Source organism: Anolis carolinensis, chromosome 1, assembly GCF_035594765.1.
Source record: "Anolis carolinensis isolate JA03-04 chromosome 1, rAnoCar3.1.pri, whole genome shotgun sequence".
In the NCBI taxonomy this organism is placed as follows: Eukaryota; Metazoa; Chordata; class Lepidosauria; order Squamata; family Dactyloidae; genus Anolis; species Anolis carolinensis.
In genome coordinates, this window is record NC_085841.1 from 363,602,639 (window position 1) to 363,674,727 (window position 72,089).

At 43.6% G+C, this 72,089-nt stretch overlaps 1 protein-coding gene and 1 long non-coding RNA gene across 9 annotated transcripts in view; both read left to right on the forward strand.

The window, feature by feature from the left end:
- The first annotated feature begins 7,394 nt into the window (after window positions 1-7,394).
- On the forward strand, window positions 7,395-14,945 carry LOC134295622 (uncharacterized). The gene is made up of 2 exons (XR_010002252.1): window positions 7,395-13,189; window positions 14,659-14,945. It is a non-coding gene; the product is annotated as an uncharacterized LOC134295622 (long non-coding RNA).
- A 25,023-nt stretch (window positions 14,946-39,968) lies between these two features.
- Window positions 39,969-72,089, forward strand: part of trim9 (tripartite motif containing 9) — a 116,550-nt gene continuing 84,429 nt past the window's right edge. For 3 of the 8 annotated variants that reach the window (XM_062968690.1, XM_062968692.1, XM_062968693.1), the window contains exon 1: window positions 39,975-41,402. In XM_062968690.1, coding sequence (XP_062824760.1) covers window positions 40,515-41,402 — 888 coding nt within the window. In that variant the 5' untranslated portion in view covers window positions 39,975-40,514. Of the gene's footprint in view, window positions 41,403-72,089 lie in introns of all 8 variants that reach the window. The other 5 variants (XM_062968691.1, XM_062968694.1, XM_062968697.1 and 2 more) reach the window with 4 other exon arrangements.

Sequence of the window (72,089 nt, forward strand, 5' to 3'; positions counted from 1 at the left end):
TAAGTCCTTGAATAGACTGTTGTGCGGCTGTTGATGTGTCAGCTTACAGAAGGCACAGTGCAGTTTGACACCACTTGAATTACCATGGCTCCGCACTCTGCAATCATGGGAGTTGTAGTACTACAAGGTCTATAGCTCTCCTCTGCCAAAGAGTGCTGGTGCCTCACCAAACTGCAACTCCCACGTTTCCATAGCATTGATCCATGGCAGTTCAAGTGGTGTCAAACTGCATTCATTGTTGTGACTCAGCCTTTGTGTGAGGATTCTGGGATGCAGTTTCAAGATGATGGGATTCAGGTTCAGGATGAGTTTCAAGATGACTCTGATGGGAATTATGGGATTCAGGTGCAGAATGTCCCTGCTGTGGGAGATGAGGTGCAGGGAGGCTTTCCCACGGGAAGAAATGATGTTGTTACTGATGATGGTTTTCAGGTGCAAGAAGCAGAAAGGAAGAGCAGCTCCCAGCCTCAGCCTGATAACACTAACGAGCCCTGTGGCCTTGAAAGCGATGAGGCCGCTTCTCTAGATCAGGCTAGTAGTTTGGAATTTCAGGGGTTGCGCAGATGTCTCAGAATAGCAAATAAGAGGGAGTTCAAAGGGCAAAGAAATGCCTTCATGGTATGCTGTTAAAACAGTCTGCTGAGAGGGAAATCTTCATCAAAGCAATTTCCTCGCTTGAATCAAGAACCAAGTCTGCTTTCTTGTATTAACGTATAGCCTGGATGTATCCTTGTTTCTGGGACTTTGGTTTCATTTTAAGGACCTTGTTTCATGCCTAATATTTCCATGGATTTGTTCTTACAGCCTTGTTTTTGTAACTATCTTTTGGAACTGAACTTTTATCTTTTATGAGCTATCTTTTCCTTATTTCCTAATAAACTACAAAAGACTACGATCTGTGTGCAGCCTGGTGTCTTTAGCAAGGTGAAGCTAACCTGAGGTGCGACATTCATTTTGCAGTGTAGATTCAACCTAGGGCAGAGAAAGGAACCAGACAAGTTTCTGAAGTGTCAAGATGTTAACTTGAGTATCAATAAATAATACTATAAGATTTGTTCATACCATCATCTTTCTCACTTCTAAGAATGCATCTACTCTGTGAAAGTAATGCAGTTTTAACACCATTTCAACTACTACGGCTCAATGTTATGATGCAAGACCAAGAATTGTAATGTTGGAAGAGGCCAGAAAGGCCATCTTGTCCAACCCTCTTTGAAAAGTACATTGATTTTGAAGATGTTTAGCAGTGAGAATAAAAGTAATTAAATTATTAGTTCACTCTTTCTGTTAGGGATCCCTCTTTTTCAGAAGAGGAAGGGGAGCAGGAAAGTGTTCATGAATCAGAGGGGCAGTTGGAATCTGAGGAGGAGATTTTGCAAGTACCCACATCTCAGGAGAGGTGAAAGGAAACAGAGCAGAGACGTTGTCCAGCTGGAATAGCTGCCAGAAATGCAGCTGAGTAATTGGGAGCCACCTTAGCAGCTGTGCGGGAACTCAGGGCTATAAATCAGAAGCAGGTGCAGCCAGCTCTTGCTGGTAACAAACTGGCTCTAATGCCTAAGCCTTTGCTCCCCTTGTGCCTGCTTCGAGTCTGCATCTGGGAAACTGCTCCTAAGGATTCATTGCTGTTTCTTTGTCTGAAGTAAGACTGCTACTTGGTGTGTGAATTTATCAGAGACTTAAGAACTGTGTTTGCCCTAAGACCACTTTGCTTTCTTTTGCATTATACCACTGAGTGTACTGTACTTTATGTTTTGCTGAAGTAAAGCAGTTTTCATTTACTTACCACATTGTTTTAAGGCTGTTCTTGAAAGACAAAACAGGACACTCTCTTAGCAGAACAGAACAGCCTCCCAAGCATGGTGCAATACTTAGAGTGTTAGGCCCCTTCTACACTGACATATCAAATTGAGATTGTGTGCTTTGAACTGGAGTATATGGGAGTGTAGACTCATATAATGCAGTTCAAAATAGTAGAGATAATAATAGAGATAATGTGGAGTATCTGCTTTGATCATCTGGATTATATGGTAGTGTAGAAAGAGCCATGGACTATGGGTGCATCTACATGGTTGAATACATGCAGTTTTATTACATCAATACTATGGAATCCTGGGAGTCGTAACTTGGTGAAACACCAAGATTCTTTGTCAGCGATGAATTAAACTATGAATCATCAAGAATGAATAATGAAACTATGATTATCAGGATTCTATAGCACTGTGTCATGGGAGTTAAAGTGATGTCAGACTGCATTAATTCTATCATGTTCATACACTATGAAATCCTGGAGACCAGGATTCAATGCCCTACTGAGTTATAAAAAACAGCTGGGTGACCCTGGTTAAGTCACACACTCTCAGCCTCAGAGGAAAGCAAAAGCTAATCAATGTCATTGGAACAAAGCTTACCAAGTTAGGTTCTCCTTAGTGCAGGCATGGGCCAACTTGGGCCCTCCAGGTGTTTTGGACTTCAACTCCCATAATTCCTAGCAGCCGCTAGGCTGCTAGGAATTGTGGGAGTTGAAGTCCAAAACACCTGGAGGGCCCAAGTTGGCTCATGCCTGCCATAGGGTCACCATAAATCAGAGATGACTTATGGTGAAGCTTAAGAGATCCTAAACAGCAACAACAACGTGCAAAGCAACAGCAATCCCCACCAGAGCCTGGTTTGACTTTATTCCAGACGTCAAAACGAGAAGAGTGGGTGTCCTGATTTGTCTTCTTTAAAAGCAGCTATTTGCCAGATGAACTTTTTTTTTCTCTCTCCTTTGGGCCCCATGGAAACAAGGAGCAACTGTGTACAAGAGAATTTCCACAGCTTGGTTGCTGTGGATTAGAATACTCCTTTTCATGGAGGCACACCTTGCTTCCTCCCTGATTATAAATCAGGAGAACAATTCATTCCTATAGCTGCAGAGGTTTGCTTTTAGGAGGCGAAAGAATGTCAGAATGGCCTGCCCTCTGGGGAGCGTGAGTCACGGCACTTAGCTTGCCTTCTCCTCCTCTTCTCCCACAAGCAGGTCATTCTGGAGCAACCAAATGACCTCCAAGTATGGGGCAGAGTAAACCCATGGCCCTGAATGTGGGGCAACGGTGACGTCCATGCCCATAGTGCACTTAATCCAGGTTTAGTCCAACTCTAAGGTTGCCATCCAAGGTAATAAGCTCCATCCCCTAAAATGGAATAGAACATAATAACTTTATTGTCATTGTACGAGGGTTGAATGAAAAGTAATGCCTCCACCTTCGTGACTTGGGTTTGGATAGGAATCTATATATATAAAAGGGTAATGAAATTTCGGCCTAGGACAAAACAACAAAACTGCACATCCCAGAAACACTAAACTTGGCAGCACAACCCCTCATCCATGCCTTCATACAACAAAAAGAAAAGAAAAATAAAGTCCTAATTAGAGGGAGAGGAATAATTGTTTTTATCCAATTGCTGCCAGTTAGAAGGCTAAGCTCTATGTCTCTATGTCTAACATCTAGTTGTGTATACAAGAAACTTTTCAATAAAAAATACTTTTAAAAAAAGAAGGCTAAGCTCTGCCCACTTGGTCTTCTAGCATCCCACTCAGCCCAGGGGACAGGCAGAGTTAGGCCTCACTTAGGCCTCTTCCACACTGCCTATAACATACAGATTATCTGATTTTAACTGGATTATATGGCAGTGTAGACTCAAGGCCCTTCCACACAGCTATATAACCCATTTATAATTGACTTAATGTAAGGTAAAACCTTTACCCTTTACCTTAATTACCACCAATTCCTCAATACTTTATTTCCCATACCACTATACTTCGCCACACCACGCGTGGCCGGGCACAGCTAGTATTTTAATAAATCAAATGCAGAAATAATCTTTAGTATGTGCTCTTTAACTACCACTATTCACTTTTCCACATAATCTCCAGACAATTGGATACATTTCTGGCAACAATAAACAGGTTTTCTGAAGTTGTCACGGAAGAAGTCGACACTCTGTTTCCGCAACCGGTGTCTCACAGGACCCATCGTGCACAGATCTTCCGATAGCCAAGCAAAGCAATAATGTGACCCACGCGTTCTTGTGAAATCGCCATTATGCTTGAAATCTCTCTCTGAGTGATACGATGATTGTCCTGAATCAATCTGTCAACCTTTTGCTTGTGAAACTCGGTGGTTGCTGTCACAGGACATCCAACTCTTTGTTTGTCACGCAAGTCAGATGTTCTCACCTCAACATCTTTAAACTTACTTGCCCAATGATGCACAGGACTCACATCAACACAATCACAATTTCCAGGCCCTAGTGCAACAGAGGAATCCTTTAAAGTTCAGAGTATAAGTCAGAGCAGATGTATAACTCAAACCAAAAGGAAGACACCAGTCCCCAGTATCCAAAGCCTCCATAGCTTTTGGCACTATTGGCTGATAATAGCACTATAATTCTGTAGTGTGAATGGGTCCCTTGCCAGAGGATCGTTGCCTTTGCCTTCCCCTGAAGCTAAGAGAGTGTGACTTGCCCATGATCATCCAGGTTACCTAATCTATATATATAAAAGGGTAATGAAATTTCAGCCTAGGACAAAACAACAAAACTACACATACCAGAAACACTAAACTTGGCAGCACAACCCCTCATCCATGCCTCTACATTCATACAACAAAAAGAAAAGAAAAATAAAGTCCTAATTAGAGGGAGAGGAATAATTGTTTTCATCCAACTGCTGCCAGTTCAAAGGCTAAGCTCCGCCCACTTGGTCTCCTAGCAACCTACTCAGCCCACCCAGCCCCTAAGGATCATCCAGTTCAACTTCCTTATATCATGCAGGAGGACACAATCCAACCACTCCTGACAGATGGCCATCCAATATCTTTACAATAATAATACACATCGAATCATAGCATCAGACAGTTAGGAGATACCCCTAAAGGCCATCCAGTCCAACCCAATTCCACCATGCAGAAGGACACAATCCAAGCACTCCCAACAGATGGCCACCCAGCCTCTCAATACTAATACTAATACTAATAACAACAACATCATCATTTATCCAATTGCTGCCAGTTCAAAGGCTAAGCTCCGCCCACTTGGTCTCCTAGCAACCCACTCAGCCCAGGGGACAGGCAGAGTTAGGCCTCACTTAGAGCTCTTCCCCACTGCCTATAAAATACAGATTATCTGATTTGAACTGGATTATATGGCAGTGTAGACTCAAGGCCCTTCCACACAGCTATATAACCCATTTATAATCTTTGAACTGAATTATCTTGACTCCACACTGCCATATAATCCACTTCAGTGTGCAGTCGGACACAACTGGACTTAATGTCAGGGCAAAACCTTTACCCTTTACCTTAACTACCACCAATTCCTCAATACTTTATTTCCCATACCACCATACTTAGCCACAGCAACGCGTGGCCGGGCACAGCTAGTAATATATATATATATATATATATATATATATATATATATATATATGTGTGTGTGTGTGTGTGTGTGTGTGTGTGTGTGTGTGTGTATATATATATATATATATATATATATATATATATATATATATATAAAAAACAAATAAGTGTATCCTGTCCTGTCTTGATGAAACCTGAAATTAGCCACCCCAGGACAGGGCAGCCCTAGCCCTTTGGGTTGCCTGCCTCGGGCGGCAACATTTCTTGGGTGGCCTGGTCCTGTTACTGTGGCCGGCAAAACGTAGATTTGCTTTTGCACCTTGCCTTTCGTGCTCCTGCTGCAAATAAACCATCCTCGGAGGACGGTGCCGGGAGGGTTGTCTGTGCAGGGAAATTAGACAAGGAGTGAACCTCCTCCTCCTCCTCTTTCCAGCTTTGCCTTGGCAACAACAACAACCACGGTGATGGGCATGTTTTATAGGCCGCCCTGAGCTGGTCTCCAAAGGCTTTTGTGGTGCTTCTGCTGCCATGGCAACCTGTATAGATTCTGGTCACGGTGTCAGCCTCTCCTGGCCACCCAAACATGATCTGAATCAACCGCAGGGCTCCACGAAGCAGGCAGGAGACGGAGGCAGAAGGGCCTCTCTCTTGGCGCAGGAGAGAGAAAGTCTGGGGGAATATTTCTGGGAAGCCCACGATTCCATTCCATGTGTTGTCAAAGGCTTTCACGGCCAGAATCATTGGGCTGCCGTGGGTTTTTCAGGTTGTATGGCCATGTTCCAGAAGCATTCTCTCCTGACGTCTTGCCTGCATCTGTGGCTGGCATCCTCAGAGGTCTGTGGGAATGAGGCAAGTGGGGTGTATATATATCTGTGGAATGTCCAGAATGGGAGAAAGAACTCTTGTCTGTTTGAAGCAAGTGTGAATGTTGCAATTAGCCAGCGTGAGTAGCAATTGAGTAGCCTTGCAGCTGTAAAGCCTGGCTGTTGCTGCCTGGGGGCATCCTTTGTTTGGGAGATGTAAACTGGCACTCATTTGTTAAAAAAGGTAAAGGTTTCCCCTGACGTTAAGTCCAGTTGTGATCAACTCTAGGAGTTGGTGCTCATCTCCATTTCTAAGCCGAAGAGCCGTCATTGTCCATAGACATCTCTAGGTCATGTGGCCGGCATGACTGCATGGAGCACCATTACCTTCCTGCTGGAGCGGTACCTATTAATCTACTCACATTTGCATGTTTTTGAACTGCTAGGTTGGCAGGAGCTGGGGCTAACAGCGGGCGCTCATTCCGCTCCTGGGATTTGAACCTGGCACCTTTCAGTTAGCTGTCTGGAATTATCCTGCTTCTGAGTGGTGTTTTTTTATTTACTGTCTTGATTCTGGTGCTTTTTAATTGAACCAGAGAAGTCAGCTAAACCAGAGCACTTGATGAACCAACCTGGACATATTATTTGAGGACACAGAAATGCTGGACTACTCGGACAACCACTATGTCAGATGACACAGAGAAGCCATTGAAATCCACAAGCATGTGGACAATTTCAACAGAAAGGAGGAAACCATGAAAATGAAAAAAATCTGGCTTCCAGGATTAAAAAAATCACCAGAATCAAGATAGTAAATAAGGAACAGCACTCGGCAACAGGGGAATTCCAGACAACAAACAATCAAGTGCCAGTTAACACTTTCCAAACAGAAGGTGCCTTCAGGCAACAACAGCCAGGCTTTGCAGCTGCAAGGCTACTCGATTGCTAATCAAGCTTGCTAAGTGCAGCTAACACTTCCTAACAAAGGATTTCCCCCAGGCGGGAAGCAGCCAAGCTTTGAAGCTGCAAGGCCATTCAATGCCAATTACAACATCCACACTTGCCTTAGACAAGAGTTCTCTCTCTGTATGTGTATGTGTGTATGTATGTGTGTGTGTGTGTGTGTGTGTGTGTGTGTGTATATACAGTAGAGTCTCACTTATCCAAGCTAAACGGGCCGGGCGAAGCTTGGATAAGTGAATATCTTGGATAATAAGGAGGGATTAAGGAAAAGCCTATTAAACATCAAATTAGGTTATGATTTTACAAATTAAGCACCAAAACTTCATGTTATACAACAAATTTGACAGAAAAAGTAGTTCAATACGCAGTAATGTTATGTTGTAATTACTGTATTTACGAATTTAGCACCAAAATATCACGATATATTGAAAACATTGACTACAAAAATGGCTTGGATTATCCAGAGGCTTGGATAAGCGAGGCTTGGATTAGTGAGACTCTATTGCATATATATATCACTTAAGAACAAACCTACAGAACCTATCTTGTTCATAACGGGGACTGCCTGTAGAGTGGGACTAGAACAGAATTACTTTTATTGTTATTGTACTTTGCCCAACAAAATTATATGCCTTCCCCAGCACACACCACAAAACAACACCCCATCCCTCCACACTCCCATCCCACCACACCGCCCTCAGTGCCATATCAATGCGAAGCCATGGAACTCAATATAATTACAGCTCTGGATAAAAGCTCTCTCTCAGTCTGTTTGTCCTTGTCTTTGTCACCCTGTACCATCTGCCAGATGGTAATAATTTAAAAAAAGAATATGCTGGGTGTCAGCCTCTACTTTACCTTCAATCATTATCAACAAACTTTCTGTAAGAGTTAAATTAGCACCCTCATTTGCCTCTCAACCAAATTTTTTTTTATCAAGTCCCAGTTTGTTTGCTTTTTTGGAATGCCATAATTATTTTTTAGTAAGTACGTCAATTTGTCCATATTCATTATTTCCAAAACCTTATTTAGCCAGCAACTCAATTCCGGAATTTCTTTCTTTTTCCAATATCTGGCATATGTTATTCTTGCTGCCGTTGTGAGATAATTAAAAAGAATTTCCTTATTTTTATCACTTTTGATATTAAACATCCCCAGAAGAAAGTGTTTGGGATCCAGTTCTATATTAATTTGCAACATCTTTTGTATTGCTTGGTGGATTTTCTTCCAATAATTTTTCGCCTTTTTGCACGTCCACCAACAGTGGTAAAAAGTTCCCACTTGGTCGTTGCATTTCCAGCATTTATTTGAAGTTTTATTATTAAAATTTGATAATTTTTGGGGGGTCAGATACCAGCGGTAAAACATTTTGATCCAATTCTCTTTCAATTCTATTGCAGGTGGGTTTTAATCTAGAATTCCAGGCCTTTTCCCATTTCACTAAGTATATTGTTTTACCCAGGTTTTGGGCCCATTTAACCATGCTTTCTTTTACTGGGACCGTTTCCGTCTCCCACTCAATTAATTTTGTGTAAATTATAGATATTTGTTTCTTTTCCAATTTCATTACCTTGTCCCAAAAGCTCTCTTTTTCTTCGAATCCTAATATTCTATCTTTGTTATAATATTCTTTTAGTTGCATATATTGAAACCATCCCACATTACGGAATTTGTTATTGATCTCTTCTTGGCTTTTTATAATATATATCCCCTTTTCCTTAGTTAAGATATCTTTATATCTGGGCCAAATTTCTCCTCCTATCTCTCTCCTCTGGCATGCAGAATCAGAAAATATGAATAGAGAAACAAACAAATGGATCAAAGATTGTATCTATTTAATGTATCTGTGTAAGAGATGTATTCAATGTATCTGTGTAAGAGATGGAAGTGACGAGTTTTACTTTTTATTCTTTATTTTTTATTTTTACTATCATTATTTCGGGGTTTTTTTTTTCCTCTTCCTCTTTTTCTCTCTCTTTTCTTTCTATCTACTCATTGCACTTCTGTCTCTAAAGTTCTTATGCGTTTTCACATTCTCACTGTAAATTTTATTTGGAAACTCAATAAAAATTATTCAAAAAAAAAAAAAAAGAATATGCTGGGTGGGATGAATCTCCAAGAATGCTCTGAGTTAACTTGAGGCTGCGGGACCTATAGAGTTCTTCCAAAGAGGGGAGAAAGAGGGCAGCCAATGATAATCTGTGCCGAACAGTGACACCAGGAACTTACAACTGGCCACCCGCTCCACTTGGTTTCCATGTATGACCAAGGGCTGGATTTCTGGTCTGTTCTTTCTGTAGCCTAGTATAAACTCCGTAGTCTTAGTGATGTTAAGAACCAGATTATTGTCCCTCCAGCACAAGAGCAGCCATATTCCCTCAATCTGGATACTATACTCCTATTGATGTAGCCTAGAATCACATTGGCTTTTTTAGCTCCTGCATCACATTTTGTTGACACATTTTCGCCTTGTGGTCTACTGAAACTCCTAGATTCCTTTCTAAACTTGGTGCTAACTGGTGTAATTTTCTGTTCATACTAACCTGGGAATACTCTGGCTGAAGAACATGCATAGAACAGGGGATTCAACCTGGTGGTCCATAGGGCCACTTCCAAATCTTTGGTTCTAGGAAGCCTTGTGAATCTACCATAGAATGAGGGTATCCAAAATCAATCTATCTATCTATCTATCTATCTATCTATCTATCTATCTATCTATCTATCTATCCATCCATCTACCTATCTATCTATCTACTTATCTACCTACCTACGAGGGTTGAATGAAAAGTAATGCCTCCACCTTCGTAACTCCTCAGCACATGGCAGTCCTGGTCTGCGGCAGGTCCTGGCTTGTTCAGGAGACTCTCCTTTACAGTTCCATTTGGTGGGAAGCCTTAGCATTGAACGGTTGTGTTGTTAAAGTGCGAAGGGTGGAACCCGAGGTGGAGCCCGAGGCTGTAGCGCACACGGGAGAGCAAGCCAGTGCAATTAACTGCAATGAATCACTGACTAGGAGGTCATAAGCTCGAGGCCCGCTCGGAGCTATGTTGTTGTTTGTCTTTGTCCTATGTTAAAAGGCATTGAATGTTTGCCTAATATGTGTAATGTGATCCGCCCTGAGTCCCCTTCGGGGTGAGAAGGGCGGAATATAAATGCTGTAAATAAATAAATAAATAAATAAATAAACCCTGTGCAGACGGGGAAGCCTTAGCATTGAATTATTGTGTTGTTAAAGTGCGAAGTATGGAACCCTGCGCAGACGGTCAGTCCATGCAACTCAAGCAATGTGCAGTCATTGAATTCTTGACAGCAGAAGGTGTCACCCCAAAGGAAATTCATCAGAGAATGCAAGCTGTTTGTGATGATTGTGTTGATGTGAGTATTGTGCATCATTGAGCAAATAAGTTTAAAGATGTTGAGGTGGGAGCATCTGACTTGCGTGACAAGCAAAAAGTTGGACGTCCTGTGACAGCAACCACCGAGTTTCACAAGCAAAAGGTTGACAGGTTGATTCAGGACAATCATTGTATCACTCAGAGAGACATTTCAAGCATAATCAGCATTTCACAAGAATGCGTGGGTCACATTATTGCTTTGCTTGGCTATCGGAAGATCTGTGCACGATGGGGACTGTGAGACGCCGGTTGCGGAAACAGAGTGTCAACTTCTTCTGTGACAGCTTCAGAAAACTTGTTCATTGTTGGCAGAAATGTATCCAATTGTCTGGTGATGATGTGGAAAAGTGAATAGTGGTAGTTAAAGAGCACATTCTAAGGATTATTTCTGCGTTTGATTTATTAAAATATTCCCATCCAAACCCAAGTAATGAAGGTGGAGGCATTACTTTTCATTCAACCCTCGTATCTAATCTATCTATGTCTTCTGTTTAGATAGACAGCTCAAGAAATAGGCACCCTTCCTTCCAGATGGCCAGATGATCTTAATTCCTCATACCAATCTGCCCTGAGAAGCCCCAGTCTTCAAAGAAGCATTTCAAAGAAGTGGATTTGAAGTATCCTGGAATGCCACCTTGATCCAACCTGATGCTCAGGCGCCACAGCTTGTCTCCGATTATAATCTGACACATTGAATTCCCTGATGTTTGTGCATTTTTAAACCACGGCACAACAATTGTATTGCTTTCCCAGTTGTGAACTATTGCAAATGTCTGAATGGTGTGCAACCTGCAAATGGGGATGGCTGTTTTCAATGTCAAGTTGTCCCTCCAGATTTGGCTGTTTAATGTGTTGTCAAAGGTTTCCATGGCCAGAATCACAGGGTTGTTGTGTGTTTTCTGGGCTGTCTGGCCATGTTCCAGAAATATTCTCTCCTAACGTTTTGCCCACATCTATGGCAGGCATCCTCAGAGGCTGTGAGGTATATGGAGAAACTAAGCAAGGAAGGTTTATGTATCTGTGGAAGTTCCTGGGTGGGGGGAAGGTGAAGCTGGGAAAGCCATTTAATGCTAATTGGGGTGATTAATTACAACATTCACCGTGGCCTCCAACAGATGAGAGTTCTCCCCCCCCCCCCCCCCCCAGGAACGTCCACAGATATATAAAGTTTCCTTGCTGTTGTGGTTCAGTCTAATGATGAAGGGGGATTTGGGTTTATGCAGGCTGACCAAAGCAATGCTGAAGAGAGAAATCTCAAAGGCTCTAATGCTGGAAATGTTGAAGTCTCTAGCTTGGAATTGTCAGAGAGGCCGCAGGCTAGCGAGGAAACAGAAACTGATGATAAGGGTGACCTTTCCCAGGAGTTTGAACAGCAACAAGTTCCAGGTGTTTCTGGCAGTGACTCAGAGGAGGCTTCCTTAGATATACGAGGTTAAGGTTAAAGATTCATTGTTCCAGATGTTCCCTTAGAATCGCTAGTGGGACCTCAAGGACAGATAAATGCTTAGTTGTTGTATGTCTTTTGGGCTTTGTGGCTATGTTCCAGAAGTATTCTCTCCTGACGTTTCGCCCACATCTATGGCAGGCATCCTCAGAGGTTGTGAGGCATGAATAAACTAGGCAAGGTAAATATATATTTGTGGAGAGTCCAGGGTGTGACAAGAGTCCTTTGTCAGTTGGAAGCCAGCGCTAATGTTTCAGTTAATCACCCTAATTCACCTAAATCACCCTAAAATTTCCTGAACATCAGGAAAAACTTCCTGACTGTGAGAGCTGTTCGGCAGTGGAACTCTCTGCCCCAGACTGTGGTGGAGGCTCCTTCTTTGGAGGCTTTTAAGCAGAGGCTGGATGGCCATCTGTCGGGGGTGTTTTGAATGCGATTTTCTGCTTCTTGGCAGGGGGTTGGACTGGATGGCCCATGAGGTCTCTTCCAACTCTACTATTCTATGATTCTATGATTCTAATTAGCATTGGAAAGATTTGTCTCTTGCCTGAGGGGCATCCTTTGTTCAGAGTTATTAGCCATCCTTGGGGCTCCACTGCCCTCAGAGTGTTGCTTCCCATCTACTGTTCTGATTTTTGAGTTTTTTAAAACTGGTAGCCAGATTTTGTTCATTTTCATGGTTTCCTCCTTTCTGTTGAAGTCTGTTAAATGCTTTTTTGGCTTGTAAACATGGGTAAATATACGGGAGAGACAGGAAAAGATTTCAGATGAAGCAATGTTGATTTTTGGAAGCACACCTCCTGCCTTGTCTAAGGATTCTCATTTATATTCATGCCTGGAATCTGTTTTGGATTTTATGCTGAAGTTCATATTGCCTTGTTTTCAGGACTGGGGGAGGGACAAAGTTTGCCCATGCCTGCTTTAAAGCAAAGTCTAGATGGCCATCCATCAAGAAAGCTTGGATTGTGCCTTCAGAAGGACTGGATGACCCTTGGGGTTTCTTCCAACTCTTTGAAGTTCCTCCATAAAATATACAATTATCAGGACCACAGTTTCTCTGAAGCAAAGAGAGAGAAATCCCTTCCCACCATTGAATGGTGTCACCTCTGAAAGCCATGATTAGAGATTTCAAGTTGGGTGCCTTTGACGTCAAAGGAAGCATGCCGGGTTTAGCCATTTAAGGTAAGCCTTCTTTTTTATTATTATTTTTAGCTAATTGGGTTGCTATGGCAGCAACAAAATTTCGGCACTAGGATACGAGAGAAAGCTAACTTTTTCCCCTTCCTTTTCCCCCCTCCTACTCAATGTATCCTAAACCTTCCTCCCTGCTGCGGAACAGATTGCACAGAATTAGACAGAAAAACAGCCTGTACATTCCCACCTACAGAATAACAGCCTGACCCACTTTTTTTTCCTGGATTCGGGTTTCTTTCACCTGCTTTCGCCAGAGTTTCTGTCCCAACGAAAAGCTCTGGGGTAAAGCAGTAAAGCCCATCAATCTGATGCCTTTGCATGGAAAGAACTTCTAAAACTACAAGTCCCAGTATTCCATAGCATTCAGCCATAGTGGGGTAAAACTGTATGAATTCTCATGTAGATGCATCCGTGCTTGCTTGAATGAATAATGCCTTAATATATTTTAAATCTGGGTTGTTGTATGCTTTTCGGGTTGTATGGCCATGTTCCAGAAGTATTCTCTCCTGACGTTTCACCCACATCTGTGGCAGGCATCCTCAGAGGTTGTGAGGTATATGGAGAAACTAAGCAAGGAATGTTTATATATCTGTGGAAGTTCCTAGGTGCGGGGAAGAACTCTTGTCTGTTGGAGGCCAGTGTGAATGTTGTAATTAATCACATTTTTTAGCATTAAAAGGCCTTCCCAGTCTCACCTCCTGGCCTTGGGGAATCCTATGTTCAGAGTCGTTAGCTGCCCCTAATTGATTCCTGTCTGGAATTCTTCTGGTTTCAGAGTGTTGCTCCTTATTTATTGTTCTGATTTTGGAGTTTTTAAAATACTGGTAGCCCAATTTTGTTCACAAGCTCTGAGGATGCCTGCCACAGATGTGGGTGAAACGTCAGGAGAGAATACTTCTGGAACATGGCCATACAGCCTGGAAAACATACAACAACCCTGTGATCCCGGCCATGAAAGCCTTCGACAACATATTTTAAATCGGCTATGGTCCCTTCCACACACTGTATCAAATCCACATTGAACTGGATTATATTTATTTATTTACTTACTCATTTAGGCCATTTCTATCCCGCCTTTCTCACCCGAGGGGACTCAAGGCAGCTTACAAATCTGGCAAGATTCAATGCCAATAAAAACAACAATACAGTAGGGTAAAACATACAGCAATTAAAACAATTAGGCATTAACACATAAAACAATATACGTACATACTTAAATCATATAAAGTGCATAAATCCATTCGTCCAAAAACCTTGTGCATAATTCTTGATCCAGGCCATGTCGAAGCCATAAAAGCTTATTTGTTATATGGCAGTGTGGACTCAGATAATCCAGTTCAAATAATAATAATAATAATAATAATAATAATAATAATAATAATAATAACTGTGCAATTTTCTGGCATTGTATATTTTTGCCGCTTCTGTGTCTGTTCATTTGTATTTTGATTCCGTAGCTCACTTGTCGATGGATGTCCAGAATCAGCAGCATCCACCGCGGTCCTTTTTATCCTGGGCGATGACCGAGCCAGTATAGACTTCGTTTTGGTTTGATTCTCCATAATGCTAATGGGTTAGGTGCACTTGGTTCCACTCCTCAGCTGAGGCCTCTCTGGCTTGGTTGGACCTGCCGGTAGTTACACTACTGCAAGCACAGCCCTCAGAGTCCTCAGAATGGTTAAGCTCCCCCATCATAAACTGGACACAGGCGGAACTGGACAATTTGGACAGAAAAACAAGAAAACTCAGACCATTCATCATTCACTGCACCCTCGCAGTGATGTTGACCGGCTCTATCTGCCTAGAAGTTCAGGGGGCAGAGGACTCTTACAAGTAAAACAAGCAGCCAAAGAAGAAGAACATGCCCTGGCAGAATATGGAAAGCAAAGTGAAGAACCTGATTTGATTGAGGTCAAAAATCAGAAACTCCTCAAAGCACAGCAGACAAAAAACCAGTACAAGAAAACTGCACTACAAACTAGATCTGACAGCTGGCACAACAAAACACTGCATGGAAAGTTCCTTGACAAAATTGAAGGAAAAGCTGATAAGGAGAAGACCTGGCTGTGGCTCACGAATGGGACCCTGAAGAAGGAGACAGAAGGCCTGATCCTTGCAGCCCAGGAGCAAGCCATCAGGACAAAGGCAATCAAGGCCAAGATCGAAAAATCAGCTGATGACCCAAAATGCAGCAGGCTTATTCCATTGTATTCCAGCTCACCAAACAAGGATTCGCATAAGAAGAAAACGGCCAGGCTTTGAGACTCCAAGGCTATTCACTGCTATTCCACCTGGTCAATAAATGATTCCCAGAAGCCACAGCAACGCGTGGCCGGGCAAAGCTAGTGTTTGTATAAATCAGTAAATTTACACAGGTGTAAGTTACAATATACATGTAATCTTCAGCAAGTCAGATTCTCTCAGTCCCAGAAAAAAGCCATAATAGGTTTGCCTTAGGGTCATCATATATTGGAAATGAGTCGAAAGCATACAATTATGACAACAACCATAACAACCTGGTAAGAATAAGAAAAGAGGAGAACCACAAGGGAAAAGCTAGGACTCTGGAGACCAGGGTTCAAACCCTTGCTCAGCCATGGAAACCCATTGGGTGGCCTTGCTTGAGTCACACATTCTCAGCCTCAGAGGGAGAAACAACCCCTTTGTGAGACCATCTTGCCAAGAAAACCCTGTATTAGGGTTGTCATAAACTGGAAATCATTTAAAGGCACACAACAAGAACAAACCACTGAACGGAGATGAGAGATTGTTGCTTTTCGAACATAAGTTGGGATGAAAAACACAGACTGGGAGCAGCTGAAGAAGCTCAGAAGAGTTAAATGATCTCCTTGCTTGACTTCATTAGCAACCCAGGGGGCCCTGTTTTAATTACGGCTTAATTCAGATGAGAGGTCCTTCAGCAAAGGTGGCGGTGCCATCTAAGCAAGTGACAGCGCTTCCAAAATTAATTAGCAATTGTGGAGCTGTTGACCTTTCTGATAACCGTCACCCCGGCTTTCAAATTGATTTGAAAACGCAGCGGAGAGTTCCGTAGATCGCTCACCAAAGGAACGGAACGGGACCGCAGCAGACTATTATTAAGAGATCTTTTTTATTTCACTTTCCCCTTCCCTGAACTGTGTAACAAAATCCCCCAATAAAAGTAGCATTTGTTTTAACAATAACACTCTCTATCTGGTTATTTTGTATCTTTTTCTGACTCCTTCCCTTGCCTGCAATTTCTCTCTCTCTCGCGTCCCTTTAACTCCGGCTGAGATTTCTCCGCCATAGATTAACATGGCGGTCGATATAAATCGGCTCATATCTCTATCAAAATTACCCCTAGAACACTCCTCTTTTAGACCTAACCCTTTCTAAGGCTCCTGACTCGAAGACAACCAGCAGAACCGGAATCGGTCCGGTTTTCGGCACCTCAACAGCTGACTGTCAAACGGGACCGACGGCTCCTTTCAAGCTAAACTGCTGCCTTATCCCGGACTTTCCTCTCCCCGCGGAATGGGTTTAAGAGATCCCTAGCCCCTTTCTGTGAACTAGGGATGGGGGATCGCTCTCTCGCTGGGGAAACATAGTTCTCCAAGTACCCTTACCCTCTCTGCAGCTGCCAGGGGGTGCCCGGACGGATGCCCTCCACGTTTCATTCATACTTTTCATGATTTTATGAAGGAGAAGAACACTCTTCCCCAGACCTACCCCTGGACTTATGAAATCCTATACTTCCAAAGACTGCAACCCACATGTGCCTCTTCCCCATGCCACCTCTACGAATTCCTCCCATCACAGATGAACTCTTTTTCCTCATGTATTTGTGAATTTTCATATTCTATGTACTTGGACACTCTCATGACTCACTGTTGTATGAATTTCTAATCGTTGGGCTAACTTCATGGATTGTGAAATTATGCTGCTAGAACTCCACTCTTATGAATTTCCATATCGGGTTCCCCAGATGTTGTGAACTTCGTCCTTATCAAATGTTTTCTATTGCTTATATCATTCATGATTCCCCTTTATGCAATGTCACCCACCTTTATGGATTCTCCTTTATTTCCTTGAAATCTATCTATCTGCCTATATGTATTTGTACTCTTTGGGATCCCTGGAAAATATGTATTCTTCCCAGCAGGGTTTATGTTCCAACTTTATTTTAATTTTCATTCTATCCCATATAATTGCCAAATCATGAAATCAAATGGAAAATATTATGACCCCAACATGAACTCTAGCCCTATGACCCAGACCTCCCTTCCCAAAAACAAAAGGATAATCTGCCACAGTTTAATCCAATCTCATTCCGATCGCATGGACAATATAGGGCGAGTCACCCAAATTCCTAAAGGTGACTCACCCCCAAGGCAAACATTGTCATATCCCAGGCCAGGACGCCGCAGGAAGGCACCCTGTGGGGCCGTCAATGACGGCTCATCATCACCCATCACCACTTCCCGTCTGACACCCCAAGGCATATCTAAAATCTGTGAACGTGACAGGACCCCGGACACCCTTGATGGGTGCCATTAATTCCTTTAGAAATCGACCGGGTCAGGATTAATCTATCCGGTCACTTCATTGTTTCAATAGCTCCCGCCTCCTCCTCTCTGATTGGCCCGAGGGGGGACAAAAAGCGGCTCCCCATTGGGCCAGCAGAGCAAAGCGGGAAACGAAAGCCCGCCTCGTTCAACCTCTCAGCCTATCCGCGATCAGATGGGCGGGGGAGCGGGGCGGGAAATTCAAAGGGCTGTCAGACCGAAACATTGTATAAATATGGCTTTATTTGAAACATATGTTACGCTAGTAGATTGAATGATCGCTATTAGCGTCCTTTTCAGCTGAATTGCTCAATAAAAACTCCTTGGCGGATTTTCCTTCATCTTTGGCGGACCTTCTTCATTTCAGGCTTCAGGTTGTATTGCGGCTTATATTCTCCTTTTGGCTTCGCCAAGGTCTGTTCCCTCAGGACCGGGTCGGGTCTCTCCTAAAGGGCCCGATCCCCTAAAGTGCGGTCGACAACATAATTTGGCTTTACCACGAAGGGACTTGCTTGGAAGTTCCAAAGATCAATCTCTAGGCTAAAATTCCAAGCGGCGATCTTGGTCCAGATATTCTGGGACAGGTTGGGGAGAGAAACGGCTGCAAGGAGGGCCCTCCGACCAACAATTTTTCACATCCAAATTTCCCTGGCAGCCCCTTTCTCTCTCCAGATCTGATTCAGGGTACTGAACAAAGGAGCCAGATAGGAGGAAGCAGATTTTTAGCTCCTCGAAGGAAAGGCGCCAACGTGAAACAGGGGACGCCCTGTAAAAATAAAAGGGAACCGGCCCCGTTGTTGAGACCCAGGTGGGCGGAGCCCTGGAGGTATTGCACTTCGGATCAGGGCTCGGTAACAAATTCCTGGTGAAACGCGGGAACATCTGGCACCCGGGGGGCGTGTGAGAACAGTCTGGCTTGTAAGATTACAGGTTCAAGAATCGCGGGGTAGGGGAACGGTTGTGTTCCCGGGGCACCTGCGGATTCCACGGACGCCAGCCATTCAGTCTTGGTGAAGGGAACTCTCGGAAGGACGAGTGGCACCTAGCCGGTTGGGTGAGTCGTTACTCCGTTAACTGTCAGGTACTGGGCAGGGGTTGAGCCAAGAATGGGTGTTTGTTCAGCACGTCTAGGGTGTCCCACCCCAGCAGACATCCCCAGGGATTCTCCATTGGGCAAGATCCTGGCCGATTGGGGTGGGTTTGCATCGAAAAACATGGTGCAGGCCAGGTTGGTCCAACTCAGCAAGCGTAAGTGGCCCCTCGTGGCCCTTGAAGGGGGAGTCGCTTGGCCTCCACACGGCAGTGAGGATGAGAGTCTCATTTTGAAACTCCAGAGCCATTGCCATGGGGAGGGCAAGTGGACCCAACTTGCTTATGCTGCAATGTTCATGGCCTTAAGCCAGAGGGAGAGTGGAAAGGGGGAGGGGGTCCAAGTCTTCCCATGCAGGGACGTGGGCTCAAAACCTACCCTCCTCAGAAGCTCCTCTCTAGACCTACTTCCCCTCCCGCCTCCACCAGAAGAGGAACTTCTGGAGACATTTGCTTGCCCCCCCCCTTACCAACCCCAACCCCCATCCCTTGCCCCACCTCCTCCCCGGCTTTCTCCTCCTGTTCTGAGTATTGACCCCTCAAGGGAACCTCTGCTTCCCGGGATCCCCACTCTCCCAGATTCACCCTCCCAACCCCCTACCGTTTCGCCCCATCTCCCCTCCGTTTCCCAGCCTCCCATTCCCTCTCAGCCCCCCCAATCCTCTCTTCTCTCTCCTCCTCCCAACCCCCCCATTCTCCAATCCTCTTCTCCCTCTCCTTCTCAATTTCCTTTCCCATTCTTTAATGGCTATCTCCCATACACGCTACCCAGAGGATCACCCTTCCCGATCCCAGACCCTCTCGCCTCTCAGACTTTCCACCCTCTATTACTCCCCTCTGCGCCTCCTGCAAGGACCCCCCCGTCTCTTCAGCACCCCCAGCTTCTCAGACCACCCCACCAGTCCCCCAGCGCCCGAAAGACCCAACCTCAGCTGTCCCCCTTCTACTCCCTCGTCAGAAACTTCATCCCTCCCCCCTCGAAGGGTTTCCCCAGCGTCAGAGGATCCCTTTGAGCCCCTCATCACCAAAAATAGCCTGCGGGCCCGCCCCGCCACTGTAATGGCCCCCCTACGGGAGGTGATCGGGGCAAGGGGAGACCCGGTCCTAATCCATGTCCCTTTCAGTACAACAGACCTCATTACCTGGAAGAAGACAACTGCATCACTTTCCCAAGACCCCTCGGAAATGACTGAACTTTTTAGAACTATTTTTCTAACCCATCGCCCCTCCTGGGCAGATGTTATGACTCTCTTGGCTTCTCTCCTTACTCAAGAGGAGAAGCGCCGCCTACTGGCCGCAGCTCAGGCTGAAATCATGAAGGCAGATGTAGATGACGGTAGAGATTCTGAAATTGTTTTTCCAACAAAGGAAGACCCCGGCTGGGACTACAATACCAACGCTGGTATGATGTCTTTGAAGGCTTTCCACCGTGCCATCTTGGCTGGCCTGCCGTTGGTCTATCCTCGACCTATAAACCTTTCTAAATACTATGACATAAAACAGACTCCTGAGGAAAGCCCCTCTGATTTTTATGATCGGTTATGTCGCACTGCAAAACAGTGGACACACATTGACCCCTCTGACCCCCGAAATGCGTCCGCTTTAAATTCCCTGTTCATTGGCAGGTCATGCAGGGACATTCGGCTAAAACTCCAGAAACTGGAGGGGGGAGAAGGTATGCCCATCTCCCAGTTAATCAATATTGCTTTTAAGGTATTCCACAACCGGGAGGATGCAGCGGCCCAGAAGGAAGAAGATGACCGACAGGCTCAAGCACAGGCCCAAGCAACCAGTATGGTGGCTGCACTGGCAGAACGTGACAGGGGACGAGGAGTTGGGGAGAACAGAGAAAGGCCAGTTTGGAGGGACAGGGGGCAAGGAAGAGAACCACCAAGGGAACTCCGTTGTTATTACTGCCAGCAGAGGGGGCATTTCAGGAGAGAATGTCCCGATCTTAAGGATAAGGGGGCAGAGGGCCGGGTCATGTGACTAGGGCAGCGGATTGTCTTGGCTCCCAGTGACCCGATGGTGCCATTGAAGTTAGGGAAAAGAACTGTGGATTTCCTTCTAGATAGTGGGGCCACCCATTCAGTGGTCACCGAAGGGTTTCGGGGAACAGACATGGGAGCTAGGAAGACTCAGGTAGTGGGGGTCTCAGGGAAAGAGGCAGAGAGGTCTTTTCTCAAGCCCATGGAGTGTGAGGTGGGAGGGAAGACTCTGTCTCATGAGTTCCTGTACATGCCTGAGTGTCCAGTTCCCCTTCTGGGCCGAGACATCCTTTGCAAAATCAGGGCGCAGGTCACCTTTGGGCCAGAAAAGATCATCTTGGCTGTCCCAGAGGAGGAGGGGTGGAGGATACAGGCTCTCCTGCTTCATCAGCCCAGCCCAGAGGCTGACCTGGTCCCTTTGGCCATTCTGGAACAAGTCGACCCTGTTGTGTGGGCCGATGGGATTCCAGGGAGGGCCAAGAACGTTGCCCCAGTTAAAATTGCCCTAAAACCTGACATCAGGCCTCCTAGGATTCCCCTCGAAGCCAAGAAGGGCCTCCAGCCCATCATTGAAAATTTTCTGAAGCACTCTCTGCTGAGAGAGTGCGCCTCCCCTTACAACACGCCTGTGCTGCCAGTCAAGAAGCCCAACTCAGATGAATACCGCTTTGTACAGGACCTCAGAGCCATCAATGCCGTTGTGGTGGACATTCATCCCGTGGTGCCTAACCCCTATACTCTTCTCTCTACTATCCCTCCTTCCTGCTCTTGCTTTACTGTTCTGGACTTAAAAGATGCGTTTTTTTCTATCCCTCTACACGTAGATAGCCAAGAAATATTTGCCTTTGAGTGGGAGCATGTGGACTCGGCCAGGAAGGTGCAGCTCTGCTGGCAGGTTCTTCCGCAAGGTTTCACCTGTTCTCCTACGATCTTCAGCCAAAGCCTCGCTTCGGAGCTGGACAGGTGGCCGGATCGGGACCAGGGGGTCCTTCTCCAATACATTGACGATCTTCTGCTTTGTTGTGAGGATGTACCTACCGGCGAAAGACTTACCATCAGTCTCCTCAACTTCCTGGGAGGGGCTGGCTTCAAGGTCTCCAAAAAGAAAGCTCAAATCTGCAGGGACACTGTGCGCTACTTGGGGTTTGATGTCTCTCAAGGACAGCGGGCTTTGGGACCGGAGCGGAAGGAAGCCATCTGTAAGGTCCGAGAGCCCAAGACCAAGAAGCAACTGCGGGGTTTTTTGGGCATGGCTGGCTTCTGCAGAATCTGGGTGCCTAACTTCGGACTGCTTGCCAGGCCTCTTTACGAGGCAACCACCGGACCAGAGACTTTCCTCACCTGGACCGCAGAATGCAGGACAGCCTTCGATGCCATCAAAAAAGCCCTCATGTCTGCACCAGCCTTGGGACTCCCTGACATGACCAAGCCCTTCTTCCTTTATGTTCACGAACGCCGGGGGGTGGCAGCGGGGGTGTTGACCCAACCTCTGGGCAACACCAAAAGGCCAGTCGCCTACTTCTCCAAGCGACTGGACCCCACCAGCCTTGGGTGGCCAGCCTGTCTTCGTGCCGTGGCTGCCACCGCTATGCTGGCTGAGGAAGCCCGGAAGCTGACACTGGGCCAACCAATGACTGTCCATAGCGTCCTGGCAGTCCTGGATGCTAAGGGGACCAACTGGCTGTCAGCAGGACGGCTCACTCGCTACCAGGCTTTGCTCATCGACCAGGGAGACCTCACCCTGGCCACCACCAACTGCCTCAACCCAGCCACCCTGATGCCCATCGACTCAGCCGAAGGGGACGACCAGGAGCCACATGATTGCATCGCCACCATTGAAGAAGTCTACTCCAGCCGGCCGGACCTCAAGGACCAACCACTTCCCCAGGCAGACTTGGAATACTACACTGATGGGTCAAGCAGTGTCCATCAGGGCGTGAGGAAGGCGGGCTATGCAGTTGTTACTCTGTGGGACACCATAGAGGCAGAGCCATTGCCAGCCGGTACCTCCGCCCAAAAAGCAGAACTCATCGCCCTCACCAGAGCTCTGGAGCTGGCAGCAGGAAGGACTGTCAACATCTACACAGACTCTAAGTTTGCCTTCAATGTCCTGCATGCCCACGGAGCCATTTGGAAGGAGAGGGGACTGCTGACCACTGCAGGCAGCCCAGTCAAGCACCAGGCAGAAATCCTGAGGCTGCTGGATGCTGTCTGCAAGCCCACTGCCGTTGCTGTCATCCACTGTCGGGGACACCAGGCAGGAGACCAGGACGCCGCCAGAGGAAACAGGAGAGCAGATGCCGCGGCTAAGGGGGCCGCCAACCAAACGCCCACCTTCCAGGGAGCCCTCATCCCGGACACCACCATCACCAGCCTCCCTCTGTATGGAACTGTGGACGATGAGTTTGCTAGGAAGGAAGGACTGACACGGGATGAGGGTTGGTGGAAGGACAGCCAAGGCCGTCTGCTCCTCACAGATCCCCTGATGCGTGAAGTGGCCCTCCGCCTTCACAAAAGCACCCACTGGGGCCATGATGCCATGCTGGAACACCTCCGATCTTTCTTCATTGGACCACGCATGGCCCAACAGTCTATCTGGGCCTGCAAGCGATGCCTCCTCTGCCTAAAGAACAACCCCAAGATCCAGAAGAAGCCAGAAGTGGGGCATCTCAGGGCAGGACTGCAGCCAGGACAGGTATGGCAGGTGGATTTTGCTGAATTGCCCTCCAGTAGGAAGTACAAATACCTGTTGGTGTTTGTGGATTGTTACAGCGGGTGGCCTGAAGCTTTCGCCTGCTATACTTGTACTGCCAAAGAGGTCGCTCAAGCTCTCCTCCATGACATCATCCCACGTTTCGGCCTGCCTCTCTGCGTTTCTTCGGACAACGGGAGTTCTTTCATCTCCAAGGTCACCCAACAGGTCTCTCAGGCCCTTCAGATCCGGTGGGACTTACACTCCAGCTGGCACCCAGAAGCAAGTGGCAAGGTTGAAAGGATGAACCAAACCCTTAAGAGACAAGTGGCGAAGATCTGTCAGCAAGCTAACCTACCTTGGCCAGAGGCTCTTCCACTCGCTCTCACTCGAGTCAGGGCTGCCCCTAGGGGCAAGTTAAAATTAAGTCCTTTTGAGATTCTTTATGGTAGGCCTTTTCCTTCTTCCCAGGTTCCCTTGAAGGCTGAACACCTACATGAGGTGGGCTCCGAAAGCCTTAGAGCTAGACTGTCTTCTCTTACCTCTGTCCTCTCTTCTCTAAACAGGTACCTACTCTCCCACCTTCCTGTCCCCTTGGATGCTCCAGTCCACGACTTTTCCATTGGAGATTGGGTCTTCGTGCGGACGTGGCGACCGGAGCCTCTAACTGAGAAGTGGGTCGGACCTCACCAAGTCCTCCTGACCTCCTACACCGCTTGCAAGGTTGCTGGAATCCGCGCCTGGATCCATCACACCAGGCTCAAGAGCGCTCCTGAACCTGAGCCAGCCCCCACCAGCGGTGAGGAAGACAAAGACCTGTGGACTGCTGAGCTGGGAGACGACCTGAAGGTGTTGTTCCGGAAAACACCTCCTCAGGGCCCGCCGCCTGCAAGCTGTCCTGACCCACACCCTCCCGAGGTCCGGAGAAAGACCAAACGCCAGAGACGGAAGCACAAGACCCCCTCCGAGGACCCCTCCAAATCCCATCCCTCTAGCACCACGGGAACACCCCCATTTGGACCTACAAACATTTGACAGTTCACTTTGACAGCTGTCAAATCGGCCCTCACTTCAACCCCCCGCTCGGAAGAACTGACGCCGCGGTTCCACTGGGAGCTATCCAGCGTGCTGAATCAGGAGCCGTGAGTTCTAATTTTCACTCTATTTTTCTCTCCCTGTTCTTTCTCTATCTTTCCCGGCGGGGAGCTGTCCAGCGTACTAACCCTAGAAAATGCTAACCCTAATTCTCATTTTTTCTCTGACTCTCCCTGCCAGCTCTAGCCCGGTGTTGTATGAATGGCTTTCTTCTAAAGTAAACTTCTGGCAACAGTTGGCCACAAAAGCCTTAAATGTCTCAGATTTTTGCCTGTCCAGTGGAGCCTCCGCCACAGACCTGTTTTCCACCTGTTTAATTGGCATTCCAGAACCTCTGGAAATTTTTAGAAATTATACCATGTTCCAAGACATCCCAAAGGATATGTCTTACAGAGATCTCTCTAACTGGGGAAGAGTTTCCATGGACAAGTTGCCCGGCATGGCTACCATCCGCCTTGCTCATGTTCCTCAAGCAGAAAATTGTTTTCAAATACCCACCTGCATCGGTGAGTGCCATCAGCTTCCCATTGACAACTCTCTAAATTGCACACATATAGAAAAACTGTCCCATCTGAATGCCCATTTGGTCCTGCCCCCAGGATGGTTTTTCCTGTGTGGACAGACAGCCTATGGTTATCTACCTGCCAATACCTCCATGGGGAATTGTGCTTTGGGTAGGCTGTCTCTTTTTATGCCTTCCAAGAACGACTTAGAACTGGCACACTCTTTGGGTCGGAAGGCAAGATCCATTCAAAACTTGGATCCAAATTGTGACCCCTCAGTGGTACTAAAAGGCATCCCACAATTTGTGGCGGCTGCATTGTTCACTCCTGGAGTGGCCTCAGCCATGAATTATAGGGCCATAAAGCATCTGGCCTGCGCTCTGGTCAAAAACATCAATTATACCTCTCAAGCCTTGGCATCGGTGGCAAAGGAAATGCATGAGCTGCGGGAGGCTGTATTAGATAACAGGGCAGCTATTGATTTCCTCCTATTGAAAAACCACTATGGCTGTGAGAGTGTAAGGCACATGTGCTGCTTTAATTTGACAGACCAGACTCCTATGATTCATAAATCCATCGAGGGTTTGAATGATTTGGCCTCAGGAATTAAGGAGACGACTGGATTCGACCTTAGTTTTCTGACCGACTGGCTCCCTTCTTTAGACTGGTTGAGGAAAGGTTTTCTCCTCTTTCTAGCTGTAATCCTCTTCCTTCTAATAATAAGCTGCTGCTGGTCGCATTTGCCCGCTCTGTTCCAAATTTGTCGCAAAAAGAACCATTCGAACCCCTCTCAGCAGATGGCCATGCTGCCGCTAAGAGGTTATAATGCTTATGCGGTAGGGCAGGGGCGAAATAGGCTCCGCCCATCTCGCCCCGCCCTCCCGAGTGGGGGTATGATAACCGTCACCCCGGCTTTCAAATTGATTTGAAAACGCAGCGGAGAGTTCCGTAGATCGCTCACCAAAGGAACGGAACGGGACCGCAGCAGACTATTATTAAGAGATCTTTTTTATTTCACTTTCCCCTTCCCTGAACTGTGTAACAAAATCCCCCAATAAAAGTAGCATTTGTTTTAACAATAACACTCTCTATCTGGTTATTTTGTATCTTTTTCTGACTCCTTCCCTTGCCTGCAATTTCTCTCTCTCTCGCGTCCCTTTAACTCCGGCTGAGATTTCTCCGCCATAGATTAACATGGCGGTCGATATAAATCGGCTCATATCTCTATCAAAATTACCCCTAGAACGCTCCTCTTTTAGACCTAACCCTTTCTAAGGCTCCTGACTCGAAGACAACCAGCAGAACCGGAATCGGTCCGGTTTTCGGCACCTCAACAGCTGACTGTCAAACGGGACCGACGGCTCCTTTCAAGCTAAACTGCTGCCTTATCCCGGACTTTCCTCTCCCCGCGGAATGGGTTTAAGAGATCCCTAGCCCCTTTCTGTGAACTAGGGATGGGGGATCGCTCTCTCGCTGGGGAAACATAGTTCTCCAAGTACCCTTACCCTCTCTGCAGCTGCCAGGGGGTGCCCGGACGGATGCCCTCCACGTTTCATTCATACTTTTCATGATTTTATGAAGGAGAAGAACACTCTTCCCCAGAACTACCCCTGGACTTATGAAATCCTATACTTCCAAAGACTGCAACCCACATGTGCCTCTTCCCCATGCCACCTCTACGAATTCCTCCCATCACAGATGAACTCTTTTTCCTCATGTATTTGTGAATTTTCATATTCTATGTACTTGGACACTCTCATGACTCACTGTTGTATGAATTTCTAATCGTTGGGCTAACTTCATGGATTGTGAAATTATGCTGCTAGAACTCCACTCTTATGAATTTCCATATCGGGTTCCCCAGATGTTGTGAACTTCGTCCTTATCAAATGTTTTCTATTGCTTATATCATTCATGATTCCCCTTTATGCAATGTCACCCACCTTTATGGATTCTCCTTTATTTCCTTGAAATCTATCTATCTGCCTATATGTATTTGTACTCTTTGGGATCCCTGGAAAATATGTATTCTTCCCAGCAGGGTTTATGTTCCAACTTTATTTTAATTTTCATTCTATCCCATATAATTGCCAAATCATGAAATCAAATGGAAAATATTATGACCCCAACATGAACTCTAGCCCTATGACCCAGACCTCCCTTCCCAAAAACAAAAGGATAATCTGCCACAGTTTAATCCAATCTCATTCCGATCGCATGGACAATATAGGGCGAGTCACCCAAATTCCTAAAGGTGACTCACCCCCAAGGCAAACATTGTCATATCCCAGGCCAGGACGCCGCAGGAAGGCACCCTGTGGGGCCGTCAATGACGGCTCATCATCACCCATCACCACTTCCCGTCTGACACCCCAAGGCATATCTAAAATCTGTGAACGTGACAGGACCCCGGACACCCTTGATGGGTGCCATTAATTCCTTTAGAAATCGGCCGGGTCAGGATTAATCTATCCGGTCACTTCATTGTTTCAATAGCTCCCGCCTCCTCCTCTCTGATTGGCCCGAGGGGGGACAAAAAGCGGCTCCCCATTGGGCCAGCAGAGCAAAGCGGGAAACGAAAGCCCGCCTCGTTCAACCTCTCAGCCTATCCGCGATCAGATGGGCGGGGGAGCGGGGCGGGAAATTCAAAGGGCTGTCAGACCGAAACATTGTATAAATATGGCTTTATTTGAAACATATGTTACGCTAGTAGATTGAATGATCGCTATTAGCGTCCTTTTCAGCTGAATTGCTCAATAAAAACTCCTTGGCGGATTTTCCTTCATCTTTGGCGGACCTTCTTCATTTCAGGCTTCAGGTTGTATTGCGGCTTATATTCTCCTTTTGGCTTCGCCAAGGTCCATTCCCTCAGGACCGGGTCGGGTCTCTCCTAAAGGGCCCGATCCCCTAAAGTGCGGTCGACAACATTTCCTTTGCCTCTCAGTCGGAATGGGGACGTTCCCAGGCTGGAGAAGATTTGAAACAACAGAGAAGAGAGTTCCAAAATGTCTACACTGCTATATAATCTAGTTTAATGCCGTTAACCTGCAGTGTAGATATAGCCGAAGCATGCTGATCCCTTACCAGACTACAAATCCCAGTTTGGGGAGGAACTGTAGTCCAATTTAAACTTAGGACCACAGATAAAAAGGGTCCTGCCTGGCAAGCATTTACACTAACAGCACCAACAATCTTTGGCAGAGAAAGCTAAAGGCCTGGTAAAACCGTAACTAATTGCAATGGCTTAATGCTATGGCAATGATGGGCAAGCTTTTGTGCTTGGCCTGTCAAAATTTACCAAAAAACCTAGCATGACTTGGGTGGTGTGTCACTTCAAGAGAAAAAAAAAACCATAATTTCGCAATATGTATAGTTTAAATAACAAAAATGTATAATTGTAATATATAACTGTATTTAATAAATCAAAAACTATTTACTACCTTTATTTCCATGTACAATGATCTATGGTACCTCTTGCAGTTTCCACACTGATTTCTCTCTATTCTAGTTTCAATGTAGTCATGAATAATGAATAATATAATAGTAATAATATGATAATATACTACAATAACAATAGAATAATAATAGAATGATATTTTATATATATATACATCTATATATATAAAAGAGTGATGGCATCACAGCAATTCACAAAACAACAAAAGTACAGGCCCCCCAACCTCAAAATTTGACAACACAACCCATCATCCACGCCTCAAGGTTGATACAACAAAAAGAAAAGAAAAATAAAGTCCTAATTAGAGGGAAAGCAATAATTTTTTTTATCCAATTGCTGCCAGTTTAGAGGGCTAATCTCTGCCCACTTGGTCTCCTAGCAACCCACTCAGCCCAGGGGACAGGCAGAGTTAGGCCTCACTTAGACCTCTTCCCCACTGCCTATAAAATACAGATTATCTGATTTTAATTGGATTATATGGCAGTGTAGACTCAAGGCCCTTCAACACAGCTCTATAACCCATTTATAATCTTATATTATCTGCTTTGCACTGGATTATCTTGACTCCACACTACCATATAATCCACTTCAGTGTGCATTTTATACAGCTGTGAAGAAGGGGCCTCAGATAATCCAGTTCTGAGCAGATAATATAAGATTAGAAATATACAGTAGAGTCTCACTTATCCAACGTAAACAGGCCGGCAGGATAAGTGAATATGTTGGATAATAAGAAGGGATTCAGGAAAAGCTAATTAAACATCAAATTAGGTAATTGTTATACAAATTAAGCACCAAAACATCATATTATACAACAAATTTGACAGAAAAAGTAGTTCCATGCGCAGTAATGCTATGTAGTATTTACAGTAGAGTCTCACTTATCCAACACTCGCTTATCCAACGTTCTGGATTATCCAACACATTTTTGTAGTCAATGCTTTCAATATATCGTGATATTTTGGTGCTAAATTCATAAATCCAGTAATTTCTACATAGAATTACTGTGTATTGAACTACTTTTTCTTCCAAATTTGTTGTCTAACATGATGTTTTGGTCCTTAATTTGTGAAATCATAACTTAATTTGATGTTTAATAGGCTTATCCTTAATCCCTCCTTATTATCCAACATATTCGCTTATCCAACATTCTGCCGGCCCGTTTATGTTGGATAAGTGAGACTCTACTGTACTGTATTTACAAATTTACCACTAAAATATCACAATGAATTTAAAACACTGACTACAAAAACATTGATTATGAAAAGGCAGACTGCGTTGGATAATCCAGAACATTGTATAAGCGAATGTTGGATAAGTGAGATTCTTCTTTAATATGAAATAATTACTGGAATAGAATAATGCAGAACAATATAATCTCTAAAACCAGGACAGTAAATAAACAGGGGAATTCCACACAGGAAACAATCAGGGCCAGCTAACACCTCCCAACAAAGTATTCCCATCATCAAAGTCTGGCAAATCCTGTTTTCTCAGGGCCACAGACAGTAGAAGCACATAAAATATCTCAAACAACACCACTCTGAAAACAAGGGAATTCCAGACAGGAAACAATCCGGACCAGCTAACACCTCCCAACAAAAAAATCACTCAGGGAGGAAACAGCCAGGCTTTAAAGCTGCAAGGCCATTACATCCTAATCATTTTTCCTAATTGCAGCATTCATACTTGCCTCCAACAAACAAAAAAAACCAATCAGAAATATTGTATATTCACAACCTTTAGGAAATAATATCCCCTGATGGTGCAGCGTGTTAAAGCGCTGAGCTGCTGAACTTCTGGACTGAAAGGCCGCAGGTTTGAATTGGGGGAGCGGAGAGAGCCCCCACTGTTAGCTCCAGCTTTTGCCAACCCAGAAGTTCGAAAACATGCAAATGTGAGTGCATCAATAGGTACTGCTCCAGTGGGAAGGTAACGCCACTCCATGTAGTCATCCCACATGACCTTGGAGGAGTCTACGGACAACGCCGGCTCTTCGGCTTAGAAATGGAGATGAGCACCAACCCCCAGAGTCAGACACGACTGGACTTAATGTCTGGGGAAAACCTTTACCCTTGACCTTAACTACCACCAATTCCTCAATACTTTATTTCCCAGACCACCAGACTTCGCCACAGCAACGCGTGGCCGGGCACAGCTAGTATATATATATATATATGTGATGGCATCAGGGCAGCGGACAAAACAACAAAACTACAGGCCTCCCAACCTTGAAATTTGACAACACAACCCATCATCCACGGCTCTAGGTTGATACAACAAAAAGAAAAGAAAAATAAAGTCCTAATTACAGAGAGAGGAATAATAGTTTTTATCCAATTGCTGCCAGTTAGAAGGCTAAGCTCTGCCCACTTGGTCTCCTAGCAACCCACTCATCTCAGGGGACAGGCACAGTTAGGCCTCAGGCCTCTTCCACACTGCCTATAAGATACAGATTATCTGATTTTAACTGGATTATATGGCAGTGTAGACTCAAGGTCCTTCCACACAGCTATATTACCCATTTAGAATCTTATATTATCTGCTTTGAACTGGATTATCTTGACTCCACACTGCCAGATAATTCACTTCAGTGTGCATTTTATCCAGCTGTGTGGAAAGGGGCTCATAGAAGGGGGCTTAATGTCAGAGGAAAACCTTTACCCTTTACCTTAACTACCACAAATTCCTCAATACTTTATTTCCCATACCACCAGACTTCACCACAGCAACACGTGGCCGGGCACAGCTAGTATATATATAAATGCAATGTGCATAATTCCCATGGAGTAAACAACAAAACCACTGGACCAAATCACACCAAATTTGGCCACCAAAGACATAGTCATCCAATCAATCTGCAGGCAGCAGCGTGTCAGCAAAAATGGCTAGGCGTGTCAGTGCTGACATGCGTGTCATAGGTTGGCCATCACTGTGCTATGGAATCATGCTTTCTCAACCAAATAGTGCTAAGATTTCATATCACGGAGCTGTTTCAAACAACATTCATTCTACAGTGGAGATGCATGCCTTGCTCAAGATCTGTCTGCAGCATCTTTTAGAAGGACTGACCTGGGCAGAGCAATGTTCTAGTCCAATTTTGGTGAGTTTGTGTAGAAGTGGGTCCCGTTTTTACAGAGGAACGGTTTTGACAGAAGAGGCTGGTTGAAGAATCAGGAAGGAGGCATGATTCACCAAAAACGCTTGAGTCACAGAACTTGGCAAAAGGAAGCCACGAGAACCAAGAACGGAGAAGGCTAGTGATTCACATTCGTTTGTTCGTTCGTTCTTTCTTGCAAAGCAGAGCCAACTTCACGTGGCAGATTCCAGCCCACACAAGAAAGAGGTGGAGTTTTTGAGCCTCGTAGCCAGCTTTATGGATCTTTTTCCCAATATTTATTTATTTATTTATTTACAGTATTTACTGTATATACTCGAGTATAAGCCTAGTTTTTCAGCCTTTTTTAGGATTGAAAAAAACCTTCCTCGGCTTATACTTGGGTGAGAATCCTGGTGGGCTTATATTCAGGTCGGCTTATACTCAAGTATATATGGTATATTTATTATTTTTCTCTATTATTATTGGTATTGTTACATTTATTACTAGCTGTGCCTGGCCACGCGTTGCTGTGGCAAAGTGGTGGTGGTATTGGTTAAAAATTGTTGTGTAATTTTTATTTGACATTATTTGCAATTTTTTATTAATTTTATTGTAAGTTATGTTTTTATTTATTATATTTTATTATTTTCTTGTATTATTTTTAGTTATTTTCTGTTATTATAGTATTTTATTGTATTAATTTTTAGTGTTTTTTATTATTTTTTATTGGGTTGCTAGGAGACTAAGTTGGAGGAGCTTAGTCTTCTAACTGGCAGCAATTGGATAAAAGCAATTATTCCTCTCCCTCTAATTAGGACTTTATTTTTCTTTTCTTTTTGTTGTATCAACCTAAAGGCGTGGATGAGGGGTTGTGTTGTCAATTTTCGAGGTTGTGGGGTGTTTAGTTTTGTTGTTTTGGCGGTCGCCAGGATTCCATCACTCTTTTTTATATATAGATTTTACTCTATAAATTATTATTATTACATTTATTATTTTACTCTATTATTGTTGTTACAGTAGAGTCTCACTTATCTAAGCTAAACAGGCCGGCAGAAGCTTGGATAAGCGAATATCTTGGATAATAAGGAGGGATTAAGGAAAAGCCTATTAAACATCAAATTAAGTTGATTTTACAAATTAAACACCAAAACATCATGTTATACAACAAATTTGACAGAAAAAGTAGTTCAATACACAGTAATGTTATGCTGTAATTACTGTATTTATAAATTTAGCACCAAAATATCATGATATATTGAAAACATTGACTGCAAAAATGGCTTGGATAATCCAGAGGCTTGGATAAGCGAGGCTTGGATAAGTGAGACTCTACTGTATTTATTATTTTTCTCTATTATTATTGGTATTGTTACATTTATTATTTTACTCTATAAATTATTATTATTACATTTATTATTTTACTCTACTATTGTTGTTACTTTTACATTTATTTTATTCTCTTTTATTAATAATACATTTATTATTTTACTGCATTTATTATTACATTTATTATTTTACTGCATTTATTATTATTATTACATTTATTATTTCACTCTATTATTATCAAAAGGATACACAAGCACATTTACATTGAAGAAGATGAAAATAATGATTTAATCAGAGTTGGACAGTCATATCTTAAATTACAGTTTGATGTAAAGATTCAGAAACATTTAAACTACTGATGCCTTAATTAATGTATTTTTATTGGTATCTCGGCTTATACTGGAGTCAATGTTTTCCCAGTTTTTTTGTAGTAAAATTAGGTGTCTCGGCTTATATTCGGGTCGGCTTATACTCGAGTATATATGGTATATTCCGCCTTTCTTTCTTACCCTGAAGGGGACTCAGGGCGTATCACAATGTACACATACATGGCAAACATTCAATGCCATTAGACATACAGACAGAGAGAGATGAAGACACACAGAGGCTATTTAACTTTCTCCAGCTTCCAGGCTTCTTGAGGGTATGCTCGATTCTGGCCACAGGGGGAGCTGCTGCTCCATCATCCACTGTGACACCGAGTCCTTTTGATGGATTGCTTCCTCATTCCTTTCTGCATGCTGCTGGGTGATTTTTATGGTGTTGTAAATTAGTTAAATTAGCCTCCCTGCATAAGCGGTACTTAAATTTTCCTACTTTATAGATGCAACTATATTTCGGGTTGCTTAGGTCAACAGCAAGCTGGGGCTATTTATTTTTTATTTTATTATTTATTTATTTACAGCATTTATATTCCGCCCTTCTCACCCCAAAGGGGACTCAGGGCGGATCACATTACACATATAGGCAAACATTCAATGCCTTTTAACATAGAACAAAGACAAACAAACATAGGCTCCGAGCGGGCCTCGAACTCATGACCTCCTGGTCAGAGTGATTCATTGCAGTGATTCATTGCAGCTGCTCTCCAGCCTGCGCCACAGCCCAAGCCCAGAGTGAGTCAGGTGCTCACTCTGACATGGGCTGGCTTTGAACTCATGACCTCTCAGTCAGCAGTGAATTATTGCAGCTGGCTACTAACCAGCTGCACCACAGCCCGGCCCCCTTAGATCCCAGTTCTGCCCATTCCAAGACTGGAAGATGGTCTTTCTACGTTACTCAGCAAGGACAAATAATAATATCAGTTTGTGCAACTGTTGCTCAAATAACTATGACTGGTGGCATTCATGTTAGCAGCGGCAGAATATCCGATCTGGGTTTTAGTCAGAACGTATGATGGTATTATCCAAGGTGCTGACTGCTTCTTCAAAATAAGAATGGGTTTTAACAGCTTTTTATATATGAGAGAAAAGCAAAATATAATAACAATAAATTATTATTATTAAAACAACAACAACCGCCTATGATTCTTCTTAATGTTTAGGTGTAATCTCTATCACTATAATTTGACTCCATTGTGTCCACATTTCTGGAGAAGCAGAACGCAAGATCCTTTCCTACATACAAAACATTCCCATCTCTAAAAAATGTTGGAAATATGATCAAAATGTTAGGACATTTTATCATATGTGGCGGTCTTGTGGAAAAGTCCAGGAACAACGGATTCAAATACATTCAACACTGGAAGAAATGGCTAAGGTTATATTTACAATGAGACCAGAGTTTCAAAGGGATAGTAACCATCCGAAAGAACAGGCATGGGCAAACTTGGGCTTCAACACCTGGAAAAATCACAGCAATTCAATCCAAGTATTAATTAATTTAATCATTATACTTACCAGGATATTAATTAATTAAGAGACCAATAAGTATCACTATACAGCATCACTGTTTCTTTATTTTGTATCAAAAGCATTGCATAAATTTGTATAAAACTGATAAAAATAGAAGGAGCATTGCTTTTAAACATTCTACTGTTGCTGAGTGGTGTTCATTATTTACTGTCTTAATTCTGGTGTTTTTTTTTAAATACTGAATAAACAAAACCACTCAACAGCAACCAAGTGCCGGTTAACACCTCCCAAACAAAGAATGCCTCCAGGCGACATCAGCCAGGCTACCTCTATGCAGATACCCTCAGTGACTGACTTTGCAGCTGCAAGGCTACTCATTGCTATTCAAGCTTGCCAACGGCAACATTGACACTTGCTTCAAACAGACAAGGGTTCGTTCCCACACCCTGGACACTATTCCATAGGTATATATCTCTATCTATCTATATATATATTTCGTGTCAGGAATGACTTGAGAAACTGCAAGACGCTTCTGGTGTGAGAGAATTGGCTGTCCAAATGCTATTCTATATTATACAATATAATTTACAATAATATATAGTATTATAATAATATTATAATATATTGTATATACATATAATATCAATAATATTTATTTATTTACATTTTTATCCCGCCTTGCTCACCCAAGGGGACTCAAGGCGGCTAATTGTAATTTTGTATTAAAATATAATACTAATAATACAATATAATATATTTTTTTTCTTGTCAGGAGTGACTTGAGAAACTGCAAGTCGCTTCTGGTCTGAGAGAATTGGTCGTCTGCAAGGACGTTGCCCAGGGGACGCCCGGATGTTTTGATGTTTTTGCCATCTCTCATGTATGATGAGCTAAAGCTGACAGATGGAGCTCATCCGCGCTCTCCCTGGGTTGGATTCGCACCTAGCAGCCTTCAGGTCAGCAACCCAACCTTCAAGTCACAAGGCTTTAATCCACTGCGCCACCGGGGGCTCCTATTATATTCACTCCACTTGCCTCATTTCCGACAGACCTCTGAACAAACCTCTGAGGATGCCTGCCACAGGTGCAGGCGAAACGTCAGGAAAAAATGCTACTGGAACATGGCCATACAACCCGAAAAACTCACAGCAACCCAGTGATTCCGGCCATGAAAGCTTTCGACAACACCTAGATTTTGTCAGAGTATTTGCAGCGCAGCAGTAGTTGGATGGAAGCAGTGGAACGCAGAACGAAGAGACACTCAGAGACGTTGGTACAACAATTTACAAAGTTTTACTGTATCCAGCAATAATCAACACAAACAGACTTGCAGACGACAGACGAACACAGGACTTCTCTGTTCTCCAACAGAACTTGACTTGAACTCTAGGCAGACAGAACTCAACTGAACTGATGCAATTGTTATGCACAAACACTTGTGTCTGGATACTCCCTAGTTCCAGCCACGCATCAAGGTCATCATAGCTTCTTGGCAATTAACTCTTTTCACATTATGGTACAACCTAGATCAGGGGTCCCCAAACTAAGGTCCGGGGGCCAGATGCGGCCCTCCAAGGCCATTTACCTGGCCCCCACCCTCAGTTTTAGACTTAGGCCCGCCCAAAGTCTGAAATGACTTGAAGGCACAACAACAACAATCCTACTTGATTATCTCATTGGCCAGAAGCAGGCCCACACTTCCCACTGAAATCCTGATAAGTTTACAGTCTGTTGGTTAAAATTATTTTTATTTTTAAATATTGTAGTGTTCTTTCATTTACCAATATTGCAAATGAAATATTGTAAATGAATGATATGGTAATAATATAATGTATTGTGTATACATATAATATTGATAATAATATTATAATGTAATACAATATAATATTTATTTATTATGGTATTTCTACCCCCGCCCTTCTCACCCAATAGGGGACTCAGGGTGGCTAATAATAATAATACAATATAATAATATTGTATAATATAATAATATTAATTATATTTTATATATTAAATGTAATATTACTAATAATATTACGGTATAATGGTACAGTACAATATAGTATTATATAATGCTAATATTGTGCTATGCTAATAATATAATATATTGTATGTACATACAACTTGTAAGCCGCTCTGAGTCCCCTTCGGGGTGAGAGAGGGTGGGGTATAAATGCAGTAAATAAATAAATAAATGTTGCTGGGGGGCATTTTTTTTTGCACTACAAATAAGACATGTGCAGTGAGCATAGGAATTTGTTCGTTTTTTTCCTCTCCAAATGATAATTCGGCCCCTCAACAATCTGAGGGACCATGAATCGGCCCTCCACTTAAAAAGTTTGAGGACCCCTGATCTAGATGATGCAATCAGTTGCAATACAAGCATGGCACAAATTGCATTTAAACCCTATCAATACACAAACCCCACATTAACAGGTTTTTCTTTTGAAAAGGAACGCATGAGCCTGGAGCCTATGCGCATTTGTGTGCAGCAGCCCCTCCCAGGCTCTCTGGGGAGCTCCCTGCTGGCAACCCATTTGTCCTCCTGATTGCCTGCTGGCCCGGCAGCCTTCTCTCCGAATAGATAGGTAAAGACAGCATCCACCACCTCCTCCTCTGTGGAGCATCCAGGGTCATTCTTCATGCTGTCAGAGCCAGAGATGTGGGGGCTTCCCTCATCTGTTTAGCATGCAAATGTGGATGCCGGCAGAGGATGAGGGATGAGCCGCAGACAGGAAAGCAGGCTGGCGCTTGCATTATTAACCCCCTTGATCATGCGCCCTTGTCATCTCTCTTTGCACACTTTTCTCCTTTGCATAGCATCCCTTTTAACACAAGGCTTTGGCTCCTACAAGCCATTGAGTCTCCTCTGTGTTCATGTTCAACATCACTCTGGTTTTTTTTTCCTGAGAGTCGCAATGGCTTCTCTCCCCAGTCGTGCAACTGTCTTAATTTTAATATCACATTTATAGAGAAACCAACAAAAGGGAAGCTGGAGATCCACATTTAAAATAAATGTAGGTACAGTAGAGTCTCACTTACCCAAGACTCGCTTATCCAAGGTTCTGGATTATCCAAGGCATTTTTGTAGTCAATGTTTTCAATATATCGTGATATTTTGGTGCTAAATTAGTAAACACAGTACAGTAGAGTCTCGCTTATCCAAGCTATTATTATTATTATTATTATTATTATTATTATTATTATTATTATTGTTATTATTATTGCTATTATTATTGTTATTATTATTATTATTGGAATTCACAAGGGAATCCAAAATCCACATTGATACCACCTTTAAGCCAACCAAAAGGAGCAACAAGCATTAGGTTCACTATCTGGATTTTATCTTCAGGCCCTGCCATGCTCTTTTTCTCTTGCTATGTATAATGACATATAGCTATTGTTTGTATCCAATATGCTTTCTGTATTACACTATACTACAATATGTCTCAGCTATCTAGCTATATGCTTATAATACTCGAAATTGTGATCATATATTAGATATATTTGAATTATCATATATGTAAAGAAGGTAAAGGCTTCCCCTGACGTTAAGTCCAGTCGTGCCTGACTCTGGGGGTTGGTGCTCATCTCCATTTCTAAGCCGAAGAGCCGGCGTTGTCCGTTGACACCTCCAAGGTCATGTGGCTGGCATGACTGCATGGAACGCCGTTACCTTCCCGCCGGAGCGGTACCTATTGATCTACTCACATTTCCATGTTTTCGAATTGCTAGGTTGGCAGAAGCTGGAGCAACAGCGGGCAGTCACTCTGCTCCTGGGATTTGAACCTGGGACCTTTCGGTCTGCAAGTTCAGCAGCTCAGCGCTTTAACACACTGTGCCACCGGGGCTCAATATACAATATAGTTTACAATAATAAATAATCATTAATATGTTGTATATCGGAGCCCCGGTGGCGAAGTGCATTAAAGTGCCTTGCAATTTCTCAAGTCGCTCCTGACACAAAATTTTTTTTTATATTATTATTTTATTTTTTATATTATTTATATTATTGTATTGTATTATTAGTATTATACCAAATTACAATTAGGCGCCTTGAGTCCCCTCGGGTGAGAAAGGCGGGGTAAAAATGTTGCAAATAAATAAATAAATAAATAAATATTATTAATATTATATGTACAGTAGAGTCTCACTTATCCAAGCTAAATGAGCCGGCAGAAGCTTGGATAAGTGAATATCTTGGATAATAAGGAGGGATTAAGGAAAAGCCTATTAAACATCCAATTAAGTTATGATTTTACAAATTAAGCACCAAAACATCATATTATACAACAAATTTGACAGAAAAAGTAGTTCAATACGCAGTAATGTTATGTTGTAATTACTGTATTTACGAATTTAGCACCAAAATATCATGATGTATTAAAAACATTGACTGCAAAAATGGCTTGGATTATCCAGAGGCTTGGATAAGTGAGACTCTGCTGTATATACAATATATTATAATACTATATATTATTGTGAATTATATTGTATAATATAGAATAGCCTTTGGACTCCCTTTCATTTCTAGTTTTTTTATGATTTTAAGCACAATGTCTCCCTTTCTCTCCTTCTTTGAAGGTCCTGAATCAGAGTCTGCATGGCCATCTGTTGGGAGGGCTTGGATCGTGCCTTACTTGCCTGGTTGAAAGAAGAAGGTTGGACTAGATGGCCTTTGGGGGCCTCTTCCAGCTCTAGGATTCTATAGTCGCATTAGATGCTGCATCTCTTCCACACTGTTCAGCTAGAGCGCTATGATCCCAGTTTGCCTGGCAACAGTCCTTGGAAAGCAATGAGTGACATAGCACCCTCAACTAGGGAGCAGGTTACAACATATTAATTAAATACGAGCTGGAATCGCGACTGTCTGGACGGAAAAGGGAGCCAGGAAGGCAGAGGCAGAGAAGAGGGAGACTTTACTTTTGGCCACGCCCACCTAACACCTTCTCATCCAATGGCAACGGAGCGCCAGGAGAGAGCAGCCAATAGCACGTGTCGCGGGGCGGGGCTTCGAGCAGAGAGTGTAAGAGAGGAGGAGTTGAATCCTTAGCCACGCCTAGTGTTATTCTCCTCCAATGGTGGTTGCGTTTTGGAGGAGGCAACCAATAGCAACGCAGCGGGGCGTGGCTTGAGCAGCAGAGGGGAAGGCAGAGCTTGGGTTGCTGGCAGTGCGGTCTGGGAGGCGGCCGAGGCTGCGTCGCTGTCCTTGGTGCTGAAGGCGCCACTGAGTTTCCCATTGGGAGCTGGAGCTGCCCGTGGTGCTGAACGCGGCATTGGGTCTTATGGGGAGCTGTCCTGGGTCCTGAAGGCGACACTGATTCCTATAGGGAGCTGTCTTTGGTGCTGAAGGCGCCACTGGGTCTCCCATTGGGATCTGGAGCTGCCCGTGGTGCTGAAGGCGACACTGTTTCCTATAGGGAGCTGTCCTTGGTGCTGAAGGCGCCACTCATCCTCCCATTGGGATCTGGAGCTGCCCGTGGTGCTGAAGGCGACACTGTTTCCTATAGAGAGCTGTCCTTAGTACTGAAGGAGACACACAGTTCCTCGCAGAGAGCTGCCCACGGTGCTGAAGGCAGTTCCCATAGGGTGCTGAAAAACCTGCTGCTTCTCTCTCCCCATCCTCGGCTTTTTCTCCTCCTCTTCCTCGCCCTCCTCCCATGGAAGAGATGGAAGAGGAGCTCAAGTGCCCCGTCTGTGGCTCCTTCTACCGGGAGCCGCTCATCCTGCCCTGTTCGCACAACCTCTGCCAGGCCTGCGCCAGGAACATCCTGGTCCAGACGCCGGAGGCCGAATCCCCGCAGAGCCGCCGCCGCCGCGCTTCCGGCTCGGCCTCCACCGCCTCGGGCGACTATGACTACCTGGACCTGGACAAGATGAGCCTCTACAGCGAGGCCGACAGCGGCTACGGCTCCTACGGGGGCTTCGCCAGCGCCCCGCCAACCCCTTGCCAGAAGTCGCCTAACGGCGTGAGGGTCTTCCCGCCCACGTTGCCGCCACAACCGCCGGGTTCGGGAGCCACAGGGGCTTCATCGTCGTCGTCGTCCTCGCACCTTCACCCTCCGGGCTCATCGCTGGCCCCGGTGCCCCGCAACGCCTGCCTGACTTGCCCGCAGTGCCACCGCAGCCTCATCCTGGACGAGCGGGGCCTGCGGGGCTTCCCGAAGAACCGGGTGCTGGAAGGCGTCATCGACCGCTACCAGCAGAGCAAGGCGGCCGCCCTGCGGTGCCAGCTGTGCGAGAAGGCGCCCAAGGAGGCCACCGTGATGTGCGAGCAGTGCGACGTCTTCTACTGCGACCCCTGCCGCCTGCGCTGCCACCCACCCCGGGGCCCTTTGGCCAAGCACCGGCTCCTGCCCCCGGCCCAAGGCAGGGTCAGCCGCCGGCTCAGCCCACGCAAGATCTCCACCTGCACCGACCACGAGCTGGAGAACCACAGCATGTACTGCGTCCAGTGCAAGGTGCCCGTCTGCTACCAGTGCCTGGAGGAGGGCAAGCACAACAACCACGAGGTCAAGGCCCTGGGTGCCATGTGGAAGCTACACAAGGTCAGTGGAGTGCGGGGATGCGCATGATTACATTTTGGATGTTGTATAGTTTACGGGTTGTATGGCCATGTTCTATCACAGGCATGAGCAAACTTTGGCCCTCCAGGTGTTTTGGACTTCAACTCCCACAATTCCTAACAGCCGGAAGGCTGTTAGGAATTGTGGGAGTTGAAGTCCAAAACACCTGGAGGGCCAAAGTTTGCCCATGCCTGTTCTAGCAGCATTTTCTCCTGACATTTCGCCTGCATCCATAAAATGCTGGTTAGTCGTATAGACCCCTTTAGAAGTTTTTTAAGATAGATAGATAGATAGCCATTTTATAGAAGGGACCCTTGCATATAATGGGATTCCAGTATCCATGGATTTGGGTATCTATTGAAACCAAGCCTCAGTGGACCCAAAGACCCAATGTTTAGAGCTATTTTACTACAACACTATATATAACACACCATTTTATATTGAGTTTCTGTGGATTTTGGTATCTGGAACCAAACCCCAGTGGATACCAAAGGCTCAATGTATAGAGCTAATTTGGAACTAGTAAAGATCTTGAAGACAGGAGGAGGGATGTGATTATGATAGGTCTTTTTTTAACAATTTCATCACCATGTTAAATTCCAGCAACATTCCTTTAAAGTTGGCAGATATTAATATTCTTTTATTCCACTTGGGATGAGATGGAGATGGAAATAAGAACTACATTGCTGCCTGAGTTCATGTTTACATACTGATGGTGCCTCGGGGCCATTTTGGACTACAACTCCCAGTGTTGGCCAAGGGATACTGGGAGTTGTAGTACAAAAAAAGGAATATTCCTAGATTCTTGGGTGTCTTTCCTGAAGCTTTATCATTCCTCCCAAGCCCTTAAAGCTCATTTGACTTGTAGGAATGTAATTACCCAAAAGCGCCAAGCAAATATTGACCCCAGGGATTATAGCAGACTTGCTAATATGCTAAAAACAAGATTGTCGCCTCTGCTTTGGATGTGAACTTGGCGACAAGGCACCATACTTTGCAGATGAAGCAGACCCAGGGAATTAATATATTTCAGATTGAAAGATATTGTGTGTTTTGGCTTGGAAGACATTAATTGGGATTGCAGCAAAACAGCAAATGCATCTGAAGGCGAAACGTCAGGAGAGAATACTTCTAGAACATGGCCATACAGCCCAGAAAACACACAACACCAAACCATGAAAGACTTTGGCAATACATTATCTCTAAATACAGATGCATGGCAATGTATTGCATGGCAAAGGGTGCAAATGAGGTTGGAAGAAGAGCAACCGGGGTGAAGAAATGGGTTAGGATCTCCACTCTGTGTGCCTTTTTCCTCTCCCAACTTTCACCATCTCACCCTGTTTTCTTCATGTCTGGGTCTTCTTACCTCTCCTCTTTCTCTACCTGCCTTCCCTGTCTCTATCACTCTTTCCTCCTCTCTTTCTCCCTCGTTTCCTCACATCTCTGGCCTGAACCCAATGGGTAAGACCCTATCCATTGAATCAAGGGGGCTTGCTTGTGTGTTGACTCAACATTCAAGGCACCTGTGCCATTGAGAACAACCAATATGGTTCTGGTCTCGAGTTTCTCTCTTATCCTCCCCAAACCCCTCTTCCTGTCTTCCTTGTCTCTCTCACTCTTTCCTCCTCTCTTTCTCACTCCCTCCCTCCATCCTTTCCCCATATCTCTGGCCTGAACCCAATGGGTAAAACCAAATTAGGTTACATCCATTGAATTGAAGGGATTTGCTTGTGTGTTGAGTCAACATTCAAGGCACATACGCCATTGGAAACAACCAACAGGTCTATGTTCCTCTCTTATCCTCCCCAGTCATGCCCAGCCTGCAATCCCCATCATCCCCATAGGACCTATAGTCCAAGCATAGGTAAAGGTAAAGGTTCCCCCTGACATTAAGACCGACTCTGGGGGTTGGTGCTTATCTTCATTTCTAAGCCGAAGAGCCAGCGTTGTCCATAGACACCTCCAAGGTCATGTGGCCGGCATGACTGCATGGAGCGCCGTTACCTTCCCGCCGGAGAGGTACCTATTGATCTACTCACATTTGCATGTTTTCGAACTGCTAGGTTGGCAGAAGCCCAAGCATATTTGTGTGGAAAGGAGCAACAATTCCCTTCTTGCCTCCATTCCTCTCTTGGCTCTTTTCCTTCCTCTATGAAGCATCATCTCTGAAACCATCCCTGTCACTTTCCATCATCCTTAGCCTGGTGGGAACAATGGGATCTGTAGTCCAATGATGTCAGTGTGGAAAGGAGCAACAATTCCCTTCTTGGCTCCGTTCCTCTCTTGGCTCTGTTCTTTCCTCTCTGAAGCATCATCTCTGAAACCATCCCTCTCGCTTTCCATCATCCTTAGCCTGGTGGGAACAATGGGATCTGTAGTCCAATGATATCAGTGTCGAAAGGAGCAACAGTTTCCTTCCTGACGCCATTCATCTCTCAAATTCCTTCATCCATCTCTACAACCTCATCATCATCATCATCATCATCATCATCATCATCTTTCTCTCTCTCTTTCTCCAAAGCCCTTGGTTATCATTCCTTCAACTCTTTCCCCCTTGCAATCCTCTCCCGCTCATCCAACCTTTCCTCCTTATCAGCCACTGCCTTCTGGACCGTTTTGCTCCCCGCCATCTCTGCTTCCCCCTTCTCCAGCTCCAAGGATTGAGTCTCTCTGCTTGTAAACAGCACGTCCAGCCTTCCTGTCTCTCTGCGCTTTATGAGCCCCCTTCCCCTTATCGTGGGGGCATATTCACCTCTTGCCATGGGGGTCTGTGTTGACAATCTGTGTTGACTTTTTCATCTCGCTTCCCCGCTCCTTGCTCTTCCCTTGGCCGCCAGTCAAGCCTTTGCACCAAGCTGCCTGCAGTGTTATGGGGTGGCAAAGACGGGGTGAACGTGGGGTGCTGTGAGGATGGGGTGGAAGGACCAGAGGTGGGATCCATGGGGTCACTGGACGCCTCTCTTCATTGAATCGGCCAGGTTTCCATTGCCATCCAGTGTTCTCCTCCTGCCTGCATGCAGCCCATGGTCCAGAATGCAGTCTTGGATGTAGCTGCCATGTCTGCCTTTCCTCTGCCAAGGATCCAGAGCTGGAAAGAGGCAGAGGCAGGTCCTGGTCTCTTGATAGAACTTGCCAGTATGTTTATCTTGGAGAAGAGAGGGCTGAGAGAAGGGGACCTGAGAGCCATATTTAATATTGGAAAGGATGCCCCATTGAGGAAGGAGCAAGCTTATTTTCTGGTGCTCTAAGACCCTTCCACACAGCCACATAACCCAGAATATCAAGCTGGATAATCCACAATATGGGGCCCCTGGTGGCACAGTGTCTTAAAGCTCTGAGCTGCTGAACTTGGGACCAAAAGGTGCCAGGTTCAAATCCCGGGAGCGGAATGAGCGCCTGCTGTTAGCTCCAGCTTCTGCCAACTTAGCAGTTTGGAAACATGCAAATGTAAGTAGATCAATAGGTACCGCTCCGGCGGGAAGGTAACGGCGCTCCATGCAGTCATGCTGGCCACATGACCTGGAGGTGTCTATGGAAACGCCGGCTCTTCGGCTTAGAAATGGAGATGAGCACCAACCCCCAGAATTGGTCACGACTGCACTTAACGTCAGGGGAAACTTTTACCTTTACCTTAATCCACAATATCTGATTTGAACTGGATTGTCCACACTGCCATATAATCCAGTTCAATATGGATTTTATACAGCTATGTGGAAGGAGCCCTGGAGATACAATAGAGCAATGGATTCAATTTGCAGGGCAAAGAATTTGACTGGAATATGCCACCTAAAATTCTGCTGGAGTCTCATTTTGTGGAGGTTTTTAAGAGGCTGGATGGCCATCTGTCGGGAGGGCTTTGACTGTGTCTTCCTACCTGATATATTGGGATTGGATGGCCCTTGGGGTCTCCTCCAACTCTACTATTCTGTGATTCTATGTGTGTATTTCCTACCTCCAAATGCATTCATTGGAAAGGCACAGTTGTCGTGTTTAGAGGGGAGGTTTTACCAACACCATGTCGGAGAACCAGCTAGGGAAATAATAATAATAATAATAATAATAATAATAATAATAATAATAATAATAATTGCAAAAGGCCACCCTACTGGAATCTGCACACATCATCCAAAAATACATCACACAGTCCTAGACGCTTGGGAAGTGTTCGACTTGTGATTTTGTGATACGAAATCCAGCATGTCTATCTTGTTTGCTGTGTCATAATAAAATAATAATAATAATAATAATAATAATAATAATAATAATAATAATAATAATAATAATAATGTTTATTTATACCCTGCTTTGACTCAGAGGTTTAGAGTTTCAACTGAAGTCCTCTGTTGACTGTTTGCTACAAAGGGGAGCAAAGACTTGCAATTACTCCATTGGCTCCTTTGCATGGCAAAATGCAGCTAAGGCTTGGATGAAAGGGTGCATCTGCACCGTAGAATGAATGCAGTTTGACACCATTTTAACTGCCATAGCTCAATGCTGTGGGATCCTGGGAAATGCAGTTCGATGAGGCACTACCATACTTTGGCAGAGAATGTTAAAAAAAACTGATAAAACTACAACTCCCAGGATTCCATAGCATGAACTGAATTCATTCTACAGTTTAGAGATGCACCCTAAGGGTGATTTGTAGTTTGGTGAAGCCTACAACCTCTGAGGATGCCTGCCATAGATGTGGGCCAAACGTCAGGAGAGAATGCTTCTGGAACATGGCCAGACAGCCTGGAAAACACACAACAACCCTGTGATTCTGGCCATGAAAGCCTTTGACAACATAGCCCATGTAGTGTTTGGCAGAGAAGGCCAAAAGTCTTATAAAGCTGCAACCTCCAGGATTCCATGACACTGAGCTATGGAAGTTAAAGTGGGATCAAACTGCATTCATTCTCTAGTGTAGAAGCACCTTAAGCCTTTATCCACTGAATTCATCTTTGTTGTGTTGTCGAAGGTTTTCATGGCTGGAATCACTGGGTCTCTGTGAGTTTTCTGGGCTGTATGGCCATATTCTAGTAGCATTCTCTCCTGATGTTTTGACTGCATCTGTGGCTAACGGCATCTTCAGAGTTTCTGTTGGCAGTGTAGCAAGTGGAGTGTATATATCCCTGTGGAATAATGTCCAGGATGGGAGAAAGAACCCTTGTCTGTAAGCAAGTACAGTAGAGTCTCACTTATCCAACACTCGCTTATCCAACGGTCTGGATTATCCAACGCAATTTTGTAGTCAATGTTTTCAATATATTGTGATATTTTGGTGCTTAATTCGTAAATACAGTAATTACTACGTAGCATTACCTCATACTGAACTACTTTTTCTGTCAAATTTGTCGTATAACATGATGTTTTGGTGCTTAATTTGTAAAATCATAACCTAATTTGATGTTTAATAGGCTTCTCCTTAATCTCTCCTTATTATCCAACATATTCGCTTATCCAACATTCTGCTGGCCCGTTTATGTTGGATAAGTGAGACTCTACTGTATTAATATTGCAGTTAGGAAGCTTGAATTAGCATTTGAGTAGTCATGAAGCTGCAGAGTCAATTAGAGAGAGCATCTACATGGGGGTAGCCTGGCTTTTGTTGCCTGGAGGCATCCTCAGCTTGAGAGGTGTTAACTGGCACTTGATTGTTTGCTGTCTGGACTTCTGCTGTCTCTGAATGGTGATCTTTATTTACTGTCTTGATTCTGGTCTTTTTTTTTTAATAATGGTAACCAGATTTTGTTCGATTTCATGCTTTCCTCCTTTCTGTTGACATTGTTCACTTGCTTCTTGTTGATTTCAATGGCTTCTCTGTGTCATCTGGCATGATGGTTGTGAGAGTGGTCCAGCATTTCTGTGTTCTCAGATAATATTCTGTGTCCAGGTTGGTTCATCAAGTGCTCTGCTATGGCTGACTTTTCTGGTTGAATTAGTCTGAAGGGCCTTTCATGGAGCTAGAACATGGCCATACAGCCCAAAAATCTCACAGCAACCCTCATCTTTGTTGACATGCCATTCAGCACTAGACTGAAGGGATCTACTTGAGTTGGGACTAAGCAACAGGATTTCTGCCACAGTTTCTGCCTCCCATTGAACATGTCTTTTCCTCCTACTTCTCATTCTCACAGTCAGATTTGCCAGTTACCCAGGCCTTGCTTTGATCTGGGATCTCCCTTTGCAATGGCAACCCTGTCTTTGAGGTAACTGGGTCAGAGAAGCGAATGCTGCCCGTGATGCATTTCCGAATTTCCCCTTCTTTGCCTCCATATCTCCTGATGGACATGCGCATGTGCATAGCAGCACATCTTTGGCTTGGGTGTGCACTGCGATCATGGATTCCCATTCCCAAAATTGACATTGAGTGCATCTACATTATAATAGTAATGCAGTTTGGCCCCAGTTTAACTGACATAGCTCAACACTATGCAATTGTAGGAGTAGTAGTTTGATAAGCTCTAGCCTCCTCTACCAAAGTGTTATGGGGTTTCAACTACAACTCCCATGATTCCATAGCATTGAGCCATGGGAGTTCAAATAGTATCAGAAAACTCCATTAATTCTGTAGTAGAGATGCACCATTAGAAATCATTTAAAAATAAAAAGTTAAAGCTATTAAATCAAATACTGGGTTAAAATCCCATTGATTGAACGGATCGACCTTAATTGGGTCTCAAAATTGGATTCAGACCTATTCCTTTTCAATCTCAGGCCCTATCTACACTGCCATATAAAATCTAGATTATCTGATTTGAATTGGATTATTTGGCAGTGTAGACTCATATAAAGGTAAAGGTAAAGGTTTCCTCTCACGTTAAGTCCACTCGTGTCTGACTCTGGGTGTTGGTGCTCATCTCCATTTCTAAACCGAAGAGCCGGCGTTGTCCGTAGACACCTCCAAGGTCATGTGGCCAATGGCATGACTGCATGGAGTGCCGTTACCTTCCCGCCAGAGCGGTACCTATTGATCTACTCACATTTACATGTTTTTGAACTGCTGAAGCTGGGGCTAACAGCAGGAGCTCACCCCGCTCCCGCATTTGAACCTGTGACCTTTTGGTTTACAAGTTCGGCAGCTCAGCGCTTTAGCACATTGCCCCACCGGGGGCTCCATGTAAACTCATATAATCAAGTTCAAAGCAGATAATGTGGATTATCTGCCAGTGTATTAGGAGCCTCAGCCTCCAACACAATTGTGTGCCTTTATGTAGTTTCTGACTTACAGAGATGTTATCACATAGTTTTCTTGTAAGATCTGTTTCGAGGGAGATTGCCATTAATTTCCTCTGAGGGTGAGAGAATGTGACCTCTTCAAGGTCACCATTGTCCATGCCTGGTGTAGAGCATTTCCAACAAATGCTCAATCTGTTACACTATGCTGGCTCTCTTTAACACAACTGCCCTATGGAAATACATGGAGTCAACCTTCCTGTCCAGAGATGATGTGAGAAGAATGCAATGAATATCCTATTTTAGACATCCATTGTGAGTCTTCACTGCAACATATCATCATAATCTTCTGAGATATCATTTATGGATATATAGATATGAAACACATTAACAGTAAAGTAGTTGTTATTAATCTGAAGGTATTTAGTTGCTAAGGGACCAAGGAAAACACTTTTGACAGGTCCCTGGATGAAATTCTGGTTCCTTGGGCATGAGCCAGGATGCCCCAGCTTTAGAGGCTTTCTGTTGCATAGGGTGCATCTATGAGGGCTGAATGAAAAGTAATGCCTCCACCTTCATAGCTCCTTGATTCTTTGGGTCTGTGACTCTAGAGCGGCAGAAAATAATGTAGCTGGACACCTGTCAAGGCTCAATGTTATGGAATCATGGGAGTTGTAGTCTACAAAGTCTTTAGCCTTCTCAGCTATTATTCTTGCTAAGACATTAGCCTGAGGATGCCTCAATACGTCATTCTGGTCCTTTCAGATTCCCACGCAACTTGTGGAGAGACAAGAAGGTTCTATAATTCACCAAGAACACCGAAACCGCTCAGAAAGCACTTGCATAATGGCTCTTATACAAGCAGCAGAGACAGAAGGGCCGGGGGTGGGATATAACCTGTGGACGTCTTTTGTGAACCCACTTGGATGCTAAAGAGATCCTTTTCCTGAACCTCTCTTCTTTCGGACTCGTGTTTTCCCCACTTGCTTTGGATTCATGAACCCTACTGTAGCAACATTGGCAAATCCCATTTTCCTTTAAAGACAGCAACGCCTGATGGGATTGTGGTATTTGTGCTCTATAATAATAATAATAATAAAACTTTATTTATACCCCGCCACCATCTCCCCAATGGGGACTTGGGGCGGCTTACATGGGGCCATGCCCAAGACAATACAATAAACCATAACATAATACAATTAAATAATACATTACATAAAATAAACAGTACAAGATAAGATCAAAACAGCAATATAACAAGAGCGGGCCGCATAAACACTACATTTAAAAACTAGATTAAAAATTAAAACTCTGGGTGAGAAAGGGATCAGAATAAAACCTCGAGGGACGGGACATCAGATAGTGAACCAGTCTAGAGGATAAATATCGGGGGGGGGGAGGGAGTAGCATAGAACATTTACTCTCCGAAAGCACACCGGAAGAGCCATGTTTTTAAATCTTTCCTGAAGGCTAAAAGGGTGGGGGCTTGCCTGATTTCAATGGGCAGCGAGTTCCCCATCTCTATGGGGATGTTAATGTGGGATTTGTGTATTGGTAGTGTTTAAATGCAATTTGTGTCTTGTCTGTATTGCATACTGATTGCATCATCCAGAGTGTGCTATAGTCTGTAAAGAGTTAATTGCTGAGAAGCTGTGTTGACCTTGATGTGTGGCTGGAACTGGGGAGTGTCCAGACACAAGTGTGTATGCTTTACTGATTACATCAGTTTAGGTCAGTTCTGAGTAGAGTAGAGTCAAGTCCTGTGTTTGTCTGCAAGTCTGTTTGTCTTGATTATTACTGCTTACAGTAAAACTTGTATATAGTTTTACCAAAGTCTCTGGATGTCACTTTGTTCTGCGTTCCACTGACTCCATCCAACTACTGCTGCGTTGCAAATTACTCTGACAGGGGACACATTTATACCTGGGTATTGCAACCTGTGAGATGATGGAGGATGTAAATTAGGGAAGAGGAATACTAAATGTGCAAAAGCATAATTGCATGATGCAAGGATAATTTGTAATGCTCAGATTATGCCATATACCTTATATATATTTTTTGGGAATTGTAGTCCACCCACATCCTTCATATTATTACTGAATATCATTACTATTGATTACACCAGTCTAGGGGAGGGGCCTTCCACTGAGCCCTGTCTTCTGCTGGTCCTTCTTCAACTCCCTGGAAAGGAAGGGATGGGCTCCAATCATGGCCAGCTAACACCTCCAAACAAAAGCTTCCCCCAGAGAGGCTTTGAAGCTGCAAGGCCATTACATGCTAATCAAGGTGACTAATAACAGCATGCATACCTGCCACATCGAGACTATTCAGTGCATTCCAGCTCACCAAACTAGGATTACATTAGAAAGAAAACGGCCAGGCTTTGCGGCTGTACGGCTATTCACTGCTAATTCACCCGGCCAACAAACAAATCCAAAAAGCCACAGCAAAGCGTGGCCGGGCACAGCTAGTATATGATATATTCCTCTCTTACCCTCCCTTATCAGTGTGTTTTTCAAAGCCTCCCTTGCTCTTAACCAAGGGAATGTTTTGAAAAGGGAAAGATGCTCTTGCAAGTCAGGAAGAAGAAATATATATATCCATTAATCTTAAAAAAGCATTTCCCCCGGAAATATTTGTTAATCTCTCTTACAGATATGTAGGCATTAACCCCCTGCATGCATTTGCAATCCCTATGTAATTCTATCTATCTATCTATCTATCTATCTATCTATCTATCTATCTATCTATCTATCTATCTATCTATCTATCTATCTATCATCTATCATCTATATACATTAATTTTATATATGAATTTTACCCTCATATGTTTGCAGGTCCTTGCAAATCCTATATACATATAGATCCATGTACAGTAGAGTCTCACTTATCCAACATAAACGGGCCAGCAGAACATTGGATAAGCGAATATGTTGGATAATAAGGAGGGATTAAGGAAAAGCCTATTAAACATTAAATTAGGTTATGATTTTACAAATTAAGCACCAAAACATCATGTTTTACAACAAATTTGACAGAAAAAAGCAGTTCAATACGCAGTAATGTTATGTTGTAATTACTGTATTTACAAATTTAGCACCAAAATATCACGATATATTGAAAACATTGACTACAAAAATGGCTTGGATAATCCAGAACATTGGATAAGCGAGTGTTGGATAAGTGAGACTCTACTGTACCTGTATATCTGTATCCATATATACACATTATTTAACCTCTTGATGCCTCGATTAATGTAAATTTATTGGTATCTATTTTTATTTTGAAATTTACCAGTAGCTGCTTCATTTCCCACCCTTGGCTTATACTCAGGTCAATAAGTTATCCCAGTTTTTTTTGTTAATGTGGGATTTGTGTATTGGTAGTGTTTAAATGAAATTTGTGTCTAACATGTATTGCATCATCCAGGAGTTAATTTGGTAAGAAGCTGTATTGACCTTGGATATGTGGCTGGAGCCAGATAGGAGTGTCCAGACTACAAGTGTGTTTGTATATAGCTGATTGCATCAGATGAGATCGTCTCTGCCTGTTGAGAAGATCTGTGCTGTTTGCCTAGAGTGAGAGTCTTATGTCCATTGTCTACAAGTCTGTTTGTCTTGTCAAGTAAAACTTTGTAAATACTTTTTTACTTCGTCTCTGATCGTTCCTTCGTTCTGCGCTTCAACTGACATCATGCATCTGCTGCTACGCTGCATGCATTACTCTGACATTTTTGTGGTAAAATTAGGTGCCTTGGCTTATATTCGGGTCGGCTTATACTCGAGTATATACGGTAATCCTGTTCAAAGCACATAATGTGGATTTTATATGGCAGTGTAGAAGGGGCTCTCAAATTGAAAGGGACTTAAAGGACCATCCAGTCTAACCCCTTTCTGCTATAATTTCACAGTAAGTCAAACTCTATTTCCACACCTATAATCAAGTAAAGACATTGCTTTATGGCGGGAAAAAATGGGACCATGGCCATAAGGAAATTTGCACATGAATAAGTCCCTTGACAGCCTATAAAGTGTCAGGGTATTGTGTATGAGAGTCTGCTATGATTGATGTATCACAGGACCAATGGGGTCAAGTTTGTTTTGACCAGGACTTTCTTTCTTGTTCCTGTGGAATGCAGAGGAGTTTCCTGAGCAGAAGAGCAGTGTGTGTGCATGCATGAGTTTGCTTCGGCAACAGCACTCATGGAGAAGGACTGATTTGCTCTGTTTGTATATAGAAATGTAAATAAAAGTTTATTGCCGTTGGATTTCCAACCGAACCCTCATCTGCTGGAGTGTGTTTGTCTAGTGCTGTTTTTCCACACCGGGAGACAGTCTGGAGAGAAGGAGGTCAAGGATGGTGAATTTTTGGATTTCACTCTGCTACCCATCATCCCCCCTGACATAAAGCAGTGTTTCTCAACCCCTGTGTGGGTCGTGAGGGGTCACCAAAGACCATTAGAAAACATATATTTCTGATGGTCTTAGTTTGGTCCAGATCCATCATTGTTTGAGTCCACAGTGCTCTCTGGATGTAGGTGAACTATAATTCCCAAAGTCAAGGTCAATGTCCACCAAACCCTTCCAGTATTTTCTGTTGGTCATGGGAGTTTCGAGTGCCAAGTTTGGTTCAATTTCATCCTTGGTGGAGTTCAGAATGCTCTTTGATTGTAGGTGAACTATAAATCCCAGCAACTACAACTCCCAAATGACAAAATGACCAGCTTAGGATTCAATGGGAGGTTACCATGAGAATTAAAGTTTAATTGTAGCTCTATAACTGACTGGTGTTAAAGGGCCCTCAAACAGACTCTTCTTATCTAATCCTGCAATATGAGTTAAAACTTCTTTTTATTTGCTTCTTCTTCATCTCCTGCCAATCAGTTTGACTAGAAGCTGCAATATTAAGTGGCAATATTAAATTGGGAAATTTTTTTTGCAGGATATAATAAGTTCCTTTCGGGGGTTCCTTTCAGACCGAGATCAACCAGAAATGTGATGTAATTAATGATGGCCTAAGGTTGATATACTGTTAAACTAACAAACCTAATTCATTTCAAACAGAAGAAACTAATATAAAACGACAGACAATGAATGCTGGAGATAAAAATACAAAGATTGACGTTGATGGTAGCCAGCAGGCATCGGGAACTCTTCCTCCCGTGCATCTTTCACAAAGAGTCAAGGTGCATCTACACTGCAGAATTAATGCAATTTAACACCAGGGTTGATGAGTTTTCTGGGCTGTATGGCCATGTTCCAGAAGCATTCTCTCCTGACTTTTCACCCACATCTATGGCAGGCATCCTCAGAGATTGTGAGTTCTGTTGGAAACTAGTCAAGTGAGGTTTATATATTTGTGGAATAATGTCCTGGGTGGGAGAAAGAACTCTTGTCTGTTGGAGGCAAGTGTGAATGTTGCCATTGCCCAGCTTGATTAGCATTGAAACCTTGCAAAATCAACGCCTCGCTGCTTCCTGCCTGGGGGAATCTTTTTTGGGGGAGTTGTTAGCTGGCCCTGATTGTTTCCTGACTGGAAATCCCCGCTTTTGAGTGTTGCTTTTTATTTACTGTCCTGATTCTAGAGTTTTTAAAATACCGGTAGCCAGATTTTGTTCATTTGCATGGTTTCCTCCTTTCTGTTGAAATTGTCCAGATGCTTCTGGATTTCAGTGACTTCTCTGTGTAGTCTGACATGGTAGTAGACATGGTGGCCAGCTAACACTTCCCAACAAAGGACTCCCCCAGGAAGGAAGCAGCCAGGCTTTGAAGCTGCAAGGTTCAACAACCTTGCAGCTGCAACATTCACATTTGCCTCAAGCAGACTAGAGTTGTTTCTCCCACCCTGGACATTCTGCAGATATAAAAACCCCACTTGCCTAGTTTCCAACAGACCTCACAACCTCTGAGGATGCCTGCCATAGATGTGGGTGAAACGTCAGGGGAGAATGCTTCTGGAACATAGCCAGACAACCCAGAAAACTCATAGCAACCCAGTTATTCCGGCCATGAAAGTCTTCGACAATACAATTTAATACCACTTTAAGTGCCTTAGCTCAATGCTATAGAATCATATACCGTATATACTCGAGTATAAGCCGACCCGAATATAAGCCGAAGCTGGGAAAACATTGAGTCCAGTATAAGCCGAGATACCAATAAAATTACATTAATCGAGGTATCAGAAGTTTAAATGTTTTTGAATCTTTACATCAAACTGTAATTTAAGATATGACTGTTCAACTCTGATTAAATCATTATTTTCATCTTCTTCAATGTAAATGTGCTTATGCATCCTTTTAATAATAATAATAGAGTGAAATAATAAATGTAATAATAATAATAATAATAATAAATGCCGTAAAATAATAAATGTAATAATAAATAGAGTAAAATAATAAATGTATTATTGATAATAAAAATAGAGTAAAATAAATGTAAAAGTAACAACAATAATATAGTAAGATAATAAATGTAATAATAATAATTAATAGAATAAAATAATAAATTTAACAATACCAATAATAATAGAGAAAAATAATAAATATACCATATATACTTGAGTATAAGCCGACCTGAATATAAGCCAACCAGGACCCTCACCCAAGTATAAGCCAAGAAGGTTTTTTTTTCAGTCCTAAAAAAGGGCTGAAAAACTAGGCTTATACTCGAGTATCTACAGTAAGTTGTTATTTGGAGAGACACTAGTGCTCTTTGGCAGAGAAAGCTAAAGACCTTGTAAAACTAAAATAAATATGTTATTTTTGTCATAAAACTTCTCATGTGTGGCAGATTAACTTTCCAAGATCCCTTGGATATTATTGGGTATCCTATTATTCTTGTGACTTCTCTAATTTTTCGTTTCTTGTTATTCCTACATCCATGCACTACTGTTTTTCTCTTGATGCTTTAGAAAACCCAATATTGTTCTCTATTATAATTCTGCTGTCTTCTTGATGGAGTTAATCTTGACATGTGGTCACAGGGAGGGCTCAGTAGCACCATTCTTCTCGACATTCGAAGTTATGGTTTTGACACAAATTGTTCCGACGTTCTCTTCTTAAGAAGGCAGATGCGACCACCAGCCACTTATGCAACCGACTGTGGTTGGTGCTAATTGGTGCAAATTACCTCCTCTGGGGTCAAACTCCCACTTGTGCCAAGCCTTCAGTCTTTGGAGACTGCAAACAATAGCCCATTAAAGCCAATTCCCTTTCCGTATACAGAAGAAAGCATGGTGTACTGGTTTGGCTTTGGGTTACGATTCTGGAAATCAGTGCTCAAATCCCCACTGGCTATGGAAACCCAAGTCACACTCTCTCAGCCCCCGGGATCGGTTTCCTTGAATGAAATATTATTGATGACAGTGATCTCATTCTTCTAGAAGTGGGATGTCAGAAAAACCAAGGGATAGATGCGTGATTTGTAGTTTTCTCCTTCCTCAATCATGCCTTCCCTACGTTGCGCACCGGACTGATTGTCTCAGAGGCAAGCTATACAAATCAACCCAAAAATCATAGAGTCCTTTAACAGTAGTCAGCAGAGTTTTTACTGCACAGCTCACTTTTTAAAGAAAACACTTTGACTCCGATTTTCATCCAAACTCACAGTGGAGTCTTTTAATCTTAACACGTTGCTTTATGGGGCTGTGGCGCAGGCTGGTGAGCAGCCTGCTGCAATAAATCACTCTGACCATGAGGTCATAAGTTCTAAGCCAGCCCGTGGTGGGGTGAGCACCCGTCAATAAAAAAAAAAAAATAATGGCCCCTGCTCATTACTGACCTAGCAACCCGAAAGATAGTTGCATCTATCAAGTAGGAAATAAGGTACCACTTATAAAGTGGGGAGGCAAATTTAACTAATTTACGACTTGGAATGAGGAAGTGCTGTCAGAGTGGATGATGAAGCAGCTGCTCCCCCCTGTGGCCAGAATCGAACATCCCCTCAGGAGAAGGTTAAATTGCCTCTGCGTCTGTCTGTCTCTGTCTCGGTTCTATGTGTATATGGGCATTGAATGTTTGCCATATATGTATATAATGTGATCTGCCCTGAGTCCCCTTCGGGGTGAGAAGGGCAGAATATAAATACTGTAAATAAATAAAATAAATAAATTATGTACAGCTATATATGAAGGGACCATAAGCCAGAAAATAGTAAACTTTTGCCTATGTAGCTTTGCCTCTGCATATGCCACTCCCTTCCTGTGAGCTGGTGCCTTTCTCCAGAAAGTTCCAAGACCAAAAGTTAGCTTGAAATCAACAAGTGAGGTCACAGGTATCACTTATGCCAAGTGGGTGTGGAAGGTGAGGAAGACCCTCAGTCATTGGTCAATTTTAGATAAGCAAAAGGTATAAATTCTATGTGGCCCAAATGATTCATTGGAACTTATGCCTCAAGTACCACCTCCCAGCAGCAAAGAACTGGTGGGATCACAAACTTGCAAAAGTATTGGAAAATGAGCATGCAAAGATACTGTGGGACTTCCGAATCCAGACTGACAAAGTTCTGGAACACAACACACCAGACATCACAGTTGCGGAAAAGAAAAAGGTTTGGATCATTGATGTTGCCATCCCAGGTGACAGTCGCATTGACGAAAAACAACAGGAAAAACTCAGCCGCTATCAGGACCACAAGATTGATCTTCAAAGACTCTGGCAGAAACCAGTGCAGGTGGTCCCGGTGGTGAGCGGCACATTGGGTGCCGTGCCAAAAGATCTCAGCCGGCATTTGGAAACAATAGATATTGACAAAATCACGATCTGCCAACTGCAAAAGGCCACCCTACTGGGATCTGCGCACATCATCCGAAAATACATCACACAGTCCTAGACACTTGGGAAGTGTTCGACTTGTGGTTTTGTGATACGAAATCCAGCATATATATCTTGTTTGTTGTGTAATAATAATAATAATAATAATAATTATTATTATTATTATTATTATGTGATACGAAATCCAGCATATCTATCTTGTTTGCTGTGTCATAATAATAATAATAATAATAATAATAATAATAATAATAATAATAATAATAATAATAATAATACAGTAGAGTCTCACTTATCCAAGCCTCGCTTATCCAAGCCTCTGGATAATCCAAGCCATTTTTGTAATCAATGTTTTCAGTATATCGTGATATTTTGGTGCTAAATTCGTAAATACAGTAATTACAACATAACATTACTGCGTATTGAACTACTTTTTCTGTCAAATTTGTTGTATAACATGAAGTTTTGGTGCTTAATTTGTAAAATCATAACCTAATTTGATGTTTAATAGGCTTTTCCTTAATCCCTCCTTATTATCCAAGTTATTCGCTTATCCAAGCTTCTGCCGGCCCGTTTAGCTTGGATAAGTGAGACTCTACTGTAATAATAATTTTGTGATATGAAATCCAGCATATCTATCTTGTTTGCTGTGTCATAAAATAATAATAATAATAATAATAATAATAATAATAATAATAATAATAATAATAATATAGTTTGTGTTGTCGAAGGTTATAATGGCCGAATCACAGGGTTGTTGTGTGTTTTCCAGACGGTATGGCCATGTTCTAGAAGCATTCTCTCCTGACGTTTTGCCCACATCTATGGCAGGCCTCCTCAGAGGTTGTGAGGTATATAGTTTATGGTTAGGAGGATGGAGGAGAGAAGCAAGGGTCTGAAGGTGGAGGCTTGCTGGGAGGCTTTATCTCATTCTGGCTTGTTGCTCTTGGAAAACTATACATTCCTAACTATAAATCCCTTTTTATTATGAGTGTGGGTAGCAAGCGGTGTTTGATAACAGATATGATTTATGAACCTATGAGCAACTGGGAATATAAGCCTTCATAAGGATGATTCTGTAGTGAATGTTATGCATTGGCTGATCCGGCTGTTTGTTTACAGATAAAGTCCTATTTGAAGACAGTAAGACTTTCCAAGATCCTTGACCCCTATGTCCCTTTCACGTGGACTATTTTCAAGACAATTGTCACCCATATTATATCTCTGCATTTCATTTTACTGATATAGCAACATCCATGTGCTATGTCATGATTGATGCTATGCATCTGCGACATACATCTCATTCCCCCCCAAGTGCACTGACATGACATGCTCCATAGCTCTTCCCCACAGGCAAAACTCACCTCATATTCAGGCCAAATCCCAGGTTGACTAAATATTTTAAGAGCTCAGTTCATAAAGTTTCCCAGAGGGAAGAAACTCTCGGCTGGCAAACCGCCCTGCATCTGGCACCTGCCTTGTGCCCTGAGGCGACTTGGAAAACCTCAAATGACCTGGGCTGTATCCAAACGGCACGACTGTAGCAGTTTGGTGCCTCTTTGCAATTCATGGCTCCATCCTATGCAACTCTGGGATTTGTAGTTTGAGGAGGGACACCCCTTCCATGTCCTCTCTCAGTTCTTGTTCATCTTTATGCTTAGGCCAGCTTTCTCCATTTTACATGTAGACTTCAGGCTCCATTTAGGTCAATGATGGGCAACCTTTTGCACTTGGTAAAGTCAAAATTCACCAAAAAACCTAGCATGACTTGGGTAGTGTGTCACTTCGAGAAAAAAACCATAATTTCACAATATATATAGTTTAAATAACAAAAATATATAATCTATATATATAAAAGAGTGATGGTATCAGGGCAGCGGACAAAACAACAAAACTACAGGCCCCCCAACCTCGAAATTTGGCAACACAACCCATCATTCACGGCTCTAGGTTGATACAACAAAAAGAAAAGAAAAATAAAGTCCTAATTACAGGGAGAGGAATAATAGTTTTTATCCAATTGCTGCCAGTTTGAAGACAACGCCACAGCAACGCGTGGCCGGGCACAGCTAGTTGTAATATATAACTGTATTTAATAAATCAAAAACTATTTGCTACCCTTATTTCCATGTACAACAATCTATGGTACCTCTTGCAGTTTCCACACTGATTTCTCTCTATTGTAGTTTCAATGTAGTCATGAATAATGAATAATAATATAATAATAATATAATAGTAATAATATAATAATATACTACAATAATAATATATATATATCTATATATATAAAATGATAAAGTTGTTTGCGCAGTGACTATAACAACAAAACTAAACATCCCAGAAATACGAAATTTGGCAACACAATGCAAAAGGCTTGCCTCCAGGTTACAACAACACAACCACACCACAAAACCACAATCCAGACCCACAAAACTCACAACAACGCATCATGCAATAACAACACAACTAAACGCCCCAGAAATACAAAACTTGGCAACACAATGCAAAAGCCTTGCCTCCCAGTTGTAACAACACAACCACACCACAAAACCACACAGGACCCACAAAACTCACAACAACGCATCATGACTATAACAACACAACTAAACGCCCCAGAAATACGAAACTTGACAACACAACGCAAAAGCCTTGCCTCCCGGTTGTAACAACACAACCACACCACAAAACCACAATCCGGACCCATAAAACTCACAACAACGCATCGTGACTATAACAACACAACTAAACGCCCCAGAAATACAAAACTTGGTACACAACTAAACGCCCCAGAAATATAAAACTTGACAACACAACGCAAAAGCCTTGCCTCCCGGTTGTAACAACACAACCACACCACAAAACTACAATCCGGACCCACAAAACTCACAACAATGTATCGTGACTATAACAACACAACTAAACATCCCAGAAATACGAAACTTGGCACACAACTAAATGCCCCAGAAATATAAAACTTGACAACACAATGCAAAAACCTTGCCTCCCGGTTGTAACAACACAACCACAACACAAAACCACAATCCGGACCCACAAAACTCACAACAACGCATCGTGACTATAACAACACAACTAAACGCCCCAGAAATACAAAACAATGAAAAAGCCTTGCCTCTCAGTTGTAACAATACAACCACACCACAAAACCACAATCCGGACCCACAAAACTGACAACGCATAGTGACTATAACAAATACAAAATTTGACAACACAACTCATCCACCTCCCCAATTCACACTTGGCCTTCAAAAAAACAATTACAATAATAACAATGACAACAACAAGAATCAACACCATCACAGGCAAGAAACAGCCAGGCACTGAGGCTGAGAGGCCAGTCAGTGCTACACTGGGCCTCCAAAAAACAATGCAGTAGCATCTAACTTATCCAACCTTCATGACCACTACAACAACAATAATAATAAACACTTACACAGGCAAAACAAAAAAAAGACTATTGTACCACAATAAAAATATAAACCGCACTCAGCAGAATCAGACATTACAACTAACAACAAACCAAAGACAACAGGGATCTCAAGCAATTATCAATCAACACAAAAATTGAAGAAGGTAACAGACTTCAAATACTACTACTAATGTGAGTATAAAGAAGGTGGAGGTCACAGCATAAATACAACCTAATGTAGACTGACCAACACCACCAGACTAAGCCACAGCAACGCGTGGCCGGGCACAGCTAGTGTGTGTGTATGTGTGTGTGTGTGTGTGTGTGTGTGTGTGTGTGTGTGTATATATATATATATATATATATATATATATATATATATATATATATAAAGGGTAATGAAATTTCAGCCTAGGACAAAACAACAAAACTACACATCCCAGAAACACTAAACTTGGCAGCACAACCCCTCATCCATGCCTCTACGTTCATACAACAAAAAGCTCCAGCTACTCCAGAAAATGGCCAGGCTTTGAGACTGCAAGGCTATTCACTGCTATTCCACCTGGCCAACAAAGGATTCCCATAAGTCACAGCAACGCGTGGCCAGGCAAAGCTAGTATATCTATATATATAAAAGGGTAATGGAGTTTCGGCCTAGGACAAAACAACAAAACTACACATCCCAGAAACACTAAACTTGGCAACACAACCCCTCATCCATGCCTCTATGTTCATGCAACAAAAAGAAAAGAAAAATAAAGTCCTAATTACAAGGAGAGGAATAATTGTTTTTTATTCAATTGCTGCCAGTTAGAAGGCTATGCTCCGCCCACTTCGTCTCCTAGCAACCCACTCAGCCCAGGCGACAGGCAGAGTTAGGCCTCACTTAGGCCTCTTCCCCATTGCCTATAAAATACAGATTATCTGATTTTAACTGGATTATATGGCAGTGTAGACTCAAGGCCCTTCCATACAGCTATATAACCCACTAGCTGTGCCTGGCCACACATTGCTGTGGCGAAGTATGGTGGTATGGGAAATAAAGTATTGAGGAATTGGTGGTAGTTAAGGTAAAGGGTAAAGGTTTTTCCCTGACATTAAGTCCAGTTGTGTCTGAGTCTGGGGGTTGGTGCTCATCTTGAGTCTACACTGCCATATAATCCAGTTGAAATCAGATAATCTGTATTTTATAGGCAGTGGAAGAGGCCTGATTGAAGTGGCCCTGGGCTGAGTGGGTTGCTAGGAGACCAAGTGGGTGGAGCTTAGCCTTGGAACTGGCAGCAATTGGATAAAAACAATTATTCCTCTCCCTCTAATTAGGACTTTATTTTTCTTTTCTTTTTGTTGTATGAACGTAGAGGCATGGATGAGGGGTTGTGCTGCCAAGTTTAGTGTTTCTGGGATGTGTAGTTTTGTTGTTTTGTCCTAGGCCGAAATTTCATTACCCTTTTATATATATAGATTTATAATCTTACATTTTCTGCTTTGAACTCGATTATCTTGACTCCACACTGCCATATAATCTACTTCAGTGTGCATATTATCCAGCTGTTTAGAAGGGGCCTCATACTTCGTCACAGCAACGCGTGGCCGGGCACAGCTAGTGTGTGTGTGTGTGTGTGTGTGTGTGTGTGTGTGTGTGTGTATATATATATGTAGCGGAAGCCAGACTTCCCCTCTTCTCGGCTTGTCGTGTGTCTGAGCGGACGCAGTGGAAGTAGGAGACAGACAACTGGAGCTTTTTTCCAAAGAAAGCAGTTTACTAAAGTTCCTGCAGCTGCAGAGGTTCATCCCACGCACAACTAGATGCTGAAAAGGGAGAGCCCCGCCAACAGGGTCAAGTGTCTATTTATACAATTCAATGGGTTCGGTTTAGGACCGCCCACATATCAAACCATTGGTGCATATTTGTGGTGCAGTATTACATTTCATTACTTTCGTTTCTCTCAAAACACATGATTTCGGGGAAATCATGTGATAACCCATCGGCTGTGTTCCTGGCCTGCTCGTACCTCCTTATATGGCCATTTCCTCCTACCCCTTCATTCCTGCCTTATATATATATATAAATGTAATGTGCATAATTCCCATGGAGTAAACAACAAAACCACTGGACCAAATCACATCAAATTTGGCCACAAAAGACATTAGAGATCCAATCAATCTGCATGCAGCAGCGTGTCAAAAAAAATGGCTAGGCGTGTCAGTGCTGACACGCGTGTCATAGGTTGGCCATCACTGATTTAGGTGGTGCTTTAAATTTTTTTTTTTGCAAATCCTCCGTCACTTTCCTCTGCTAATCCTCCTCCTAGCGTTCGCCTTCTCCTCTCCTCTCATTTCCCCAGGGACTCCCTCTCGGCTTTGCTCCAATAATCCCATTTGTCTCGCTCTCCAGCCACCTTCCCAAACCAGGCACTTTCGGCATCCAGGCACAAAAGAAGACCTGCTCATTACAAGCCGGGTGGCCTCCTCCTCACCCAGGGTGCACACACAATGGGTGCTTCATCTACACCAGGCCTGGGCCAACTTGGGCCCTCCCTCCAGGTGTTTTGGGCTTCAGCTCCCACCATTCCTAACAGCCTCAGCCCCCTTCCCTTTCCCCCTCAGCTGCTTAAGCACCAGGACATAAAGTGGATAATGGGGTTGTTGTATGTCTTTCGGGCTGTGTGGCCATCTTCCAGAAGTATTCTCTCCTGACGTTTTGCCCACATCTATGGCAGGCATCCTCAGAGGTTGTGAGGTATGGATAAACTAAGTAAGGAAAGGAAAGAATATATATCTGTGGAGAGTCCAGGGTGTGGCAAGAGTCCTTCATCACTGGGAGCCAGCATTAATGTTTCCGTTAATCACCCTAATTAGCATTGGAAAGGTTTTTGTCTCTTGCCTGGGGGCATCCTTTGTTCAGTCATTAGTTGTCCTCTGCCCTCAGAGTGTTGGTTCCCATCTACTGTTTTGATTTTAGAGTTTTTTTTAATACTGGTAGCCAGATTTTGTTCATTTTCATGGTTTCTTCCTTTCTGTTGAAGTTGTCCACATGCTTGTGGATTTCAATGGCTTCTCTGTGTAGTCTGACATGATAGTTGTTGGAGTGGTCAAGCATTTCTTTGTTCTCAAATAATATCCTGTGTCCAGGCTGGTTCATCAAGTGCTCTGCTACGGCTGATTTCTCTGGTTGAGTTAGTCTGCAGTGCTTTTCATGTTCTTTGACTCTTGAAGGACAAGAGGGATCCTCTCTCCTCTGCAGGAGTCTACCGGATACCATGCAGCTGTGGACAAGTCTACATAGGGACCACCAAACGCAGCATTGCCCAAACAAGAGTATTCTTTCCTTTCCTTACTTAGTTTATCCATACCTCACAACCTCTGAGGATGCCTGCCATAGATGTGGGCGAAACGTCAGGAGAGAATACTTCTGGAACATGGCCATACAGCCCGAAAGACATACAACAACCCTGTGATCCCGGCCATGAAAGCCTTCGACAACACATGGGTAATGGGGTGTCTGTGTGCCAAATATGACACATGTCCGTCATTCGTGGGGGTCACAGTGCTCTGAGCGAGCCAATTCAGGTGATGGTACTGCATATTCCATCATCCGTGGTCTGTCCTTCTCTAACCACAGTAGGATGTAAAGTGGGTCATGGGGTGTCCGTGTGCCAGGTTTTGTCCTGATCTGTCATTGGTGCAAGTTGCAGTGGTTTGTGGGTGCTGAAGTGTTTGAATGTACTGCATATCCCATCATTCGTGGGGGTCGCAGTGCTCTGAGGGAGCCAATTCAGGTAATGGTACTGCATATTCCATCATCCGTGGGTCATGGGGTGTCCGTGTGCCTGTCACGCCCTGGCCGCAGAGCACTAGAACCAACACACGGAGGCCAATAAGAGTCTAATATCTTTATTAAGGAAATGAGTAAATAGAATAAAAACAGATAGAAAATAAAGTTCATCAATAGACCTTTCAGGAAAGGTCAGTTTTAGTCCAGAAATATATTGTAATGTCCAGTATATAGTATTAGAGTTCAAAGTTATAATCCCAAACCGAAACACACTCAACTTCCAAGCAGTTTGAGTGGGGAAAACGTCCAAGATTTTACTAGAGTTCAAAGTAAGTCCAAGGCAGGAAACTGGAGACAAGACAGGATACTTGGCACAAGATACAAGGCTGGGAACATGATGAGACGGGTCAAGAACACGACAAGGCAAGGCACGATGGAACTGGAGTTAGCGGACTCAAAACACAGGCTGGAACCGAAGTTAATCCTTGAGCTGACTTGTTGACTCCGCGCGGGCTAGCCTGTGCGGGAAGCTTTTAAGGAACTTCAAATCTTTCTACAAACAGGTGTCCAGTGCTTCTTTTCCCAAGGGAAAAGAACTGAAACACCTCCTCATCCAGATGCGTTCCTCCCTGAAAACTCTCAGGAGAAACGAGCTAATTAGCACTCTGTCTGGCTGCTAATCTCGCGCTTTTCCTTGTTTGCGCTTTCTGTGAGCGACTTGTTTCAAAAAACTCCCTTCTCACGAAAGGGGGAGAAGCGCTGGGAAGAACTTGTTCAAGGTCCGTTTTAATGAGCTCTTGGCAAGAATTGTCAACAAAAGGCATCTGGAATGGCACAGTCTCTTGCTGAGACGGCAGAAATCCCATGTCTTCATCACCATGATCCATAATGGCGCTAGGGGCAGGACTCAGAGGCCCATGGGGCATCACAGTGCCAGGTTTCGTCCTGATCGGTCACTGGTGCAAGTTGCAGTGGTTTGTGGGAACTGAAGTGTTTGAATGTACTGCATATCCCATGAGTTTCTCTCCCCAAAACTCATTTTATTGTAAAAACATGCGCGTATTGGAATGCAACGTTGTGCCAAGTTTTCAAGTTAATCGCCCAACTACTTTTCGAGTTCTGCATGCACAAACATACACAGGATGTATGTGTGTGTGTGTGTATGTATGTATGTATGTATGTATGATACATATATACATACAGTAGAGTCTCACTTATCCAACACTCGCTTATCCAACGTTCTGGATTATCCAACGCATTTTTGCAGTCAATGTTTTCAATACATCATGATATTTTGCTGCTAAATTCGTAAATACAGTAATTACAACATAGCATTACTGCGTATTGAACTACTTTTTCTGTCAATTTTGTTGTATAATCTGCATTAATTCAACAATGTAGACCAGGCAGGGGCAAACTTGGACCCTCCAGGTGTTTTGGACATCAGATCCCAGACTCCATGATCATTGGCCAAGGCAGTAGAGGCTTCTTGAAGTTAAAACCCCTGGAAGATCAAAGGATGGAAACAGTCTTGGATCCTGGGATTTGTAGTTTTGGTGGGGCACCAGCACTTCTTAGCACAGAAGGCTCAAGAACTTGTCAAATCACAACTTCCAGGATTCCACAGCATTGACCCATGGCAGTTCGAGTGGTGTCCAACTGTATTAATTTTACAAAGTAGACACACTCTGTATTTAGGGTTCGATGCTTGTGAAGATGTTTCATGAGGCATTGCTCATTCCTGGTTGTCTGACAAGCTGAAATCCCTTCTTCTACATATTTTACATTTTATAGGTTTCAAAATGTATTATTTTAAAAGTTGTGAGCCACTTTGGGTCCCAATGAAGAGAGAAAAGAAGGGTATAAATACAACATACATACATACATACATACATACATACATACATACACATGTATACACTAAAGGTACACGAGCCCTCTCTAGTTTTCAATCTGGCAATCTGGCAACTCTACAAGTAGACTTATTACCTCAAACTAAGTTGTCCCATTAGTGAGCTGCAGTTGGGAATAACCAACAGGAACCTCTCCTTTGGAATAGATGAAGCGGGATGTAAAAAAGTAAATACAGTAGTGTCTCACTTATCCAACGTTCTGGATTATCCAACACATTTTTGTAGTCAATGTTTTCAATACATTGTGATATTTTGGTGCTAAATTCCTAAATACAGTAATTACTACATAGCATTACTGTGTATTGAACTACTTTTTCTGCCAAATTGGTTGTATAACATGATGTTTTGGTGCTTAATTTGTAAAATCATAACCTAATTTGATGTTTAATAGGCTTTTCCTTAATCTCTCCTTATTATCCAACATATTCGCTTATCCAACATTCTGCCGGCCCGTTTACGTTGGATAAGCGAGACTCTACTATAGGTAAAGCTTTTCCCTTGGCGTTAAGTCCAGTCATGTCCAACACTGGGGGTTGGTGCTCATCTCCATTTCTAAGACAAAGAGCCAGTGTTGTCCGTAGACACCTCCAAGGTCATGTCGCCGGCATGACTGCATGGAGCGCCGCTACCTTCCCACTGGAGTGGTACCTATTGATCTACTCACATTTGCATGTTTTCGAACTGCTAGGTTGGCAGAAGCTGGGGCTAACAGCGGGAGCTTACTCCGCTCCTCAGATTCAAACCTGCGACCTTTCGGGCAGCAAGTTCAGCAGCTCAGTGGTTTAACACGATGCACCACCGGGGGCTCCAAAATAAATACAATAATAATAAATTGCAAGTTTGACCACCCCAAAACTGCCACCTGGTGCATCTACATCGCAAATATCAAACTCAATTGCCTATAGGCAATTCTATACAATGTGGCCTCCACCAGATGCTACACTACAACTCCTGTCTTCCTCATCATTAGACATCATGACTAAAGTTGATGGGGTTGTGATAGTCACATCTGGAAGGCTGCAGTTCGTTCTGTTTTGTCAGGAAAGTGGAGTTTGGATTGAGATACAAGGCTTAGGGATAGGATACTTGACTTTAAAATGTCATTTAACCTTTCCCCAACCTTAGAGCCACAAAAGCATAATCAAATGGGATGGGAGTTGTTGTCCCATAACATCTGAGGACCCAAAATGGGTAAAAACTAAAGAGCATCAACCATTATGTAAAAAAAACTATAGTCAGCTCTCTGTCTGCAACGGCCCTTTGAAGGCAACCATAAGGCTGATGTGCTTCTTGATGAAAATGAGTTTGAAACCCCAATCAAGTCATCCTCCTTGGAAAACTGTGGCCCTACAATTTTGTGGCAACTGCAGCTGGGGGTGGAGTGGAGAAGGGAGCGGAGATGGGGCCGAGGCCACGCAGGATGTTATTTCCATGAGAGAATCCTCTGTCGGATGAGGAGATTGCTATGAATTATCCAGTCAAAGGAACGGCGTTAAACCTTTCCCCAGTGGGAACCATTAAGGTCATTTCCCCACTTTGTTGAAGCTGAGGGCTTGCCCCCCTTCCCTGCTCTAATCTCTTAGGCAACCTGATCCAATTCCGGGGAAACAGGGAGGGAGATTGAAAAGAGCATGGACGGAGATGCATTTCCAATCAGCACACATGGGATGGTGGGCTTTGTCTGTTAATGTGGGATTTGTGTATTGGTGGTGTTTAAATGAAATTTGTGTCTGGCATGTATTGCATTCAGGTTGCATCATCCAGAGTATGCTATAGTCTGTAAAGAGTTAATGACTGAGAAGCTGTGTTGACCTTGATGTGTGGCTGGAATCTGGGGAGTATCTAGACTCAAGTGTGTTTGTACATTACTGATTGCATCAGTTGAGATCTAGCTCTGTTCTGAGTTTGTGTCTACCTAGAGTGAAAGCCAAGCCTGTGTTCATCTGCAATTCTGTTTTGTCTTGTATAGTAAAACTTGTATATATTTTTACCATCGTTTCTGACGTCTCTTCGTTCTGCGCTCCATTGACAACATACAACTGCTGCTACGCTGCGAATTACTCTGACATTGTCTGCTTCCTTTTCCTCCTCTCTCCCTCCCATTGCTCAGTTTCTCTCAATTCCTTTGTATAGAGCAGTTTCCCCCAGACTTTTGGTTTTGGACTTCAGCTCCTGGGAGCCTTGACCAGATTGGCTATGCCTTCTAGGGACTGAAGTCCCAAATACCTGGGGGATCAAATGTTGGGAGCAACGAGTATAGCACAAACAAGTGCCTTGTAATCTGGGTGGGATTAGCTGCGGGGCAGAAAACATCAGCATAGAAATGAAGTAAGTAAGTAAATAAATAATTAGATATGGTTCCATAGGTATCTCATAGAATCATAGAATAATAGAGTTGGAAGCAGAGGCGGTCCATGCCATTTAGGCATCGCCTGTGGTGCTATCATTCTAGGGGCGCAGTGAGGCCCCCGGGAGGATGGCATCACCCCTGCTTCCTTCTTCGGACCTTGTGGGCCTTCTTCGGACCTTCTTTGGGCCACCTGACCCACCGGAAGGCCCGACGTGGGCTCCGGAAGGCCCAGCGCAGGCTCCAGAAGCCTGCTTCGGGCACTCCGGAGCCAGCTTCGGGCACTCCGGAGCCCATGCCGGGCACTCTGGAGCCCGTGTCGGGCACTCCGGAGCCCACTGCCATCTGTTGGAAGCAAGGCAAGTGGGGTTAATTTGACTGTGGAATAATGTCCAGGGTGGGAGAAAGAGCTCTTGTCTGTTGGGAGGCAGGTGTGGATGTTGTAATTAATCACCTTGATTAACATTTAATGGCCCTGTGGCTTCAAGGCCTGGCTTCCTCTTGCCTGGGAGAATCTTTTTTTGGGAGGTTTTACCTGTCCCTGATTGCTTCCTGTCTGGATTTCCCCTGAGTGTTGTTTTTTATTCAGGCTTTTCCTTAATCCCTCCTTATTATCCAACATTTTCGCTTATCCAACACTTTTATTTTTCAGTGATTGGTTTTGGGGGGGGGGGGCAAAATTTCTGTTCACCTACACTTGAAATTTACCTTGGACCTTGGTTGGAAGAGATCACATGGGCCATCTAGTCTGACCCTCTGCCATGCAGGAAAAACACAATCAAAGTGGGAGCCGGGCTGTGGCACAGCTGGTTAGTAGCCAGCTGCAATAAATCACTACTGACCATGATGTAATGAGTTTGAAGTCAGCCTGAGTTAGATTGAGTGCCCAACCATTAAAATAGCCCAGCTCATTGTTGACCTAAGCAACCCGAAAGATAGTTGCATCTATCAAGAAGGAAATTTAGCCTGCTGGCTGTTAGGAATTGTGGGAATTGAAGTCCAAAACACCTGGAGGGCTCAAATTTGCCCATGTTTGAGCTAGAAGAGAAAGCAGCGAGAAGACCATTTCGCCATTGAGAAAGCTCAGTCGCTTTGTCTTCTCTGTGTTTCCTTGGAATCCATCTTCCTCCTTCTCCTTGTCAATGCAAAACCGGCTGTCTGCTTTGGAACCAGCCATGCGGGCCATGAATCATCTCCATGGCGCCCAATTTCCATAATGGGGAAGGAATTGATTGCAAGGAGGCGCAGACCTGGCGGCGGCGATGGCAGGAATGCCGGCCTTTCAGCTCCCGCTCCCTTCTATTTAAGGTCTTCCTCAACCTGATGCAAACACTAGGCAAGGAAATGCCAGCACAAAGGGTAGATGTATGCAAAGCATGACTGCAATTTGTAATGGATTGAAGATGATAAATGGAAGCTCTTACGTGTGTCTGCGATCCAGAGTCACCCGCAGAACAATAACATGCCACTCAGGTTTGCAGAACAAAAATACAGGAACTTTACTGATTCCAAGAGATCAAAAACAGTAGTATTTACAATGCTCCCTCTGATCACTTACAAAAGTCCACAGTCATAAATAGTCCTTTCTCAGTCCACAAATCTGCTTCAGAGAAGAATACAGCCCTGGTTCTTCACCCTCTTTTCTCAGCAGCAAACAGGCCACAAAATAGTAAGGCCTCTCTGAGTACACTGCTCTTTCCACCAGAACTTTACTCATTCCAATAGATCCAAAACAGTAGTATTTACAATGGTCCCTCTGATCACTTACAGAAGTCCACAGTCATAAATGGCCCTTTCTCAGTCAACAAATCTGCTTCAGAGAAGAATACAGCCCTGGTTCTTCACCCTCTTTTCTCAGCAGCAAACAGGCCTCAAAATAGCAAGGCCTCTCTGAGTACACTGCTCTTTCCACCAGCAGTACTAAGTCAGCAATGAAAACTTGTCCAATCTGGTTCTGCAGCAGCAGAACAGAAACAGTATCAAATCAATCCCCAGATCTTTGCAGGCTCATGCACTTCAATTTTCAGTTAACACACACAGCACAGTGCCTGTGGAGCCGAGAGCGGAATTTTGGGGCAACTAAAAGAACACTTCTGAAACTCTGCTATATATGTGTGCTTTGTGCATTGGCATATCTTTGTCCCTAACAGTTCAAAGAAATATCTAGGTCAATGATGGGCAACTTTTTGCACTCGGTGTGTCAAAATTCATCAAAAAACCTAGCATGACTTGGGGGGGGGTGTCACTTTGAGAAAAAACCCCATAATTTCACAATATGTATAGTTTAAATAACAAAAATATATAATTGTAATATATAACTGTATTTAATAAATCAAAAACTATTTACTACCATTATTTCCATGTACAACAATCTATGGTACCTCTTGCAGTTTCCACGCTGATTTCTCTCTGTTCTAGTTTCAATGTAGTCATGAATAATGAATAATATAATAATAATATAATAGTAATAATATAATAATATACTACAATAATAATAGAATAATAATAGAATGATTATATATATACACACTAGCTGTGCCCGGCCACACGTTGCTGTGGCTAGGACTTACTTTTCTTTTCTTTTTGTTGTATGAACGTAGAGGTGTGGATGAGAGGTTGTGCTGTCCATTTTCGAGGTTGTGGGGCATTTAGTTTAGTTGTTTTTGTCAGGGTATTGTGAATTGTGTGAAATGTTAAAATCAATCTAGGCTGTTAAGAATGTTTTCTGTATGAGTTTCAGCAGCGGAGGAGTTAATAAGAACCTGCTTCATCTGCTTTATAGAAATCCCAGAAGACACGGGGGGGGGGGGAATGGTTAGAAACTATTAGACAATTTGGCGCACTAGCGGGGTTAAAAATTAACATGAACAAAACTAAAGCATTGACAAAAAATATTCCCACGAAGAAACAGGAAAAAATCTCTAACCAACTAGGAATTCAGTTAACCACAAAACTAAAATATCTAGGAATAATAATAACATCTAAAAATATCCAACTGTTACAAAATAACTACGAGAATACTTGGAAAGAGATCAAAAGGGATCTTGAAAAGTGGAAGAACTTAAAATTATCACTATGGGGAAGGATTTCGACCACCAAAATGAATATCCTTCCAAGGATGCTTTATTTGTTTCAATGCCTGCCAATACTGAGAAATCAGAAAAATTTCGCTAATTGGAATAAAGACCTGAGCAATTATATTTGGCAGGGAAAAAACCCCCGAATCAAATGGGCAAATTTAACAGATGATAAAAAAAGAGGGGGATTTGC